The 72,089-nt window shown below is 43.8% G+C and overlaps 1 long non-coding RNA gene across 1 annotated transcript; it reads right to left on the bottom strand.

Moving 5' to 3' along the window:
* Nucleotides 1-14,959: 14,959 nt before the first annotated feature.
* LOC144690142 (uncharacterized) lies at nucleotides 14,960-60,743 on the bottom strand. Its single transcript, XR_013578765.1, has 3 exons — nucleotides 60,657-60,743; nucleotides 55,486-55,610; nucleotides 14,960-15,236 (listed from the first exon to the last, which is right to left on the bottom strand). It is a non-coding gene; the product is annotated as an uncharacterized LOC144690142 (long non-coding RNA).
* Nucleotides 60,744-72,089: the final 11,346 nt, after the last annotated feature.

The following is a 72,089-nucleotide window of genomic DNA, read 5'->3' as shown; positions in this document are numbered from 1 at the left end:
TGCCTTGAATAGAAGATTGGCTGGCTAACAGGAAACAGAGAGTAGGCATAAATGGGTCATTTTCTGGTTGGCAAGATGTAATGAATGGTGTGCTGGGGCCTCAACTTTTTACAATTTAAATAAATGACTTGGATGAAGTGACCAAAGGTATGGTTGCTAAATTTGCTGATGACAGAAAGATAGGTAGGAAAGTAAAATGTGAAGATGACATAAGGAGGCTACAGAGTGACATAGATCAATTGCACAAAGATCTGGCAAATGAAGTATAATGTGGGCAAATGTGAAATTCTCCATTTTGGCAGGAAGAATAAAAAAGAAGCATATTAACTAAATGGTGAGAGATTGCAGAGCTCTGAGTTTCAGAGGGATCTGGGTGTCCTTGTGTATGAATCACAAAAGGTTAGAGGTTAGTGTGCAGATGCAGCAAGTAATTAGGAAAACTAATACGATGTCATCATTTATTGCAAAGAAAATTAAATAAAAAAGTAGGGAGGTTATGCTGCTGTTATACACAGCATTGGTGAGACCACATCTGGAGTACTGTGTACAGTATTGGTCTCCTTCTTTAAGGAAGGATATAAATGCATTAGCAGTTCAGAGAAGGTTACCAGGCTAATACCAGGAATGGGCAGGTTGTCTTTTGAGGAAAGTTTGGACAGGCTAGGCTTGTATCCGCTGGAGTTTAGAAGAGTAAGAGGCGATTTGATTGAAATATATAAGATTCCGAGGGGTCTTGACAGGATGGATGTGGAGAGGATGTTTCCTCTTGTGGGAGAATCTAAAACTAGGGGTCACTGTTTAAAAATAAGGGGTCACCCATTTAAGACAAAGATGAGGAGAAATTTTTTCTCTCAGAGGGTCATGAGCCTTTGGAATTATCTTCCTCAAAAGGTGATGGAAGCAGTGTCTTTGAATATTTTTAAGGCAGATTTAGACAGATTCTTGATAAGCAAGGAAGTGAAACGTTATCAGGGATAGGCGGGAATGTGGATTTGAAGTTACAATCAGATCAGCCATCAGCTTATTGAATGGCAGAACAGGTTCAAGGGCCAAGTGGCCTACTCCTGCTCTTAATTCAAATGTTCGTATGTATGTTCACACAAGGCCTCTTCATCAGAGCACAATTTAAATTTGCTTTATGCAATGAGAAAGGCACACACTTGCCATTAATACCTGTATCAAAACATTTCGATTTAGTGAACTTGCTAAAGTAAGGTCCAAATCCTTTGCTAACAATAAGCTCTGAGCCGAACCAGTACCTCTTAGGATAACAATTTTCCTAGGCTCTTTCTTGGACAAAAATGGAATGACTTTCCTTTCAGTATAAATCCCTTATAACACCACCAGCTGGAAGATCCCCTCCAAGTCACTCACCATGCTGACTTGGAAATATATCACCGTTACGTCACTGTCGCTGGGTCAAAATCCTGGAACTCCGTTCCTAAGGGCAATGTGGCTGTATGTGGCATGGACTGCAGCAGTTCAAGGCAGCAGCTCACCACCACCTTCTCAAGGGCAACTCGGGATGGGCAATAAATGCTGGCCCAGCAAGCGAAGCCCACATCCCGTGAATAAATTTTTAAAAATTGTTGCATCTGTATCTATCACCAGGTTAAAAAACATCAGATGCAATGGGTTTCTTACAATCTTGAAATTAGTGTTTGGTAGTACAGAACTTGAGTATTGCGGAAAAAAAGTTATTTTTGTCAAAGCTTTTTGCCTTGCATCCATCAGGACGTGAGTGCTGTTCGCCACTAACAGGATGCTGCCATCAAGCCAAAGAGATGTTCTGCCTATCACACAAATGAGTAATGTGGTATATGAATGTTAGTGCCAGTGTGATGCTAGCTATTTAGGCCATATATCCCAAAGACTGGCAGATCGTATCAAACAGCTTGTCCCAGCCACTGTTCGCAATAGGCAAGGTACAAACTGTATCCAACCAACCAATGCTTGCAAAACTCAAAACAGTGTCCAACATTAGATGTAATTCCATGATTGGGCAACATTTGCTAAGTAATCCTCAGTACTCTAAGAATTATGCTGACACCCAATTTAAGATTGTTTGTTGGGCTCGCAATGTGGCACATTTGAGTGTCCTGGAAGCTACATATATTAATGCACAGGGCCCTGTTCTTTGTGAACAGAAAGAACATGTACACACATTGCACCTGTTTCAGCTAAACAAAATAAGCAACAGTCATGTGCTGATTCATTCCTCAGGGCAATGCCTTGACCAATCAAGGTCAAGCTGCCTGGTTTAAATTTCAAACAATACTTGGCAGTTAACTGTCAGTCACCATCAACTAGTGCGTTCTCCATGGCAACACCTCTACCAATCAGAGTCCAGTTGTCAACCAATCAGCACTCTCTTCTCATACAGTATAAATTGTTGTTCCCTTTACATTTGGTATTCTTGCAAATTGTCCTGATGAGTGCAAGACAAAAAACTTTGACAAAAAAATGTCTTTTTTCAACAATCCTCAATTTCTAGTGCAAATTTCCTTGTGTCTGTTACTTGCACCATTGATTTAACACCTATTTCTTTTCCTGGTATAACCTTTACTGAAAATTCCTTAAACATTCCTATTACTGCCACCGGTTTACTGTTCAGCTTGCAACAATTGGCTTTGAGATGCCTGTCTTATGGAAATAAAACCATACTGGTTTCGTTATATCATTTTTATCCTCTACACTATCGTTTTTTATTGATTGGAACATCTTCCGCTTTCTCCCTAAAGCTAGACTCTTTTCTATTCCTCCAGTTTTCCTGTGGGTTTACAAATGGAGATCTACCACCCCCTAGCTGCCTATGTGATATATCATACCATTTGCCAAAACCGTCACTTCCCGTTCTTTAGAAGCCCTACAGTTTTCCAGGTGTGACCTAATAGCTATTGGAATGCTGTTTCGAAATTCTTCCAGTAAGCTCTCTAACATTCTCAAAGGTTTGTTCTAACTTCAGTGATCGAAATTACCAATCAAACAACATTTCCTTCTCCCTAGCAAATTCTACAAATGTTTAATTCAGTCTTTTATTTACAGTCCAAAATTCCAACTGATAATGTTTATCAGCTTGTCCCTGAAGCATAGGTACCACAGTTTTAGCTACCTTATAATCTGAGGATTGTTCTTCTGTAAGGCTAGAATATACGTCCGTAGCCTTTCCGACCAAAACACTTTGCAGAATGAGAGTCCACATGTCCTTTGGCCACTTTAGCTTTGTAGTTACCTTTACAAGTGAGATAAAATATCTCCCAGCTCCATCTCCTGTAAATTTAGGCACTATGCAAAGACTCTTGGTCATATCAAAGCTCGGAATTGGAGTCAATTTATCATCTGACCTACTCTCTTTCACCCCATAATCTAAGCTTTTCTCTAACCAATTCATGTTTTCTGAGTACTTTCTCTCTTTGAAGCTCTTTCCCCTTCCTTATCTCTTTCCTCCCTTGGTAACCTCATCTCTGGAGTTCAAGTTCAAACTATTGCATTCTCTTTCTTTTTCCAGTTCCAGCTTTTTCATTTTCTTTTGCCAGCTCGAGCTTTTTCATTTCTCTTTCTTTATCTTTATCCTTCTCTTCCCTTTTGATCTCGTGCTGCTTCATCTGCAGTTGAATTCTTGCTAACCCAACTGAATTACCACCTAGACTAACTTCTCCTTCTTCCAAACTCAAACACTGTGCCATTACCTCAATTATGTCAGCTTTCTTAGACCTTGCTTTTGATTTTACCTCTAATTCTTCTGCTAGTGCAATTAATCCAGCCTTGGTTAATTGTTGCAAGTCACTCAAGGATAAATCTTCCCTCTCCAGGAAAGTTGTAGCAATTGAAAAAGACATTCTGCTTTTCAATCAGCATAGTAAAATTCACTGTGGAACTCTTATAAACGTTACCATCAGTAAGTACCAGCACTTGTATTCGTTTATGGATTTGAAATCCCGGACAAGCCCCCAATTCATGTTATGATCCTAGGCCATGCCCCCATGTTTTTGGTAAGATTCGGTTAGGGACCAATAACCTTTGTTTAAAGCAGGCAAAGTTTGAGATTCAGGACACTTGAATAAAGCCATGAGATTCCACAGGTTTTGAACAAACAAAAATAAACTTCACTGTACAAGGTTAAAAAGATGAAACAATTTATAATATCTATCTTATACTCTAACATTCAGGGTTAATATGAGGGACATGTGAATTAACAGGCAAACTGCAGTAGAACGCACTACACTGTAAATACATAGCAAATGCAGCCAAGGCAGATCCCCATGGATTTCTCGTCAACCCACACAGACGTCGGTACACACTGCGACCTGAATTTCACGCTTACGAAGTCGGCGGGGCCAGAAGCAGATGTAGATTCTGCTCCTAGGCAAGATCAGGTTCTCAACGTGATTTCACACTGGGTGGCCAATTAAGGCCTGCCTAGTGTGAAACAACTCTTGTGATTGGCCTGATGGCGCGGGAGGAGGAGGGAACGATTCGGGCACTGGGTCCAATGGTATCCCCTACAACTTTGGTAACTTCAATTAAACTTCCAGTGGAAAAACAAATAGGTCTTACAACATGGAAACAAAGTTGGTGTTAATACTGCGGCTTTTTGGCTATGAACTGATCCTGACTAAAACCTTTTCTGACTCAATGTATTTGTACACAGTAGCTCTGAAATATGCCTTGGAAATCTACAGGTCATGCCCAGCCACCGCCACTGATCCAAGTAAACCTTGTGGCAGCAGTGAAGAAGTTGTGGGTGGGGGGAGGGGGGAAGAGTTGGGGAAGGAGTTCCCTTCATATGCTTACATCAGTGAAGGCAGAAAAAGTAATGAATAAGCATTTCTCCAGGATGTCCCAGAGTGCCTCATTGCTTTTTGAGGTGTTGTCACTGTTACAATGTGGAGAATGTGCCAGCCAGCCAATTTGCGCAGAGCAAGCTCCCATTGACAACAATGTTGGATCTCTTACATCCATCTGAGAGGGCAGACGTGGTCTCAGATTAACATCTGACCTGAACACTGTTACCACAGACAGTGCAACACTCTCAGGGCTGCACTGGGACTGTAAGCCCATGTGCTCAACTCTCTGGAGTGGGATTTGAACCTATATCCGACTGAGCTCAAGAGCAGTGTGCTCCAACGTGGTAGACGCCCATGCTATCAAGGATGCATCTGGTCTACCTGATATTGCAGCAGCCCTGGACTGCCTGGCTGAGGTGGCACAGCTAGGGCTCATGGCCTTGGTGGTGGGGGTGGGTGGGATGGAAATGAGGGAGGGGGCTCTGGGGGCTACAAACAAAGTGTGGTTGTCCCCTTTTGTGGGGGAATCCTTTTAAAAAACAGTTTTTAATGATGTAGGGATGTGGTCGTATTGCACACTTACTGCTGGGTCAGTTAGGACACCTCCGATGATAAACCTGCAGTATCTGTTTGCTGGGTCAGATCATGGAGGGTCTGACGCTCAGAGAGCCTCTCCCCATTTAAGTACAGTGACAATATGCCAAATGATCATGGATTTTCAAGGTAATATCTTTTGTAAACAACAACGTTTCCCATGGTTTGTACAGACTGATCTATTTAGTTAGAACTTTGGTACAGATTTATAGGTGAACCAGCTTAGAAAGTTAGGGGAATCAAAAGGAAATCTGGCAAAACTCAGAAATATGACAGCAGCAAAATCATAAAGAAAATGAAAGTGCTTGTGCTCTGGGGGCCTTTTAGCCCACTCTTGGATGACAATTTGATAAAAACGGGCTGCCCGCCTGCCTGTTTTGCCTGTGTGACAAGCACAAAATCATGTGGGCTACGTAAAATCTCAGTCAATAGGCTTTTTAATGGCATTAATTGGCCCTTTAATTGTTGGCGGGCACGGCTCCGACTCCCGCGCACGTCCACCGACCACAATATTGCTCTCGTGCGCAATGACATCAGGATGCATTGCCTGGCGTTATTTTGCACAATTTTACATGTGTTCGGGTCGGGCATGCGCCTGACTTAGGAATGTAAAATTCAGGTGTGTGAGTCAACCAATCTCATTAAAACTCTGTCTCCCTCACAAGGGCTCTAAACTTCTCACTTTCAAAGAGCAAGCCTCTGAATTCCTTCAAAGACACTTCAACCAGGACAGCCTCAATGACTGCACACCTCTCAGGGTTTCAACCTCGTCTCCCGAGACTCCATTCCCTTGGATTTCAAAGTCTGCACTCGAGCCTTTACTTCCTGGTGCAATTTCAGCTCTTTAATAACCACCTAGGTTCACTGGGCAGGCACTGCCCCTGGATTTCACCAATCTCTAATCTCCCCAGTAATACCAAGCTGTAAATGGCTCTCAGGGTTTCTTCTGAGCCCTGACCCTTTCCAGCACAGAGGCAGTGATCTTCTGCCACCTTCTCAGCTCCCCAGGACTTCTCCTGAGCCCTAGCTGCACAGAGCCAGCTAACAGCAACACTTTTGCTAGCTGGAGCTTGTTAACAGCAGGATGATTGTGGTATATCTTTCCCCCTGCTGCAATACACTCACTCCCCTAGCAAACACACAGGTAAATTGAACTTTTTAAACTTTTAAACATTTAATTTCATTCTCCATGAAAACCTAGCCTTCCAGGGCTCACTGAATGTGTTTAAATTATTTGTCGCTTTAATGCCCAAAATAAAACAACTCTCTGGGCTGCATTTCTTTACAAGCAAGTGTAGGCAGGGTAGACAGGGCCATGGGCTGCAATTTGCATAGCCTGCATGACATCCTTCAATAATATCAAAAGGGAAACCAGCACAGCCCACAGCATTGCCAGCCCTCAGGAAATTGACATAAGTCTGTTCACTACACAAACAAATTTCTCCCCCTAAACGTCTTCACAGCCTTTCCTATCTTTTAACCTTTCTCCAGCCCTACAACTTCCTCCAAACATCCCATAAAAAGCCCACCCCCAACCCAGCTCCTTTCACCCCACTATTTGCACCTCCCTAAACCCTCCTGTCTCTCCATCTCTGCCTCTTCCTTTAAGACTCTCCCTTACACACCACCCAAGTCAAACAAATTCTCGTGAACACATTTGTCTCATCCTTATTCGTGAACCTCACTCTGTGCTTATTAACTGCCACTTTCAACAATATAACATCAATGACTACAGGTCAGGTCTAAAACCAGACCACCCTGTGTGTACGGAGAGCATGGGATGGGGTGGTTAAAATGGCTGTTGGCGGAGCTGGCTGGGCCCACTCGCCAACGCATAAAATGATGCGGGATGATGTCAGGCGGAACTCCCAACGTCACCCCGTGTCATTTCAATTTTCAGGTCGGCGGGGGCGCAGCCAAATCAGCTGTGCGTCTGCCAACCTGTCAACGGCCAATTGAGCCCATTTAAAAACTAATTGAAGTACGCAAAGGACGTGCCCGTCCAACCTTAAGGTTGGTGGGCCAGGCCGGGAGCCCTGGCGAGCATTAGAAAAAGGATGAAACCTCATCCACAGGCAGGTTGAGGTTTCATGTAGGTTTTTAAAAATTTAATAAAAGTTTAATTAAAAGTGATGGACATGTCCCAACTCACGTGACAGTGTCACATGAGAGGACATGTCAGGGAAATTTTATTTTTCTATATTTCACATTTTTGAATTTGGCGCTGCTCTCCCCGAGGCAGCACTTAGCCTCAGGGAGATGAGTGTGCTCTTTCGTGCGCATGCGCAAGAGAGCGCACTCCCGGCGTTGGGAATCCCCCAGCCCGCACAGGGAGCACATAGCGCTTCCTGGCGGACGTCATGATGGCCGGGCCTTAATTGGCCCGCCCACATAAAATGGCAGCGCGCCCTTAATTGGGGGCGCCAATCGGAGGTGCGCCCACTCCTGAACATCCCCCCCAACAGGGGGGAAATTCTTCCCCAAGGTAGGTTACATTTTTGAAAGTATTCCTTGGGGTAGGAGAAGGAGTATTCCTCCAGTTTCTGCACAAAATCCTACCGTCTTTGCTGCTGCCTTTCTTCTGCCCTTGTAACAAGCCCAAATCTCATTTGGGATACTGGAGGCATTTGGCTGCCAGCCAAAATCTCACTCCCATCCCCCAACCTTCATGCATTCTCACCGGTGTAGAGGGTGAGATGCTTTTAAAATATGAACTTGAGGGCCCAGAGTTAAAACAGCCCAGGGCCCCGCCTACAAGTCCATTGGGGACTCCCTTCCCCACCTAGGCTAGGATTTGGCTTATACGTCAGAAGTATTTTATTTCTGTAATTCACTTTGAAATTGATTTTAAATGCAATATCTTTCCTCTTTCTTTCCTGCTGCATTTGCAACAAATTAGTGGTTAAACTTTGGCTAAGTGAAACTAACCAATAAATCATTGTTGGTATTTTTCCACTTTAGATAAGTGTGTCCAATACCCAAATAGCACTATGCAAAGTAACAACAACTTGCTATTATTTAGCGCCTTTAGCACAGTAAAACATTGCAAGGCACTTTACAGAAGCATTATCAAACAAAATTTGACACCAAGCCCATCAAGAGATATTAGGACAGGTGATCAAAAGCTTGGTCAAAGAGGTAAGTATAAAGCAGCATCTTAAAGGAGGAGAGAAAGAGAGAGAGATGGAGGTGGAGAGGTTTAGGGAGGGGGTTCCAGAGCTGAGGGCCAAGGCAGCTGAAGCTGTCTCCTTCCACGGTGGAGTAATGAAAATCGGGGGTGGACAAGAACCCAGAATTGAAGGAGCACAGAGATCTCAGAGGGCTGTAGGACTGAAGGAGGTCACAGGGATAGGGAGGGATGAGATCATGGAACAATTTGAAAACAAGGATCAGAATTTCTAAATATATCTTGTATAGTAAGCTAGTTTACCTTAATCATTTGACCTCCTTTATCTTAGCAGCTATGGTAATTGTGAATCAGACACATGCAATTACATAATAAGAAATAATCACACTTCTTACTTTGGTACTTTCCTTTGAATTGTATATCTCTTCCCTTATAACTTCCCATGTGTGGCTGGTGTGAGACATTGCAATGGCCCTGAGAGTGAACGATCCCCAAGTTTGGTAGACCTGCTGTCTTTTGTTGCCCTTCAAGCCTGTAAACGGCATTCCTTGACTCCTTTCCACCATCAACTATAATCTTCAGAATACTGCTTATAAACCTAGCCTTTCTGTGCCTTTCTATGTTCATCGTGCTTCAGATTTGTTCAGCTGTATCTACTCATTGACCACTATAACCTTTACATACCAATTATGCAGGTAAAAAGTGATAATACAACTCTACAGCAGTTGCGATTAGCTTGGCCAGCTCTGTCCTGTATTAATACCAATACCTCAGACCTGAAAGTTCCTTAAGAACAGCATGGCTAGCACATCATGAATCTAATGGCAGAGCAGCACCACTTGGAAAGAAACGTTTGAACATTTGACACCACATCTGCTCCTCCTCTGACCTTTCTGTACCATTTTCACATAAATAATGACGAGTACCATTAGCCTTACTGTCATTTTGACAGCAAATTTGGGCCAATAACTTGTTACATTAAAAAAAGTTCTCATCTCACATCTGGCTCTTTGCTAATTACCTTAATCCTGTGTCCTCTGTTTAACAACCCTCCTGATAGTTGAAGCAGTTTCTCCTTATTTATTCTATCAAAACTGTTCTTAATTTAGAACATTTCTGTTAAATCTCCCTACCTTCTCTGGTCCAAGGAGACAATGCCAGTTTCTCTAGTCTTTCCACATAACTGAAGACCCCCTGCCTGCTACCTTGGTAAATTTCCTTTGCACCATCTCCAGGGTATTTACCTTAATTCATAAAAGACTTGAAATTATACATATGTGAATATTATTGTATAAAGTAATATTACATATCAAATTGGCTTAGATTAGTGTTGCAATAGCAAAGAGATTTTATACAAGAGTGTCAAATGTTCATATACAAGAATTTATACAGTTTAGTTATAAGCTTGGTTATGTAGTTGCGCTGAATGCCCAAACGGAAAAATCACAATCTTATCACTCACTGGGGAAAAACAATATAAAAAGAGTCATGAGAAAAGAGGAGATACTTCCCCACTTAGAAGGTGGTCAAACCAGGCTGTTGTTGGGTAGCTGAGTTGTGCTATTAATGATAGAGTTGATCTACAGACACTCCTTGAATGGAAACATTAAGCAATATACTCAACAGCAACTACACATGTGCTTTCAACTCCCACCCCATCCCCACACTCACTGCTGAGGTAGCCCATGCTACTCTCCTATTGGTTACTACAGGTCATGTGATCTTCCTAACAAGTATTATTCTTAAAGGTACATTACTCACTAAATAAAACCATAATTACTACACAGGCTGTTTTTGTTCATGTAGTTCTAAAATGACAGCACATCAGACTTTGGAGCAAGCTACCTACCTGCCTTTGTTGGGTAAGGAACAGTGAAAGAAACAATTCCATAATAGGAGCTCTTTATAATGAGTGGCATCACTTAAACAACTTTGTGTGGGAAATAAGAGTTACTTCCATCTGAACTGGAAGTAAAGAACTTGCATTTATATACTATCTTTCATGACTTCAGAATGTTCCAAAGCTCTTTACAGCCAAGGAAGTACGCTTTGAAGTGTAGTCGATATCTGGTGTAGGAAAAGTGGCAGCCAATTTGTGTTCAGTATAATTTCAGAAATGGTAATGAGATATTGATCAGATAATTTGTTTAACTGATATTGGTAGAGGAATAAAAATTGCTCATGACGTTGGTTAGAACACTCCTGCCTTTATAAATAGTGCATTGGAGCTTTTTACTTTCACCTGAGAGGACGATCTAGGCCTCTGTTTAACTTTTTATCTGAAAGATGGTACATCAGACAGAGCAGCACTCCATCCTAGAATACGAGCTCAATCCTCCAGTGTATAGCTTAAACCCACAAACTTCTGTTTCAGTGGTGATAGTACTACCACTGAGCCAATTCTGATACTTCTGAGTGAAACTTTGTAAAAGTAAACAGTACCAACCATGTCTGGCAGATTGAGCAATAAGCCAATCCTGATGCCATATCCACTTTGTTTTTTGTAAATTTATTTCAAATAAATTATCTCTGGTACTTGAATTAGTCAGTTATGTCAGGTCCTCTTGAATGTGACAATTACATTTTCAAATGCCTGTATCGCCTCTTGGCAATCTGCTTATCTTGGTTAGAATGTAACAATGTAAGAAAATGGGGAAGATGCATGATAGATACTTTAAGGTGTTTCCATTAGAGCTCAGTAACAACAGCAGATGCTACCAGGTGTGGCATAATGTCAGGCAGATGCAATAAAAAGCTGCTCCTTGCATCACCCAGACATAAAACCTATATTGTAAGTTGCAACTTATTTTTCATTTGTCCTCAAATTAGCACAATTTCCATTATATGACAATCTTACTCAGAAGCATATGTGATCCTTTTCCATTTTCTATGATGTCTATCATGATAATCTCTGACTAAGTTTACCTTACAATGTCAAATTTGAGAACCATTTTGTGCTATGGACAGAGCATCCATTGGGAATTAAATTGAGGTGGCTTAAACTGATTTCGCTTAGACCTTTAGCAGCTATCAAAGAGAGGAAAGTTTCATCCCATCTGTCTGAACTGGAATTCAAGCCCAGCTCCCAGACGAGAAATGATAACAATTTAACCCATTACACTACCCTAGTAGCCCTTTCCTAATTTTCTACATTATTAATATACATGAATATAAAAAAAATCACACCCTTTATATCAGGATAGTTTTAAAACAGAAGTCTGTTAAAGCAAGTTCTGTGTTAGAGCCCATGATTTCAACATGCTACCACTTAAGTATTTGTAGTTTGGCAACAAAAGAGTTAAAACTGTATTTTCCCCCAACATCATACTCATCTTGTGTTGGAGAGCCCTTGAGAATGTTATTAGCTGGGTGTTCGCCTGCCATTTTCCATGGGAGGCAGCTGTGTAATTACAAAGCTAATAGCCTGATTGAGAGAAATCAGATGCAGTGGTTTGTCCAATTATATGATACATTAGCTCTTTCTTTGTAAGCAGCTAATGTGTGAAGCAAAGTGGCATTTCAAGGGTCAGGATCCTTAAACAAGTGCCGAGTTGCAGGAGATTATTGTGGTTTCTAATGGATAAAAGTGCTAAATCTTCATTACCAAAAGCACGAAAATGCAAATGCGGCTCAAACAAAAGAGAGGAGGACTGGCAAGAATATTTAGTGTATAATATGTCAACCTACAACACCAATTACAGCAAAATGCATGGAAGCTAATCAAGGACGCTATAATTGTTCAAATTGCATTCTTCTTTATGGGAGTGTAGATAATGTTGTTGCTGTTTCGTTTCACACTGCAGTTACTTGACTTGGTTGTCAAAATATGTTGTGTAAGTACCTGCAAAGTTAAAGGCATGTGATAGTATCCCTAGTTGTCACATGGGCAAACTCTCCTCTAAGAGTTTGAAATTGTACTGTCTAATATGTTCATGCATCAATAAAATGGTTACAAAGTTGAGTTGAAGCAATTTTAATGCTATATTTTAAATTGGTTAAGGTAATGTGTCTTTTATCACACTAAAATGTGAAAAAATTACATTCCTATAATTATTCAATGCAGATTATTTTCATTCAGAAGTTTCATAATTCTAGCAGTAGTTTTATTGATATGTTTGGATGCTAAATAGTTGCATAGTGATCAATGGTTGAATTTGAAGCATGGTGAAAAACATGAATAAAGTGATTGCGAAAGCAATAAAAATAACAGTTGCAAGTGATTCAAAATTATTATGTGCTTTTTGTAGCACATGAACCCCCTTAGGAATTTTGCAGCATAACGTCGATCCACATAACTGAGCTGAGCAGTTCTCTAAAATATCTTCAGACTTGAACTTTCAGGTCATTGATAATGTGCCATGTAAGAGATTCAAAGGTCGGGATATGTGGAATTAGCAGCAAGGTAAAAGAATGGGTTGTTACTAGAAGACTGAAAACAGAGGATATTTCACAGCAGAGGGTAATAGACCAATTGGGTCAAATAGTCTGTTTCTGTGCTTTAGATTCTATGTAAAAATGGAGCATTTGTTATAAACTTCACTTCTCTGCAATAGATTGGGTGACAGAGCAATTAAATGTTACCAGCAAGTGTATCTGCAGACCTCAATAGTAGCGTGTAAAGAGCTATTAAAGATGTTGCATCAGTGTTGATGTGTAAATGCTCTGGTTGTGTTTTTATTAGGTAAAGGCTGAGGTCGTTGATACAAATCAGTTTTATCTCTATTAGGTAATCTTCCTAAACATTTCTTCTCCTGTTAAGGTAATTTTAAATTGTTGTTTAGTGGGAGACCAACAGCCTCCTAGTGCTGGTCTCCTTTTTTAGTGAGCAGATTAGTCCAGAGCAGCATTAGGACTGTGCAATCTGTGCAATTCCATGGGGCCCCCGAGCCAGTTAGGGGCCATAAGCAAATACATTGATAAATTTGTCTAATGGATGTTGGGGTCCTAAAATGAATCTTTGCATGGGACCACCCACCCCCAACATCCAAACACTCCCTCTAGGTGTGTCTCAAGGTCCACTAGAGGCTAGCAGAAATAAGTTACTTTTAATACCATTGGTCTCCGCTCTTGGGGTCCAGGCTCCACTCACAGCACAAAAATTCCCCTCCTTTATATTACAGTGTGTCACTGGCAGCTGAAGTAGCATGCCCCTGCTACTCTCAGTGCACTGTCTACATAAAACTGCCTGTATACTGATTAGTGTTCCATTAGCAATTCAGTGTAATACTCCTGTTGCTGTTGGTACACTATGATGTACAGAGAACAAACTGTTTATCTCCAAAGTCCACTCAGAGAAGCAGGTCCCCACTTCAGAACTACACTCCTGGAGCTGAGCACCAATATTAAAGCATTAGAGAGTATGTACGTTTACATTTTGTACCTGCTAATGGATCTGTGCATTCCTAAGCAATGTAAGGTTTGCATCATTGCAATGCTTAAAGCACTACTAGAATTTGTCTTGCTACATTTTATCATCCAAACATTCATCAACTTTACAGTATCTTGCAGAATACAAAAAAGCAGGCAGTTAGGAAGAATTCCAATCATCAGTGTTTGAACTTTAAGGATTCTAATGCCACATTTTAAACACACACACACTCATCCCCTCCACCCTCCCCAAGTAGGTAAACTCTGAAGAGTCCAACTTTCAGAGTATTCTAATATCAGATTCAGTAGTTTACTGGAATATATTTATTTTTTCCTCTCCACTTGTGTGAATGCAAGCTTACTCAGAAGCAGAGCACACAGATATTTCTGAATGTTGTGGTGTATGATTTTAGAAATCAGCAACTAGTAATCAGCATTAACACTAGAGGAGAGAAGGACAGAGGACAACGGATAAACAAATGCCTGCTTACATAACAGAATATACTCTCAGAGATTTCAATCTACCTGTGCATACTTTAGCTCAATAAATAAACAATTTTAAAACTTTTTGTTTTGGATGAACTTTGATTGTAGCAGAATTCCTCATTGTTCAGGACACTGTTGCTGTAATCCTATTTAATTTCTAAAGGGTTAGCACACTTAGCTACTTCAAAATTGTTTCACAACAATGCGGCTCCGTTACATTACGGCAAAACAACAGTGTTCTCATTAAAAAGCAATTTCTATGCCTGTACTTGGGTTGTTAATTAATGCAGGGTGTCACATTACATCAGAGTTACTGAATGTATGGCGATCTTTGTCAAAGCTAAGCATTTGTGCAGTTTATATTTCCCGTTTAAATGGAACAAGTTAAAAGGCCGCTCAAAACTTTGCTGCACAAATTTTTAAGTCAGACATTTTGCACTGCCTCAGATGCTGTGCCTGCTAGAGCAAAGTCATTTGATGTAGTTTTCATATCTGTATTTTGGTCTTTATTAAAGTTGAGGAAAATAATTATAGATTTCCCACTTGTGCATGTTCAGTGGAATCCAGCCCATAATATTACAGTGGTCAATATGGAGATTGCATTGTTCACCTTTTGTGTAGAAATACAAGCGATGCTGTGTTTCAGAGCACAACTTTCAATATAGCAGTGAAATACCTGCACAGCTTCATTAATGTAGATGAGATATTTAACTTAAAAATTAAACAGTATATGTGAACAGTCAAATCCCAACATTGGTAGGAAAAATAAAATATTAAGAAATAAAAACATTTCCAGGTTACCATAATTATTAGTTCTGTTCATGCACAGATTGAATAGTCTTGACTCCAATGTCATTCCATTTGTTTTCATCCACCTAGGTAAAAACAGATTGAACATTTGTTTATGCAAGTCACTAGCAATGAAGCAACAACTGCTGTAAACACACGTTCTCATTTTGAAACATGAAAAGGATAGAGGTGTTAAGTTTGAAGTACAAGTAAATAGGTTAGATCTAACATTTTCTGCTGCTCTCTTTGTTGGGTAGATTTTTAAAAGTTAGTTCAATAATTGATGCCTGCAGCTGTGCATGTGTTAATCTTAGGTGCAATACACAACAAACTCAGTGTTCCTTTAACCCTTGACAGTCTGACTACATGTGGGCAACAGTTAGGTTGTAGTTAATCAACAGCATTGACAAAGGGGAGTCAGAGGTGCAAAAACCATGTTTGCATCTTGTAGGAGTTCCATAGGTAAATAGTAGTGGAGGTATTATTTTATTGGCCTGAGAGCAAAAACAAGGTAGAGGCATAAAGAATTTTATATTTTGGAAGGATTTGAGTTTCAAAGTGGTGTGATAACAATGGAACCGGAGATAAAAGGGATAAAACAGATATTTTAGAGCTACTGTGGAGAGATAACTGGGGCTGCTTGAGCTGTTGGGAAATAGCTGGAGCTCTGGTCTAGGAGAGGATGCAGTTTGAATCAACCATCCAGTCAAGCCAGAAAAGTCTCAGGTTGCAACAAGCAGTTTTATTCTGAAGTGTACTCCACTGCAGAGTGGAAGAGGGTGGAGGTCATGTGGTTTGTCCACTGGATTTCTTTATAGTTAACATCTATAAGGGAGTTTTGCCTGGAGGTGTGACTTGTGGGTCTGACCAAGTAAAGAATCTTTTTGGGGGAATGTTTTGTGAGACTAATCTTAATTGTGAAACTGTAATCTTGTGTGCTTAAGGTTTTCTTTTATTTCTGTTAATAAAACTTTTGGGATTTTAAAAATTAAAAGTAAAAGTGTTACTGGACCTCTTACTGCTGAGATTGGTACGTCTTCTTCTCATTTTCAGAGTACAAAGAAACAGGTTATGGCCCGTAAACCAAGTTTCCCTTTGGGATTTGGTTTGCGCAGCAATTAACACTGGCTGTGATCATAACAATATTATGACTAGAACAATATCAACAATTCCTGCAATTTAACAGGCTGGGTTGCAAATTTGTTGTTACTGCGATGTTTTTCCTCACCACCAAAATGTTTTTAACAAAAATATCATCATTTGACAAGAAATAATGAAAAGGACAACTTATTTCTTCTCCCTTTCTGCATACCTTCAATTAACTTACCTTGTTTCTTTCTCTTTTTCTGTCTTGGTATCTCCTTCCATTTTGATTAGCTTGACTCTGCTCTCTCAACATCTGACTGTGTCAAGCCTAAACATTGACTTTGACTAACTGCTCCACTTAATAAAAACAGAAAATGCTGGAAAAACTCAGCAGGCCTGACAGCATCTGTGGAGTGAGAAACAGAGTTAACATTTCCAGTCTGTATGACCCTTCTTTTATTTCAGATTTACAGCATCCACAGAATTTTGCTTTTACTCCACTTAATAGCTGGGACTTTGACATTGATTGATTTGTCTTAACCAAAGACCCTGGCTCATTTTGCTCAGATGGTGGATTCTGTGATACCAGCAAGCTTTCTATTTCTTTTTGACTTCCATTTTCTTTTCCACTTTATTTTGGGCTGGAGGAGGAATTTGGACCCCAGGAGGTTTCTCCAGCTTTCCTTTGTCAGATTTCCTCTTTCAAGCAAATGATCTACATGACACTGATGGAATCTCTTCCAATCTTCACTAAATATGCGAATGCACCTAGTCTCTTTACAACAATTTTCAATCACATTCTCCTTATTACCTTGGTGATTTTTCATCATGAACTTCTGACCAGCACTGAACTCCTTACGTTTCATGCCTCCTGTATCATGACTCATTTTCACTTTGTCTTCCTTTTCTCTTACTTTGCTATTGACTTCAGGCTTAAGCAAACTAAGCCTTGTCCTAGGAGCATGTTTAAACACTAACTTGTAAGGTGAGCAACTTGTTGTAGACTGTGTGGTTATTATGTGGGAGAGCAGAAAAGTGCCTGTGTCAAAGAGAAACATGGAAATTACTACCTACCTTGTCAGCTAACAAATACTTCTGCAAAGACCTCTTCACAATCTGTGTACTTCTTTCTGCAGCACCATTCTGATGCTGGGTGATGTGGTGGTGTTAGAGTGTGTTTAACTCCATTCTTACTTACAAATATTTCAAACTCCTTTGGCATAAACTGTGGACCATTATCTGATATCAACACCTCTGGCAATCCCTAAATTGCAAACCAACTTCTCAAAATCTCAATAGTTTTGGCACTTGTGGTATTGGGTATCCACTTGCTATAGCTATCGACCAAAGCATTGTACTCTTTCCCTTCCACTTCAAAGAAATTGGCACGTACTCGTTCCCACATTTTCTTTGTGTTTGACTATGTTCATTTTAATCTAGCCAGCTCTTTACTTACTGCTTCTAACTGTGCATAAGGCACTGGCCTAACCTTGCAACATGTTGGCTGCACATTGTCCTTTACCTTGACTTCAGCCTTGTGATGCCTAATATTGTCATTTGGTCTTCCTTGCTCAAAGACTACTTTGTGCTCTCTTAGCACTTTCTCAATATCAAACATACTCTTATTGATCTCTACTGTAAATAACTCAACTCAGTTTAACTATATTTTCTTAAGCTAATTCTTTCCCACCAGGAAGACTTTGTTCCCTCCTATTATTAGGAATGGCAAGTAATAGGATGCATCATCGTATTCCACTGCAACACTAAGTTGACCTAACATTGGAAAACTGTTGTTAGAATAATGAGTCAGTTACACACCAGTTTTGTGTAAGGGAATGTGACTTAGGATTTCTTGTACCCTCTTTCCAAGATAAAAGATATGCCTGCAGCTGTATCAACGATGAAAGTTAAGTTATGAATTTCTGACTTTCACTTTCACTGTGGATGCTGGAATTTTATCTTCAGGCTTATTACTCTCATTTTCCATGTGCTGTTTTTCTTGCTCTCTGGCTCAATAATTCTTGATCTTCCTACCCGATAACATCAACTTTTGTTTCCATGGGCTGGATTTCACAGCGGGCGTGTTGCTTACCGCCAAGAGTCAGCTGGCAGCTGATGCACCGAAAAAGAAAATCCACCCCACAGCCATAATACAGTGCCGGCAGGCTAAACAGGGAGAGAGTGGAACTTCCATCCCTCAGTGAGGTGAAGTCCACCCTCAAGAGCTGCCAGCCAATCTGATTGGCCAGCAGCTCTGGCTGTCCCAGCAGCGCCAGAACTCAATAATGGGCACTTGCGGGCCTGCGAGCAGGCTCACAAGGAAGAGTGATGGTATCCAGATTGAGGTAAATCCTGGGCTTTTAGGGCAGGAAGGGATCAGGCAATAGGGAGGGTTGCGAGGGGCTTGGGAGGGCAGGTTTTGAAGGCCAGGCGGGGAGGAACAAAAGGGGGTTACATCTTGAGGGGGCTGCCCCTGAGGCACACAGGGAACCCTCAAAAGAAGTCCTCTCTCCCCTTCTTGCCAATACATGTTTAAAAATCGGCCTTCTCGCTCCCACCTGCCTGCCCATGCCAACCATATTATGCCATGGGTAGAATAATATATAGGTAAATTGGCTTGGTAACAAGTTCAACTGACCGTTAATTATTCATTTTAAAATGGCAGGTGGGCTCCCGATTTTTGGCGCCTGCCCACCTACCATACTGTGGGCAGCTCAGGGGTGGGAGGGAAGGTGTGGCCTTGTCACCCCTGGTATGTTACATGCAACCCTGCCAAAATCATACCTAGTGGGGCAGGGAGAGTTTGTAAAATCCAGCCCCATATCTACCATATGCACATTTGAGGATTTCCAGACTCCTGAACTAGCTTTAGATCTCCTATGATCTCGACCTGGTGCACGGCAGTGACTTGGTGCTTTACTGCGACCTGGAACATTACTGTTTCCTCTCCTCCTGCATGCCGTCTGGATATGACCGACTTTCCCACAGGCATACCACTTTGACTGGAAATGGGGTCAGTTAAATAGTTGGTAGCTACCATGGCGATGGTAGCATCTAAATTTCTGACTTTGATACTGTGAATGTGGTTGCTGTTGCCTGGAACTTGTTTAAATCCAGTAGACCTCCCAAGCCAGCTCAGGAAAAGAACTGCCTTGCAATTTACAACTATCTCTTTCTGTCATTTCCATGCTGAAGCCACATCCCAGGCCTCCTTGCACAGCAGCTTATTGAAAGCTTGGCCCAGAATTTATTCTTTAGGCCTCCTATAAACATGTCTCTAAAGTTGATTTCTAAGTTCACGCCATACCTACAGTGATGAGAGAGTTTCTTTAATTCAAGAATGTAATCTGCGACAGTCTCACTTGGGAACTGCTTCCTTGCATGGAATGCTGCTCCCAGTAGGATCTCATTCTTATTCGGGCCAAAATATGAGTCCAGAATCTTTTTAATTTCAGAATAGTCCATAGTACTAGAGACCACAGACAACATTGGGTAGACACTACCTCAAAAACACCTGGCCCCATCATGGTGAGGAGATTTACTTTAACCTCATTTTATACTTTATTTGCTTTCTGGCAAATGTGAAACCTTCATTCGTAATTATACCAGTCCTCCTTGTTAGAGTTGAATTTCTCCATTGTCCACAAAAATGCCTTCAGTGCTATTTTTTTGATTATGTACCATGCTGACTCACTTTGTGCCTGAACACAACATGCACATGGAGTGAACTTTCACATTGCTCAAAATTCCAAAAATGAACTTTAGGAGTTTCAAAAAGTGTGTCACAAAGTCTGTTTTTCAATACTTAATTTCTCAAATGAGGTATAAAAAAACTTCTATCCTACCCTCATCACCATCTTTCTGTTGTGCATTGCACGGAATAAGATTATCACATGCTCAGCTGCAGGCAGCCATTATTGGAATAACTTGATTTGCACCTCCCCAACAGAGAGGGCAGCAGAGGGAGCAGTATAACAAAATGCTCAGAGCTTGCAATATACTACAAGAGTTCAATACCAAACCTTTCATTCCTATTAACAGATAAATCTAAGTTTTTAACAATGGTTCCCACTATTCCAGTTCAACTGCTGTGTCTATATATTAAGTAAACATATGTGGAGCTCTTCCTTCTCCCAACTATTGAACAAGTATTCTAACTGTGCCTTGCCATTTAAATCCCCTTTTTAAAAAAAATTCTGATACCGCACACTTAATGCAGCGTAATAGAATCATAGAGCATAATTGAATGCTCACCCCAGAGGTGAGGGGGTGAGGTGCTGCCATTTAATCAGGCAGGAAGGTGCAGGGTCACCTTCCCAACTACCACCCCCCTCCCCACCAGTTAAGTCTGAGATGGGAAGGGTCAAGGATAGCTTTCCTGCTCGGGGGGCAATTGACGTCCTCAAGTAGCCACTTAAGAATCACTTAAGAACATGATCCTGCCACCAATAGTATGGGTGGGAACCATGCCATGTGGGCAAACTGCCAGATAAACCTTGGTGTGTATGCCTGCTGCCTGGTGGGGTGGCCCCTTCTACTAAGGTGGGCATGCCCAATGGACAGACCTGCTGGCAGCAAGGGCCACCCATGTTTATAGACTCCTGCCTGCCCTTTGAACTCACCACCCTCCCCCCTCCATGATAGTGCCTTGCTGACTGGCCCTGGCGATCCCGCCTCACCTACCTTTCCTCCAGGGCTTCAGTGACGGCCTTCAAATTTGGTCTGAGACTGTTCCTCTAGGAATGCCAAGGGGGGAAATTAAACTTAACACCTGCCCGATTTCCCAGCGTAAAATCAGTATTAGCTCTGTATGACGATCTGCTACCCTTGATTTCTGCCAGAATTGTGCTGGATGTCATATTGACATGGATATTTAGACGCCCAGGCCACCCTACTGTAACAGGTGTTTGGCTCCTTAAATATACATATTGGGATCCTATGCTGGCTATGGGACCACGGATATAAAATTCAGGTACAAATGGGCAGATGTTTTGTCACAGATGCTTTGTTCAGCTATAGCAAGTCTTGAGCAGCCTAAACAGAGATCCTTAAACAATCCACTGGAAGCAGCTCATAAAATAGCCCATGCATTTTTAAGTTTTTACTTTATGCAGGAACAAATTATTCCGGCCCACTACTGGTACATTCTAGGACCATCCTCTCTGCTTTCAGCTACCATATCCCACGATCCCCCAAGACACAAGCCACTAGCTGGCACATCACAGAAGTTGGCCAATTTCCTGTCTTCGGCAAACAGAAAACCGCTGCAATTAAACGAGGCCTAAAACCTAATTTATCTTGAGTCTCAGGCTGGTAGGGATTGGCACACAGAGCCATTGCTTCACCAACTTTCAGATTTCTTGGCTGGTGTCTTTCAAATCTTTCGTTTTTCCTAGGCCCAGTCTCGTAAGAGGAAAGAAACTCATATGTATTTGTGTGCTATTAGGTGGTTAAGCGAGGGCTACGTCAAGTTTTAGAGAGTTGTGAAAGCTGCAACTTAACACATAGTTTTACTGTTTTCAATTTGTGCACTACAATATAGACGACAGCTTCGAGTGAGTGGGCCAGCCAGTGAAAATGAAGCAGACCTAATCCTCAAAAATCAGCTGTGACCTGCAATTAGTGGGCTTGTAAACAGCTGAAATAGTAATGGTGCAGTAAGAACAGATGTTCACTGAGCAAAACAGCTGCAGTCTGGTCGGGACATTGCAGAATCAGGAAAGCTGGGGTTTGATACCCAAGCGATGAAAATCCTACCGCAACAAGTCAGGGAGAGGAGATGCATAAATAATGGAACTGATGACCAAGGGGGCACAATTTAGAATTGGAGCTAGGCCGTTGTGGAGTGAAATCAGCAAGCACTTGTTCACACAAAGCACAAATGTAGAACACGCTAGCCCAAAAGGCTGCCGAGGCTGGGTCAATTGTAACTTTCAATATGGAGACTGACAGATTTTGCCAGGTAAAGGTATCAAGGGTTTTAAAGCAAAAGCGGCTAAATGGAGTTGAGGTGCAAATCAACCATGATCTGACTGAATGGCGGAAAAGGCTTGAAGGTTGAATGGGCTACTCCTGTCTTATTGATGATTTTATCTGCCCATCCGCTCAGTTTCCACTGAGAAAATAAAACTACAATTTCATGAATATTGGGCTTTACCTGAATCTGGCCAGGACTGTGACTTTGGAACTCTCTGCCTCAGAAGGCAGTAGAAGCGGGATCATTGAATATTTTTAAGGCAGAGGTAGATAGATCCTTGTTAGGCAAGGGAATCAAAGGTTATCGGGGATAGATAGGAAAGTGGAATTCAAAATACAAACTGATCAGCCATGATTTTATTGAATGGCAGAGCAGGCTCGAGAGGCCGAATGGTCTACTCCTGCTCGTATTTCTTTTGTTCGTATGAGAAGATCATAAGGACAGTCATGAGGACTTCAAACTAGAAAACAAGGGAAGGGTTCAGATGATAAAGGTGGACATGCTGGAATCAAACAGTATAAATAATTGTTCAAAAACAAATGAAAGGGGAGCACGTAGAGTAACAGTCAGAAGCTGTGCTTTCGGCATTACGGGTAAATAAGCGTTCTTTGTCCCAATGCATCAGGTGTAAGGAACAAATTGAATGAAATTGCAGGTGCAAATTCAACTTGGAGAGTATGACATGGTCACCATTATTGAGACGTAACTGCAAGAGGGCTAGGACTGGGAACTGAATATTGTTACGATCCTGTTATGGACGATTAATGTTTAAGGAAAAAATCCAAATGCTCAGCGATTAACCAACAGAACTATGCCACATGATTTCACATTTTTAAACAAAAACAAACTTTATTGTTTGGCAAAAAAATTAAACAAAGTAAGTGCTATTAACTTAACACTCAGCTTATAAAGGCTTATGCTATAAACCCAGTTCTACTTTTTACTGCCCCCCACCCCCCACCCCCTTCCCCCCCCCCCCCCCCCCCCCCCCCACCACCACCCACCACCACCAAGTGTTCCCTTATCTCACAAAATCTTGAAGGTTCATCCCTGGGACCAACCCAAAAGGTATGCCACAGCCCTCCCAAATTTACTTTAATCCTCCTTACTATTCCAGCTATTCCTCCAAGGTAACATCCTATGTGGCCTTTCCATTAGCTTTTTGGCTACGCAACCCCCCCCCCCATCTTTTCCGTTACCGACCTCATGACTGTGGATGCCTCAGCTCCTTGTTTGGGTTGTTGGCAGATATCCAACTGCCTCCCTACAGCTTCCCAAGCTAACTCTGCTGACAGTTTTCAGGCACAAGGTTCTGTGAGGACCACTGTAGATTTCTTCCACTAGTTACAAGCTAGTGAAAATATTCCAGCTGCTTTTCTGTCATGAAATCCAAACTGAAATAAAGCCCCACCCACATTCCACATAGTGAACAATGAAGTTAGTATTTTCTCTGCTTGAAATGCAGGCCTGTTACTTTCTGTTGGCTCTCTCAATCTGTTCACCAAAGCAAAGTTACTATTGCCTCTGCCTGTTTACAAACTGAACTGCCTGCTTCTGTCAGCAAACATAGATGCAGATGAATCAAACAATTTAAGAACCTTTTAACTAAGGCTCTGACCTGAATCACTATCTCTATGGCAACGTGGCATTATTTGGGATGATTCAACCAGAAATGCAAATGAATTATTTTACCTTCAAGGCTACTCTTTGATTCTGTAACCTATATGTATAATTTATATTGCCAATGGAGTTTACAACCCTTTCTCCAGACCTCCTGGATCTATTACAAACGTCAAGATGAACCGTTCATTGTTTAAGTTTTACACTTCTATCCTGACCTTAAAAAGTTAACCTATGTATATCTTATGTGTATAAAACTCCAAGCTTGTTTGAACTGCATCTACTTCAGGGTTGCTTGTCAGTTTCTCAATCAGATGCCCCCATTTTCTACAGTTAAAATTTTAATTCCTAAAACAAAAGTTATATTCTAAAACATGAATTATGCACTGGATATTTGCAACAATATATCAAGTTAAAGGTCTTCAGGAAAGACAGGGAAGATGGTAGTAGGAAAGATGCAATGTTAGTGATTGAGGAGTAAATCACTTCAATGATAAGACAGAATGTAATGAGAGGAGACTTAAGAAGCAGAAAAGGAATTAAGATGCAGTGGAAGTTCTGTATAGGCCTCCTGATAGCAGCTGTGAAGTAGTCGATTGTATAAATGCAGATTAGACAAGCATGTAATAATTACTTTGAGTCACTATCTAGGATGATGCTGGACATCACAAGGAAACTAATATTCAACCAATGACATGAATTCACCAATATTAGCATAAGAAAATGTAAAGTAATGAGAAAATAATGTCAATATTGAGTAACAAGACCCCAGGACCATAAGAGCAAAATAATTTTTTTTTATTCATTCATGAGATGTGGGAATCGCTGGCTAGGCCAGCATTTATTTCTCATCCCGAAATGCCCATTAGAAGGTGGCAGTGAGCTGCCTTCTTGAACAGCTGCAGTCCATGTGATGTAGGTACACACACTCTGCTGTTAGGGAAGGAGTTCCGGGATTTTGACCCAGTGGCAGTGAAAGAACACTGATACATTTCCAAGTCAGGATGGTGACTCTCTGGATTGCCTATCGTCCTTTTCTATCATCATCTTAAAATGTATAATACAATGATCACTGTCTCCTAATTGTTCCCCCAGAGACACTTGATCTACTTGGCCTGCATCATTTCCAAGAACCAGGTCCAACAGTGCATCTCTTCTTGTTGGATTGGACACATATTGCTGTGGAAAATTCTCCCAAACACAATTGGAGGGGAACTTCCAGGTGGCGGTGTTCCCATGTGAATGCACGGAGTACAGTAAATAAGATTGGGGAGTTACAGATACATGTGGAAATATGATGTTGTGGTGATAACAGAGACCTGGTTCAAGGAAGGGCAGAACTGGGTGTTAAGTATTCCTGGATATAAGGTGTTCAGAAGAGATAGGATAGGAAGGAAAGGAGGAGGGATGGCAGTATTGGTTAAGGAGAGCATTGCAGTGCTGTAGAAAGAGGATTCCCCAGAGGTTTCAAGGATAGAGTCAATTTGGCTAGAGCTAAGGAACAAAAAGGGTGCAAATACATTGCTCGGTGTAGTCTACAGACTGCCAACTAGTGAGAAGGATGTAGAAGAACAAATCTGCAGGGAAATTACAGAGAGATGTAGGCATTATAGAGTAATTATAATGGGGGACTTTAATTACCCAAATGTAGACTGGGACAGTGATAGTGTAAAGGGAGGAGAGGGGCAAAAGTTCCTAAATTGTGTTTGGGAGAACAATTAGGAGATAGTGATCATTGTATTGTACATTTTAAGATGATGATAGAAAAGGATGATAGGCAATCCAGAGAAAAATAATTAACTGGACAAGAATTAGCTTTGATGGGGCAAGAACAGAACTGGGCCAGATAGACTGGAATAAAAGATTGGCTGGAAAAACTGTATCTGAACAATGGGCTACCTTCAAAAAAGAATTGGCTCGGGCACAGTCAAGGTATATTCCATAGAAAGGGAAAGGTAGGACAAACAAATCCAAAGCTCCCTGGATGAAAAAGGAGATTGAAATTAAGATAAAGAAGAAAAAGTGTGCTTATGACAGGTGTCAGGTAGAAAATACAATTGAGAACCAAGAAGAATACAGAAGGTTCAGAGGGGAGGTGAAAAAGCATATTAGAGAAGCGAAGAGGGATTATGAGAAAAGACTGGCAGCCAACATAAAGGGGAATCCCAAAATCTTCTTTAGGCATGTAAATAGTAAAAGGGTGGTAAAAGGAGGACTAGGGCCGATTAGGGACCCAAAAGGAATTAACACATGGACAAAGCGGCCAAATTTGAGGTATTAAATGAATACTTTGCATCCACCTTTACTAAGGAGGTAGATGCTACCCAGGCCATGGTGACAGACGAGGAAACTCTGTCACTAGAAAGGCTCAACATTGATAAGGAGGAAGTATTGAATAGACTGTCGGTACATAAAGTTGACAAGGCACCGGGATGGGATGAGATGCATCCAAGGATATTGAGGGAAGTGAAAGTAGAAATTGCAGGGTACTGGCCATTATCTTTCAGTCTTCCCTAGACTCAGGGGCGGTGCCAGAGGACTGGAGAATTGCAAACATTACGCCTTTGTTCAAAAAAGGTCGTAAGGATAAGTTCAGCAATTACAGACCAGCCAGTTTCATTTCAGTGGTGGGCAAGGTTTTAGAAACAATTATTCAGGATAGAATTAGTAGTCACATAGAAAAATATGGGTTGATAAGGAAAAGGCAGCATGAATTTGTAAAGGGGAAATCGTGTTTAACAAATTTGCTGGAGTTTTTTGAAAAGGTAACAGAAAAGGCAGATGAGGGTAATGCTGTTGATGTGGTGTACATGGACTTTGAAAAGTCATTTGATACAGTGCTACACAACAGACTTGTGAGAAAAGATATTGCTCATGGAATAAAAGGGACAGTAGCAAAGTGGACACAAAATTGGCTGAAAATAGGAAGCAGAGAGTAATGGTCAATGGATATTTTTCGGGCTGGAGGAAGGTTTGTAGTGGAGTTCCCCAGGGGTCAGTATTGAGACCCTTGCTTTTCCTGATATATATTAATGATCTAGATCTTGGTATGCAGGGGACGATTTCAAAGTTTGTGGATGATACGAAGCTTGGGAGTGTTGTGAACTGCGAGGAGGACAGTGTGGAATTTCAAGAGGACATGGACAAGTTGGTAGAGTGGGCAGATGGGTGGCAGATAAAGTTCAATGCCAAAAAGTGTGAGGTGATGCATTTTGGTAGGAAGAACTTGGACAGACAATATAAAATAAGGCATGAAATTTTGAAAGGGGTGCAAGGGTAGAAAGACTTGGGTGTATATGTGCATAGATCATTGAAAGTGGCAGGACAGGTGGAGAGAGCAGTTAATAAAGCATATAGTATCCTGGGCTTTATTAATAGGGGCATAGAATGCAAGAGCAGGGAGATTATGCTGAATTTATATAAGACACTTGTTAGACCTCAACCAGAATATTGTGTACAGTTCTGGGAACCATATTATAGGAAGGATGTGAACACATTGGAGAGAGTGCAGAAGAGATTTACAAGAATGGTTCCAGGGATGAGAAACTTCAGCTATGAGGATAGATTGGAGAAGTTGGGACTGTTCTCCTTGGAGAGTCGAAGGCTGAGAGGAGATTTGGTAGAGATATTGAAAATCATGAGGGGGCTGGACAAAGTAGATAGGGAGAAACTGTTCCCACTCGTAAAAGGATCAAGAACGAGAGGGCACAAATTTAAAGTGTCTTGCAAAAGAAGCAAATGTGATGTGAGAAAAAACTTTTTCACACAACGAGTGATTCGGGTCTGGAATACACTGCCTGGAAGTGTGGTGGAGGCAGGTTCGACTGGGGCATCCAAGAGGGCATCAGATGCTTATCTGAATAGAAACAATGCGCAGGGGTACGGGGAAAAGGCAGGACAATGGCACTAGGTCATAATGCTCATTTAGAGAGCTGGTACAAACATGATGGACGAATGGCCTCCTTCTCTCCTGTTACGATTCTGTGATTCTGTGATATGTCTGCTGCCATTGTCCTTCTAGATGGTGGCAGTTGTGGGTTTGGAAGGTGCTGTCTAAGGAGCCTTGGTGAGTTCCTGCAGTGCATCTTCTAGATGGTGCACACTGTTGCCAGGGTGCATCAGAGGAGGGAGTGAATGTTTGTGGAAGGGGTGCCAATCAAGTGGGCTGCTGCGTCCTGGATGGTGTCAAGCTTCTTGAGTGTTGTTGGAGCTGCACTCATCCAGACAAGTGGAGAGTATCCCATCACACTCCTAACTTGTGCTTTGTAGATGGTGGAAAGACTTTGGGGAGTCAGGAGGTGAGCTACTCACCACAGAATTCCCAGCCTTTGACTTGCACTTGTAGCCACAGTAATTATATGGCTAGTAGGAGCAGAAGTAGGCCATTCGGCCCATCAAGTCGGGTCCTCCATTCAATAAGATCATGGCTGAAATGATAGTTTCCATCCCAAGGCTTTAAAGGAAGTTTGCAAGAATATTGCAGATGCTCTAGCTATAATATTCCAAAGTTGTCCCAATTCAGGAACAGTGCCTTCAGATTGAAAAATTGTGCTTGTCGTTTTGTTATTTAAGAAAGGTGACAGGGAAACTAAGGAATTATAGGCCAATTAGCCCAATAATGGTTGTTGGGAAATTACCACAGTCTATAATTAAGGATAGAGTAAATGAACTCAAATTTTTCAGCTGATCAGGGAGAGCCAGCATGGATTTCTAAAAGGTAGCTCATGCCTGTTTAATCTAATTGAATTTTTCAAAATTAACGTAATGGACAGTAGAATGTCTATGGATACTATTGATATGAACTTCCAAAAGGCACTTAATAAAGTCCCTCATAAGAGAAAATTAGCTGAAGTTGAAGCTCAGGGAATTAAAAACAAATTAATGGCTGAGTTAGTAAGTTGGCTGAGTGGCAGGACACGGAGTAGGAATAATTGGGGGTTACTCTAATTGGCAGGGTGTGACTGGTGGTGTCCAGCAAGAAAGGTGTTGGGGCCTTAACTATACATTGTAATTATTAATGACTTAGATAATGGGATAAAAAGCCACATATCCAAGTTTGCCGATGACACAAAGATAGGCAATATTGTGAACAATGTAGATCAAAGCATAAAATTACAAAGAGGTATTAATAGATTAAGTGAATGGGCAAAACTGTGGGAAATGGATTTCAATGTAGGCAAATGGGAGGTCATCTACTTTGGACCTGAAAAAGATAGAACAGGGTACTTTCTAAATGGTGAAAAGCTAGAAACACTGTAAGTCCAAAGAGACTTGGGGGTCCAGGTACACAGATCATTAAAATGTCATGAACAGATGCAGGAATAGTCAAAAAGACTAATGGAATGTATAATAAGCTTGGAGTGCAGGGCAGGTTTCTTGTAAGAAACAGTAAACATTATCTACAGAGCTCCTTATGAAGCTACATGAATGTACCAAGACCAAAACTAGAAAGCTCTGCCCGTAAGATTACCTGCACTTGGGACTGATTCGTCTATACAGTCACATGGCCCCCCCTCCCCCATAACAGTACAAAAGGTTTAACTTACAATTACTACATTCCTCCCCCTTTAATTTCATTTCACCACTCTTGTTTAGAAAAATATTTTAACCCAAATTATATACAAATACATACAGTTCATGCCATTATAGATTTAGTCTTTGAGGTGGTTTTCTGTTTCAGGTGGAGCGACGCAACTCTACAACTTGAGATTCTTCCATTGGGATCAACTTGACCAGGAACTGCAGCATCAGGGACATCCTTAGACAATGGCAGTTCAGAATTATTTACTTCAACAGAGACATCAGGTATGACTATTCTTTGTCGAACTGGCACCTCAGGGATCAAAGGTTTGTCTTTGATTTCAGGTGGATTAACTTGTTTGGAGTGTGTCTCAACTTCTGAGATGATCCATGTGTTTCCTAACAATACTGTTTTCCACTTCCACTTGATAAGATAAAGATCTTGTTTCAGAGACGATTGTACCAGGAACCCATTTCAGTCCAGTTGCAAAATCTCATACAAAAACTGTCTCTCCCACAGTAAATTCTCAGCCTTTACTGTGAACATCATGACTTTCTGACTACTCTGGTTTTTCTCCACTTTTGCCTTTAATTTAGGGATTAATAGACTCAATCTTGTATGAAGTCAGTGCTTCATTAACAGTTCAGAAGGTGTTGAACCTGCGGTTGCATGAGGAGTTGTGCAATAGCTGAACTGAAATCTTGGAATTCGTATCTCTAATGTTCCCTCTGATAGTTTCTTCATGCTTGTTTTAAAGGTTTGTGCTGCTCTTTCTGCTAACCCACAGGATGAGGGATGATAAGGTGCTGTTCTGACATGTTTAATCCCATTTAGGTTCACGAATCTTTAGAATTCAGTACTAGTGAAAGCAGTACCAGTGTCAGACACCTTCTGGTAGGCCACGTACACTAAAACATTGGCGCAGCTTTTCAACACGCTGTAGGTGATCAAACTTCATACACATCCATCACTTTGAATGTGCATCGGTGATCACTAGAAACATGATATCTAAAAATGGACCTACTTAGTCTATATGTAGTCTAACCCAGGGTCGACCCGGCCACTCCCACGAATGCAGTGGAGCTGAAATGGGCAACTTCTGTTGTTGCTGACACTGGAGACAGTGTTGAACCATTTTTCCTGTATCACTGTCTATACCTGGTCACCAGATATAACTTGATGCGAGCATCTTCATTTTCAGAATGCCAGGATGTGCACTATGAAACTCTGTCAATAGTGGTTCTCTTCCTTGTAAAGGGATGATGACTTTTGCTCCCCATAACAAGATACCATCTTGACAACTCAGTTCAGATTTATGGTTTTAATTCTTCAGAGACTTGTGCATTTGACCATCCTTGCAATACCTGTTCTCGGACTCTTGCTAAAATTGGATCCCAGTTTGTCCAATTCTTTATCTGTTTCGCACAGGCTGGTGAGGAGTCCAGGAAATTCAACACGAGTACTACCTCTCGAGGTGCTGGAACATGTATAATGCTTTCTGGCAAAGGAAGACAACTGAAGGTGTCTGCATTTGCTGTATGCACACCCGGACGATGCATAAAAGTGTACTCGTATGCTGACAAAATTAAAGCCCATATTTGAATTCTAGCAGAGGCCATCGGTGGGATTACTTTATTTTCACTAAACAAACCCAGCAGTGGCTTGTGATCTGACACTGTGGTGAAGTGTCGACTATTGCAGGTACTTCTTTATTCCAAATACGATAGATAAGCCTTCTTATTCAATTTGTGAGTAACCTTCCTCGGCTACAGAAAGGGTTCTGGATACATATCCTATTGGTATTTCAGATCCACCCTCCAACATGTGTGACAATACAGCTCCCACTCCGTAGGGAGATGCATCACAAGTGAATATTAGTTCCTTAGATGGGTCATAGTGTAAAAGCTTCTTGACCTTTATGAAGGCTTACTTTTGCTGTGCCTTCCAGGACCATCTGTGGTTCTTCTTTAATAATGTGTAAAGGGGCTAACACTGTAGATAGATTAGGCAAGAAGCGACCATAATAATTTACCATGCCCAAAAAAAACTTCAGCTCAATGACATCGGTAGGAGAGGACGCTTCTTTGATTGCCCTGACTTTCTCCTTTAATGGCTGCAACCTTTGGGCATCCATTCGATGACCCAAATACATGACTTCAGTTGCTTGGAAAGTGCAGTTCTCTTCTTTCAAACATATGCCAGCCTCCAAAAATTTCTTCAGAACTTCTTCGAGGTTGGCTAAATGTTCTGCTTCTGTTGATCCTGTGATCAGGACGTCATCCAGGTACACTATAACTTGGGGAAATCCTTGTAGTAAGCTTTACATGGTTCTTTGAAAAATCGCACAGGCAGATGACACACAGAAGGGTAGGCGTGTAGATTGGTACAGGCCTTTGTGGGTGGTTATGGTGACATGACCTCTTGATGTGTTGTCCAGCTCTAGCTGTGGGTATGCATGGCTCATGTCCAGTAGGATCTTCCTCCTGCAAGTTTAGCATACAGATCTCCAATCCTTGGGATTGGGTATTTGTCTAATTTAGCAGCCTTGTTCACAGTTAATTTGTAATCTCCGCAGATGAGAATAGTTTAATCTGGTTTCATCACAGGGACTATGCGTGCTGCCCATTCTGAAAATTGGACTGGCTGGATTATTCCTAACTTCTCCAAACGGGACAATTTCGCATCCACCTTCTCCTTTAGGGCATAAGGCACAGGTCTTGCCTCAAAAAAACTGGGGTGTTGCTTCAGAATCCACATATATTTTAGTTTATAGACCTTTTATCTTCCCAACTCATCTTGGAATACCCTGTCATACTTTTTTAATAACTCAGGAACTCCTCCTGTTCCGACCTGAAAATTTTCTGACCAGTTGAGTTTAATCAACCAATCACAGCCCAGAAGGCTAAGTCCTTCTCCTGTTACAACAGTTACTGGCAGCTGGCCTGTCTTTTGCTTGTAGGATACAGGTACAGAGGTGACGCCTTTCACCTGGCTTGCCTCTCCAGTATATGTTTTTAGCCAAGCTGTGGTTTTCTCCAAACTCAATGGCTGGGTACCCTCTCTGAGGGTATTTAAAGATGTGTTCTCCCACCATTGGTCAATGCTCAACCTCCATGAGCAGAGGCTTTCCATTTACTTGAAGGGTAACGGTGATTGGTTCTATTTTCCTGGCCTTCAGATGGTGTAGGGAATAAACGTCAGCCCCAATAACTTCTGACTCATCTATATTGTCCACTTCATTTAACTTGACCTGCTGTCTGAATGGCTGTCTTGATCTTATCCTGCATTGTTTTATAACATGCCCATTTTCGTGACAGTAGTGGCATTCTGCCTCTTTAAATCTGCAGGTTTCCAGTACATGGTTATCCCACATCAATAGCACTTTAAGTTCTGAATTACTGGTGAGCTGCTTCCTGTATTTATTTTTGTTTTTCTAGCAGTAGAGACTGTGTCCCACTTTGCGGTTGCTTCCCTGATCGTCACGCCACGCCCAGCAGCAGGTTTCTGCCCTAACTGCAGAACAGCGCCATGATGCACACTCTGCAAAGCCTGCAAATCCCTGTCAGCGCTGTCCATTGCTAGCTCTATCTCCATGAAGCGCTTCAGTCTGTATCAACTTCTGCAAGTAAACTGAATGGTGTTGTCTTGTATGCCACAAACCAAAAAATCTCACAACATGTCGTTTAGAGTATTACAGAAGTCACAGTGCTCCATTAACTCTTTTAACTGTTATAACTTTGCAATGTACATTGCGATCCATTCACTGGTGGCCCTTACTATACAGTTGAACTTGAATCTCTGCATGATCATCAATGGCTTAGGCTGAAAATGTGCCTTCACAAGGTCTACTAGCTTGGTGAAGGATCTGGAATTTGGCGCATTTGTAGCCGTCAAGCTATGGATTAGGTTATACGTTTTGCTTCCACAGGCACTTAGGAGAATTGCCTTCTGTTTCTCTGCCATTGTTATTCCGTTCACCACAAAGTAGAAACCTAGGCGCTCTATATACTGACTCCAGTCCTCGATGGATGAGTTGTACAGGTCAATTCTGCCGATCAATGGCATTGCTGGTGAGTACAATTTTTTTTCTTTCCTTTAAAAATCGAAATATTCACATTCAAGAGGCTTGGTACAGTGTTGGAGCTATTTATCCTCAGTGCCAATTGTAATAAATTTGGAGTGCAGGGCAGGTTTCTTGTAAGAAAACTTTATTTAGAGAGCTCCTGATGAAGCTACATGCTTGTACCAAGACCAAGGCTAAAAGGCTCTGCCCCTAAGATTACCTGTGCTTGGGGCTGATTCGTCTGTACAGTCACATGACCTCCTTAATTATATGAAAGGTTAAACTTACAATTACTACAGAATGTTGGCCTTTATATTCAGAGGACTAGAGTACACGGGGGCAGGAGTTATGCTGCCGCTACATAAAACCCTGGTTAGACCACACCTGGAATACTGTGAGTAGTTCCAGTCACCACACCTTATATTAGGTAGGAAAGTAAGTTGTGAAGAGGATGTAAGGAGGCTACAAAGTGACATAGATGGATTAAGTGAGTGGGCAAAGATCTGGCAAAAGGAGTATGATGTGGGCAAATGTGAAATTGTCCATTTGGGCAGGAAGGATAAAAAAGAAGCATATTATCTAAATGGTGAGAGATTGCAGAGCTTTGAGGTTCAGAGAGATGTGAGCATCCTAGTGCATGAACCACAAAGAGCTAGTATGCAGGTACAGCAGATAATTAGAAAAGCTAATAGAATGTTATCGCTTATTGTGAGGGAATTGATTACAAAAGTAGGGAGGTTATGCTTCAGTTATACAGGGCAATGGTGAGACCATATCTGGAGTACTGTGTACAGTATTGGTCTCCTTATCTAAGGGAGGATATAAATGTATCAGAAGCAGTACAGAGGTTTACTAGACTAATACCAGGAATGGGTGGGTTGTCTTATGAGGAAAGGCTGGACAGGTTAGGCTTATATCCACTGGAGTTGAGAAAAGAAAGGGGTGACTTAATTGAAACCTTTAAGATCCTGAGGGGTCCTGACAGAGTAGATGTGGAGAGGATGTTTCCTCTTGTGTGAGAATCTAGAACGAGTAGTCATGGTTTAAAAATAAGGGTCACTCATTTAAGGCAGAGATGAGGAGAATTTTTTTCTCTCAGAGGGTTGTGGGTCTTTGGAACTCTCTTACTCAAAAGGTAGTGGAAGCAGAATCTTTGGATATTTTTAAGGCAGAACTAGATAGATTCTTGATTAACAAGAGGGTGAAAGGTTATCGGGGGTAGACAGGAATGTGGTGTGGACGTTACAATCAGATCAGCCATGATCTTACTGAATGGCGGAGCAGACTTGAGGGGCTTAGTGGCCTACTCCTGCTCCTAATTCGTATGTATGTTCGTATGCGTTAGCTTTGGAGGGAATACAGTGCAGATTTACCAGAATGACACCTGAATTCATAAATTATGACAGATTACATAAACTAGGGTTGTATTCCCTGAAATTTGCTTATAAGATAAGGGGTGATTTTAGTTGAAATCTTCAAAATATTATGAGGAACAGAAGGGGACACAAGTCTAAAAATTAAAACCAGACCTTTCAGAAGTGAAATTGGGAAATATTTCTACACACAAAGGGTGTCGGAAGTTTGGAACTTTCTTCCGCAAATGGCCACTGATGCTAGATTACTTATTGATTTTAAATCTGAGATCGATAGAGTTTTGTTAACTAACAATATTAAGAGTTATGTGGAGTTCTGTCATAAATCAGCCATGATCTCATTGAATGATGGAACAGCTTTAAGGAGTTAAATGGCCTATTACTGTTCCTTTGTTCCTTTAAATTCACCCTACCCTGATGTGTCTCGTAACTGATAGACCATTGGCTGATATTGCATCGTTATCTTGCAAGAACTTTTTGAAAACGATGAGACATTGGTGTACGGTGACACCATTCGTCATGAAAAAGAATGATGTTATTAAATGCCAAAATGTTGGGACAGCGCAAAGCAGAGAGAGCAGTCCCATAATCAGCAGATTCAGTCAGCTCCCTGCAAACCTTTCCTCAGGCACAGGGTGTTTCTGGCTCTTCCAAAAACTGTGTTTACTCATAAACTCCCATCCCAGATGGCACAGTTTGTTTGAAATCCGCCTGGCAACAACAACGACCAAATCTCATTTTATGAGTGAGGATTTTGGCTAAGACTCAGCCAGAGTCCTGGAAACGATTGGTGCACCAAACTTACATTTCCAGCTTTCATTCCAAATAAGATCATTTAAATGATCTTTGTATATTTGTGAAATATTAACTTCTATTCTTTTGAGAGCAACTATCGGCATGTGTTGAAATCTAATAGGGTCTTAACTGCTGACAGTGTTATATCAGTAGCACTTCTGCACCATAATGAAAGTCATCAGGGTTTGGCTCTTACCAAGAGTGAGATTTTATGAACGCAAACAGTGAAACAGATTGCAAACCCATGAACAATAGAGTGCTGTAAAGTGAGGCACATATAAACAGATATATTTTAAATTTAAAATGAGTTTACATTGAGAAGCTTTGGCATCTTGGTGTAGCGTCTTCAAAAATAAAGTTTTGAGAGACAGAGCTTTGGAAACAGGAGTGTTAAAGTGTTCAGCTGTGTTGTCTGAGAGAGACGACTGACAATGTTGTTGGATGCTTTTCTGTAACCCATGTATTATTGTGTGAGCCATAGAGGAACAAATTGGAGAACCTTGCATAATGTTCAGACACAGGGGCACAAAACTTTAAGGGAAGGATGAATGCGTTGTCTTGAGAAAAGGTAAAGTTAGATTTTGAGAAAAAAAGAAATTGATGGCACGGTGGAGAAATGTTCAGGTTCAATATCTGGAGAAAATAACTAATGCTTTTTCCTAGGGAATTGCTAGTGGTTGGAATAGCACAGCTTATTGAGAAAATACTAAAGATTAAGTTATTAAAAGGAACTATGTAATGTGCCCAATTAAAATGAAAAGCTGTGCAACTGATAATAGGGAATGTATCCAATCAGTGATTTATCTCTAGTGAGACGGTGACTCTTAGTGTAGTCTGTCCAAATATCTGGTGCCAGGGATTAGATACAATGTGCCACAACCAGCAGTGGGACACACAGAAATGCGAACTCCGATACAAATAACCTTAACAAAAAGAGGGCCCTAAAATATGCAAAAGGCAAAATCCCCAAATATAAGGGGCTTGATTTTCATCTTCGAGGCAGGTAGCGGAAGTCAGGAAATTTCCTGGATCGGTGCGCCTGCCTCAGGAGAAAGTGCCCACAAAGGTGGGATTTTCATTCCAGGGAGGCCGGGGGGTACTTGGAATCAGGCCCGCTACTCCCACAAAGAGTGCAGAGGCAGCTACGGGTAGTGTTGGGTGGCAAGACAGGTTGCTACCTCGGTGCTCTGAGACTTCATCCCGGTTACAATAAAACAAAAAACAGCCCTCTACCCCTCACCCCTCACACCCCCTCAACCTCAACACAATCCACATGCCCTATCCATGCCACCTCATGCCACCTTGTGCACCTCACCCACCCACATCCATGGCCTCTCCATGCCAAATTATGCCCCCCACCCATCCCCCATGATCCCTCAAACCCCCTCCATGCCAATCTATGACACTTCCATGCCCATTCACCCAGTATGCACTCTGTACAGAACCACTGAACCCTATAATAACAATAGTATGTGTGAAAAAACTTTTTAAAAATCCATTCATATATAAAAAATGTTTTTACTACAACCCTATAAAAGTGCCAATCATCTAGACCCTTTAAGGTATCAGTATCAGAAATCGCCAACAGAAGAATCATAATCAACTCAAAACATTAACTCTGCTTCTCTCTCCGCAGATACTGTCAGACCCACTGAGTATTTCCAGCATTTTCTGTTTTTATTCCAGATTTCCAGCATCTGCAGTGTTTTGCTTTTATTATAGAAAAATGCCAACTGTGTGAATTGCTTTGTGTCAGCTGTGGCTCAGTAGTTAGCGCTCTTGCCCTTGGGTTCAAGTTTTGGGTTCAAGTCCCACTGCAGAAACTGGAGCACAAAATCCAGGCTGATGCTTGTATGCTCTAATAAAGGAGTGCTACACTGTTGGGGGTGCTGTCTTTCAGATGAGATGTTAAACTGAGGCCCTGCCTGATCTCTCAGGCAGATATAAAAAGTCCCATGCCAGTATTTTAAAGAACATAAAAAATAGGAGCAGGAATAGTCCATGTGGCCCCTTGATCCTGCTCCACCATTTAATAAGATCATGGCTGATCTGATCTTGGCCTCAACTCCATTTTCCAGTCCATTCCTTATATATGTTGACTCCTCAATAGTTCAAAAATCTGCCGGATCAGCCTTAAATATATTCAATGCCTCAGCCGCCACACATATCTGGGATAGAGAATTCCAAAGATTCATGACCAGCAGAGACAAAAATTCCTCCTTAGCTCTTAAATGATGTCCTCTCATTCTAGATTCCCCCACAATCAGCTCTCAACATCTACCTTATATGTTTCGATAAGATCACCTTTTTTGTATTATTCATTCATGGGATGTGGGCATCACTGGCTAGACCAGCATTTATTGCCCTTGTTCAGAGGGTATTTAAAAGCTGGTGGGTGTCATGAAGATGCTAATGTATATAATGTTATAGGAAATTATTTTAAATTGGACTTGTAAAAGGGTCTGTGTCTGTGGGTGTGAGTGTGTGTGTCTTAATTGGATTAAAACCAGCGAGCCTGGGTGCTGTGATGTATAGTAGTTTTGGGATGTTAAACAGTAAGGTAGAGGGTACATTTGGATTTTGTTAAATGAACCATTCAAAGACTGGAATGACATTTTGAATGAAGTTCAAAGACTTTGAATGAACCATTCAAAGCAATACGTTTATATTACTAATAAAATTGGTGCTATGAAAGGGGTTTTATTGTTAGAAGAGGCGGAGTTCAAAGAGCCTGGTGATACAATGAGAATTTGCATTCAAAGGGAAGACAAGGTATATACAGGAAAGAGTTTTGTGTGTGTAAGTCAGAGGCATGTAAGATACAAAATGTTTATTCGAAGTCTGTACCATTTTCCTGTTTCGCATTATTTCCCCAGCTTCATCTTCTAAGGGGCCAATGTTTACTTTAGCTACTCATTTCCTTTTTATATACTTGTAGAAGCTCTTACTGTCTGTTTTTATATTTCTTGCTAGTGTTCTCTCGTAACCTATTTTCTCCCTCTTCATTTTTAGTCATCCTTTGCTGGTGTCTAAAATTTTCCTAGGCCAGAATCTTACATCCCGCGGCAGGCGCGCGCCTGAACTGAACAGGTGTAAAATTGCTGTGTGATGACGTTGGGCGAGCGTCCTGATGTCATCGCATGTTCGCGTGATATTTTACCTGGTGGGCATGCGCAGAAGTTGGAAGAGCGCCTGCCAACAATTAAGCGGGAAATTAAACTCATTAACAGCCCAACTGTATGCGATTTTTCATGGCCCGTCCAACATTACAGTTGGCAGACGGGCCAATCAGCCGGGCGGGCTTTACATTTTTGATGAAACCTCATCCAAGGGCGGGATGAAATCTCCGTTAGGATTTAAAATTAAAATAAATATTTTAATCATCGCCTGATGAACATAAGATTCATGCCCTAATCTTCTGGCCTATCACTAATCTTTACAACATCTTTTGTATTTTTATTCAATTTGATACCGTTCTTAATTTCCATAGTTAGCCATAGCTGGCTCATCCTTCTTATAGGGATAGATTTTACCCTCTCCTGCCTGTGGGTTTGAAGGTGGGGAGTTCATAAAACCCAGTGCATAGCCTACCCACCACCTATCTGCCACCGATCCATATCCATTACAGGAGGGGTGTTGGCGGAAGTGCTGGGTCGCCCGCCCACTCTTGATCTTATGGAGGTCCTTAAGTGGCCAATTAATAGGCACTTAAGTAGCTCATTCTGATCCACCGCTCTTTTACCAGTGGCAGGGGAAGGTCCATGCCAAATATGCAGCTCAGCAGCTTTAACTACATGGGCTGGTGTTGGGCAATGGTTGGGACTTCCTTTGCTCATTCCCAGCGCCCATCAAAGGCACCTACCCCAAGATCACATTTCTCCCTTTACTCTGCCATCCATTCAATTGGCCAGCAATGCTCTGGGGCAGGATTTCCTGTCCTTGTGCGTCAGAAATCCAACCTCCAACCTATTAATGACCAATTGGCCATTACATGACAATGGGACAGCTGTTTTTCCCATGGGTGGTCTCCCTATCAATTTTTTAGCTGGGGTGCAGAGGGCCTGGGAACCACGTCACCCCATAAAATCCAGCCCATAGCTTTTCCTTCTCCATGCAATATATCTTTGTTGAGAATTATTTATTTCCTTAAATGCCTGCCACTCCTAACCTACCATTTTACCTTTTTAACCTGTTTTCCTTGCCCACTTTAGCCAACACTGTCTTTATACTTCTGTATTTTATTTAGGTTTCAGTCATTAGTTTCTGACCCAATTTTCTCAACCTCAAACTGAATTTATCATGTTATGATCACTCTTCCCCAGTGGATCCTTTACTATGAGATCCTTAATTAATCCTGCCTCATTACACATTCCCAGGCCTAAAATAGCCTGTTCCCTGGTTGGTTCCACAAAATATTGTTCTAAGAAACTAACCTTAGTTTATGTGAACTCTGTGAACTCATCCTAAAGGCCACTAGCTGTCAGTTGGTTTTTCAACAAACTTAATTGCCTGCCCACTGTCACCACAGGTGCTTTTGACTCTCCCCCCCGTCCCCCTCCAGAAAAATTGATCGGTGGCACGAACACATCATGGGTAGGATTTTCCCTTCATTGGGCAGGCGTGGCAGGCGGGCCCCAGCGTGGCTGTGAAACGGGCCGCCATCCGGGATCGGGCCCCGACCGCAAATTCATGCTAACTGGCCAATTAACAACCAGCATGAAAGGTGCACTGAAACGCTCAGCGCTGCTGGGGTGGGGGCAGGAGGAGGGCAAGTGTGGGCACAGACCAATAAAGATTTTAAAGATGAAATAAACATGTCCCCACATGTGACTCAGTCACATGAAGAGGGGCATGTTTGAAAGGATGGCAAAAATTTTTTATTGGTTTATATTTGCCGTTGGAAACCTCACCCCGCCCATGGACGTGGTTTCATAAAAAATGCAAAGGCCGCCTGGCCTATTCGCCTGCCTGCCAACCGAATGGTTGAGTGGGCAGCGAAAAATACAAATTAATTAATACTTTAAGGGCCTTAATAGGCCTCTTAATTGTCGGTGGGCGCGCTGCTGACTCTCCCGTGCGCCCGCTGACTGAAAGCACGCGAGAGTACACGATGATTTTATGCCATATCAGGTCGGGCGCACGCCCACCCGCGGAACATAAAACCCTGTCCCATTGGGTTCATTCTGACGTATTCCCCTGCCATTTTACTGACCTCCTCCTGCCTCCAATCCAATTGCAACACAGTCCATAAAATTCAGCACCACCTATCTCTCTAATGACTATCAAATCATACCCATTTATTTCTATTTGTGATTTCAATTCATCTATTTTGTTACGAATGATACATGTATTCAAATAAAGAGCCTTTAATTCTGACTTTTTACCAATTAGCTTTTTCTACTCTGACCTTATTTACTGGTGCACTCTTATATGTTCTATCCCTTCCTGTCACAATCTGATTATCACTAAACATATTGCCATTCTGCACTATCACCTTGTGCTTTCTCTTTAAGTTTCTCACTTGAAACCTCCCCCTGACTATTTCGTTTAAAGCTTTATCTACAGCGCTAGTTATTCAATTTTCCAGGACACTGATCCCAGCCCAATGAAGCCTGTCCCAGTTCCCCAGTACTGAGGCCAATGCCCCATGAATTGAAAACACAATCTCTCACACCAATCTTTGAGCCAAGCATTCAACTCTGATCAATTTGCTCATGGCTCAGGATGTAATCCAGAAATTGTAACCTTTGTGGTTCTACTTTTTAAATTAGCCCATGGCTGCTCATACTCCCTCAGTAGGACTTCTTTCTTAGTCCAAACTATGTTGTTGGTACTCATGTGGGCCACAATAACTGGATTCTTCTCCTCCCACTCCAAGTTCCTCCCACCCCTGAGGAGATGTCCTTAACCTTGGCACCGGGCAGGCCACGCAGGCTTCGGAACTCACATTCTCGGCATCAGAGGACAGTATCTATCCCCATTACTCTACTGTCCTCTACCGCTACTACATTCCTTTTTGCTACTCTAACTTGAATGGCCCCCTATATGACACTACCGTAGTGTTTGCTCATCTTCCCTGCAGTCCCTACTCTCATCTACAAAGACTTCAAGAACCTCAAACTTGTTAGACAATTGCAAGGGTTTAGGCTACCATTGCTACCTTCTGGATCCCCATACCTGCCTCACTTGTAGTCACACTGTCCTGTCCCTGTCTATGGGCCAAAACGGAAGTATTTAGCCTAAGGAATGTGACTGCCTTCTGGAACAAAGTGTCTCGGAAACTTTCCCCCTCCTGGATGCATTGCAGTCCAGAGTTCAGACTCCATCTCATCCACTCTGAACCAAAGTTTCTTGCGCTGCAGACACTTAGTGCAGACATGGTTGTTGTGGATCACACAGATGTCCATCAGCTTCCACATGCTACAGCTGCAATACATTGTCTGCTCTGCCATCTCTATCATATTTTGTTTAACTAACTAGGGTTTCGCATTTTGAAATGTCACTCAATTGTACATTATAGTTATTAATCTACTGTCAGCCATGGTTCAGTTGGTAACACTGTGAGTCACAAGGCTTGGGTTCAAGTCCCTTTCCAGGGCTTGAGCACAAAAATCAAGGCTGACACTTCATTGTAGTACAGAACTGTCAAAGATGCCATCTTTTGGATAATACATTAAACCAAAGCCCCATCTGCCTGCGGATGTAAAAGATCCCATGGCACTATTTCAAAGAAGAGCAGGGGAGTTATCCCTGACTCTTTGGTTTAAATCAACTACCTAGAAAGGGGGGAAAAAAGGAAAATACTCTACAATCAATCACTTATCTGCTTTCCTGTGACACCACACTTTGATTCTTTGTCAAACTCTTGATTTGAATGCAGTTCGTCCACTCCAAACAGAGCTCTTTATATTCCTCTCCAGTCTCTCAACTCCCTCTTCTCCTGGTTTCAGACTTTCTCTGCTGCCACTCTTTATATCCTGCTGTAGGCTCACTCAATGTCCACTCCTCCTAGTCTTGGGCTTCCTCTGCCACTCTCTTTATATACCCATTCCAGTCTCAGTCAACTCCCACTTCTCCTGAAGCAGGGGAATTAGCCCCAGTGTCCTGGCCAACATTTATCCCTCAATCAACATTGCTGAATGATGATACTCTGGTCGTTATCACATAGGTGTTTGTGGGAGCTTGCTGTGCACAAATTAGCTGCTGCATTTCCTACTTTGCAATAGTGATGACACTTCAAAAGTGTTTCTTTGGCCGTAAAGTGCCTTGGGACATGCTGCGGTTATGAAAGCTGCTACGAAAATGCAAGTCTTTCATTTTCTCCTTTGGTTTGGAGAAATGTGGAAGTTTCTACATGTGTTAGATACTCAGCAGTCTAAGAAGAAAATTGCTGTTTGATATGATCGTAGAGCATTGAACTTCATTTGGCCAGCTATTTTAGATGAGTTCACAGCTTGGTTAGACCAGCAAGTGAAAAAATGTATATAAATGCTTTAAACATTCACACACTGATAATGCACAGCACAATTTCATCCTATTAGTATTTGAATCCCTCCCTCATTTACTGAAATGGGATATGAGTGAAAGCGAAATTAGCACTTGGGTACAAGCTCAGATTGTGCCCAGTCCATCTCATGCTCTGTACTGAGCAGAAGTCAACAAGATTCAGTAGTTCAAAACAAAAACAGAATTACCTGGAAAAACTCAGCAGGTCTGGCAGCATCGGCGGAGAAGAAAAGAGTTGACGTTTCAAGTCCTCATGACCCTTCAGCAGATGCTGGATTTCCAGCATCCGCAGTAGTTTTTTGTTTTTATTTAAGATTCAGTAGTTATTGGACACTGAAAGTGCATTTTGTTACAATGAAAAGGATGCCGATCACACAAAGAAAACTTAGCTTCTGGGAGGTGATGCTATGTCACCGATACCAGGTTAATTCAGTTTAACCTCATCAATGTTTTAATGTCAGAACAAACAAAAATAACACAGGGCACTCCTCTCTGGTGTGCCTTTGAAATGAAGTAATTATGACTCTCGCTCAAGAAATGGTGTGGAAATCCATCATATGGTGGAGGGATTGAGACGGTGGGAAAGCCTTTCTGATTAATTATGCACCATACGTGTGTGTAAAATAAACACAACTGACTAGGAAGAAAGGTGGAGCCCGATATGATGGGTTTAATTTAATCTGTATTTTTGAGTTAGCACATTTGCTGATTGTACATTAAGGAGTAATAAATTTATGAACTGTTGTTAGTGAAGCAGACGGTAACATGCCCTGCAAGTAATAAGTGTAACATGCGTTAACGCACAAGTCCAATGGTTACAGTGTGTTTTCACATTAAGTACTAATTAATATGAAATATGCAAATTAACTCAGAATTTTCTTCATTTCCACATTAATTTCTGCTATCTAAAGACAGGTTTGAAGCAGTGGGGGGAGTTGGGAATTCCAATGAGGTGCAGAGCAGGACATGTCATCTTTCAAGGAACTAAGCAGCATGAGTGTAACACCCAGTTTTTCAGTGCTTCTTGCTTAGCGGGAGAAGGAACAGCACCTGCAGGGGCCATAGACTGGAGAGGTCAGAGGAGACAGACATTTAGGGCACACTGATACAGTGCGAGTACTGTCAATGTATCACCTATGCCAACCTCAGCAAAATGAACAAATTGCACTTTGGCAGCAATTTGACTCCAGACCTCTGTTGGCTCCTTAGTCTAGATCAACTGCAAAGAAGCAGCATCGGTTTGACACACTTGACTTCTGTACCATTGGGCACTTTCAGGATCAACAAGAGGCATTGTTTGGATTAGCCACAATGCAGCTCACCTATTATGTCACTAAGGTGGTGTGGGAGATGGTAGCAGCTGCCCTCGTCTGACATGCGTACATTAAATTCAACAGTAGCATATAGCACTGGGGTAGAGACACACACAATATTAACAATTGTTCCCTGAGTACAAGGTATTATTTTCACTCACGCCCCCACTCGTACTTATAGGCAATGCCTTTCTTTTTATCAACAACCAGTACAATATTAAGATAGATGCAAACACCAGCAAAGTATTATGGAAGTCAGAGGTTGTTTTGCAGGTAATCAAAGTCCCACAACTCTGACTATTAAAACTGCCTTCCCATTAACAAATCTTAACTTTTAACTCTGTATACCTGAATGAATATTTGAATAATATTCCCATATATAAGGAGGCTCTTCTTAACTCCGCTCCTTGTTTTACATCAATCTTTCACTCACGGCTCACATCCGTCTTTAATTTTGTTTGTATTTTATTAATACTACTGTGGTCAGTGATCTTCTGAATTTATTGAGACCAATATTCCTCTTCCCTCCCCACCCCTGTCCCCATGGTGCACCTGATCACAGGTCAGTGGAGCTTCCTCAAAGGACACACCATGCAAAGGGAACCTAGGAGCAGGAGTAGGCCATTCAGCCCATTGTGGCTGCTCTGCCATTCAATATAATCATGGCTGATTGTCCATTTCAATGCCTTTCTCCCACATTAACCCCATATCCCCTTTAGGTCATTGGCGTTTAGAAATCTGTCAATCTCTACTTTAAACATGCTCAATGACTGAGCTCTCACAGCCCTCTGAGATAGAGAATTCCAAGGATTCACAACCCTCTGAGTAAAGAAATTTCTCCTCATCTCGGTCCTAAATGGCTTCCCCCTTATTTTGAAATTGTGTCCCTTGGTCCTAGACTCCCCAACCAGGGAAAACATCTTGGGCAGAATTTTCTGCCTGTCAGGCGGGCAGGCCTGACCCAATCTCCGGTGGGCGGGGAGCCGATCCCCACCAGAGAAGTGGGCCCTGCCGCCATTTTACGTGGGCGGGCCAATTAAGGCCCGCCCAGCATGACGTCCGGCAGGAAGCACTATGCGCTTCCTGTGCGGGCGGGGGGGATTCCCCAAAAGCGAGAGTGCGCTCTTTTGCGCATGCGCACAAAAGAGCGCACATCTCCCTGAGGCTAAGTGCAGCCTCAGGGAGATTGCTGACACTTTTAAAAATATTAAAAATAAAAAATAAAAATTCCCTAACATGTCCCCCTCATGTGACAATATCACATGAGATGGGACATGTTCATAATTTACATACTAACTTTATTAAAATGTTTAAAACCCTGCATGAAACTTCATCCCGCCGCTGGATGAGGTTTCATGTTTTCTCTATTTGCCGCCGGGCCTCCTGGCCTGCCCGCCAACCTTAAGGTTGGACGGGCAGGTCCTTTAATTGTTTAAATGGCACTGTCAATGGCCTCAATTGGCCAATGACAGGTCGGCAGGCCCACAGCTGATTTTGCTGCGCCCCCGCCTTCCTGAAAATTTAAATGGACCGGGATGACGTCGGGCGAGCGGGTCCCACCCCCTGCTCGCCGACGGCAAAATTCTGCCCCTTATCTGCATCTACCCTGTCTATCCCTTTAAGTATTTTGTAGGTTTCAAAGAGATCACCTCTCATTCTTCGAAACTTTAGAAAATACGGGCCCAGTTTCCTCAATCCCTCTTCATAGGACAGTCCCGCCATCCTGGGAACAAGTCTGGTGAAACTTTGTTGCACTCCTGCTATGGCACTAATCTCCTACCTAAGGTAAGGGGACCAAAACTGCACACAGTACTGCAGGTGTGGTCTAACCAAGGTTCTATACAATTGAAACAAGACCTCACTATTCCTGTACTCAAATCTTCTTGCGGTAAAGGCTAACATACCATTAGCCTTAATTGCTTGCTGTGCCTGCATGGTAGCCTTCAGTGACTCATTGACGAGGACACTGAGGTCTTTTGTGCGTCCACACTTTCTAATCTCTCACTATTTAAGAAATACTCTGCACATCTGTTCCCCCTGCCAAAGTGGAAAACCTCACATTTTTCCACTTTATATTCCATCTGCCATGTTCTTGCCCACTCACTAAGTCTGTCCAAATCCTTTTGAAGCCACTTTGCATCTTCCTCACAACACACATTCCCACCCAGCTTTGTGTTATCATTGGAAATATTACATTTGGTGCCCACATTCAAATCATTGATGCATATTGTGAACAGCTGGGGCCAAGTACTGATCCCTGCAGTATCCCACTAGTCACAGCCTGACAATGCGAGAATGACCCATTTATTCCTACTCTGTTTTCTGCCTGTTACCAATCCTTAATCCATGGCAGTATATTACCTCCTATCTCACAGAATCACAGAATTTTAATGGCACAGAAGGAGGCCATTCGGCCCATCATGTCTGCACCGGTTCTCCAAATGAGTATTATGACCTAGTGCCATTGCCCTGCCTTTTCCCTGTAGCCCTGCACATTGTTTCTATTCAAATAATCATCTAATGCCTTCTTAAATGCCTCAATTGAAGCTGCCTCCACCACACTTCCAGGCAGTGCATTCCAGACCCGAACCACCCATTGTGTGAAAAAGATTTTCCTCATGTCACATTTGTTTCTTTTGCAAATCACTTAAAATCTGTGCCCTCTCGTTCTTGATCCTTTTATGAGCAGGGACAGCATCTCCCTACCTTCTCTGTCCAACCCCCTCATGATTTTAAACATCTCTATCAAATCTCTTAGCCTTCTTCTCTCCAAGGAGAACAGTCCCAACCTTTCCAATCTATCCTCATAGCTGAAGTTTCCCATCCTTGCAACCATTCTTGTAAACCTCTTCTGCACTCTCTCCAACATGTTCACATCCTTCTTCTAATATGGTGCCCAGAACTGTACACAATACTCAAGCTGCAGTCTAATGAGTGTCTTATATAAATTCAGCATAACCTCCCTGCTCCTGTACTCTATGCCCCTATTAATAAAGCCCAGGATTTATTAACTGCTCTCTCCATCTGCCCTGTCACCTTCAATGATCTATGTACATATACACCCAGGTCTTTCTGCTCCTTCACCCCCTTCAAAATCTCACCCCTTATTTTATGTTGTTTGTCCATGTTCTTCCTATCAAAATGCATCACCCAACACTTCTCCACATTGAACTTCATCTGCCACCTATCTGCCCACTCCACCAACTTGTCTATGTCCTCTTGAAGTTCCACGCCATCCTCCTCGCAGTTCACAACACTCCCAAGCTTCGTATCATCCACAACCTTTGAGATTGTCCCCTGCACACCAAGATTTAGATCATTAATATATATATCAGGAAAAGCAAGGGTCCCAATACCAACACCTGGGGAACTCCACTACAAGCCTTCCTCCAGCCCAAAAAATATCCATTGACCATTACTCTCTGCTTCCTATTTTTCAGCCAATTTTGTATCCGCATTGCTACTGTCCCTTTTATTCCATGAGCAATAACTTTTCTCACAAGTCGGTTGTGTAGCACTGTATCAAATGCCTTTTGAAAGTCCATGTACACCACATCAACAGCATTACCCTCATTGGTCTTTTCTGTTACCTCTTCTAAAAACTCCAGCAAGTTAGTTAAACATGATTTGCCCTTTAGAAATTCATGCTGGCTCTTCCTTATCAACCCATATTTTTCCATGTGGCTACTAGTTCTATCCCAAATAATTGTTTCTAGAATTTTGCCCACCACTGAAGTTAAACTGATTGGTCTGTAATTGCTGGGCTTATCCTTACAACCTTTTTAGAACAAGTGTGCAATGTTTGCAATTCTCCAGTCCCCTGGCACCACCCCGAGTCTATGGAAGACTGAAAGATTATGGCCAGTGCCTCTGCAATTTCTACTCTCACTTCCTTCAATATCCTTGGATGTATCTCATCCAGTCCCAGTGCCTTATCAACTTTAAGTACCGACAGTCTATTCAATACTTCCTCATCAAAGTTGAACCCTCCTAGTGACAAAGTCTCTATTCTCACTTCTTTGGGTAGGAGTCCTCTCCCCATTCAACGGATCCTTTCACCTGCCTCCAGTATTCTCCCTCCACCTGGACCCCTCCCTCTGGCCTCTTACCTGCTCTTGATCTTTTCATTGAGAACTGTCGGCGTGACATCAGTCGTCTCAATTTCTCTGCTCCTCTCACCCACTCTAACCTGTCTCCTTCTGAACTTGCCACATTCCGTTCTCTCAGGTCCAACCCTGACTTTGTCATCAAACCTGCTGACAAGGGTGGTGCTGTTGTTGTCTGGCGCACTGACCTCTACCTCGCAGAGGCTGAGCACCAACTTGCAGACACTTCCTCCTACCTCCCCCTGGATCACAACCCCGCCACCGAAAATCAAGCCATTGTTTCCAGGACTGTCAATGACCTCATCTCCTCTGGAGATCTTCCCTCCACAGCTTCCAACCTCACAGTCTCCCAGCCTCAGACAGCCTGCTTCTACCTCCTCCCCAAAATCCACAAACAGGACTGTCCCGGTAGACTGATCATGTCAGCCTGTTCCTGCCGCACGGAACTCATTTCTTCCTATCTTGACTCCGTTCTCTCTCTCCTTGTCCAGTCTCTTCCCACCTACATCCGCGAGACCTCTGGTGCCCTACATCATATCAACAATTTCCAGTTCCCTGGCCCCAACCGCCATGGACATCCAATCCCTCTACACCTCCATCCCCCACCAGGATGGTCTGAGGGCTCTCCGCTTCTTCCTTGAACAGAGGCCCGAACAATCCCCATCCACCACCTACACTCCTCCGTCTGGCTGAACTTGTTCTCTCACTGAACTTTTTCTCCTTAAACTCGTCTCACTTCCTCCAAATAGAAGGTGTGGCTATGGGTACCCACATGGGCCCCACTTATGCCTGTCTCTTTATGGGGTATGTGGAACATTCCTTATTCCAGTCCTACTCAGACGCCCTCCCACAACTTTTTCTCCAGTACATCAATGACTGTTTTGGTGCCGCTTCATGCTCTTGTTTGAGCCTGAAAAAATGTATTAATTTTGCTTCCAATTTCCACCCCTTCATCACTTTCACATGGTCCATCACTGACCATTTCCCTTCCCTTCCTTGACCTCTCTGTCTCAATTTCTGGTGTTAGACTGTCCACCAATATTCATTATAAGCCCACCAACTCCCACAGCTACCTAGACTACAACTCCTCACACCCTGCTTCCTGTAAGGACTCCATCCCATTCTCTCAGTTCCTTTGCCTCCGTCGCATCTGTTCTGATGATGCCACTTTCCAAAACAGTGCTTCTGACATATCTTCCTTCTTCCTTAATGGAGGTTTCCCATCCACGGTGGTTGACAGGGCCCTCAACTGTGTCTGACCCATCTCCTGCGCCTCTGCCCTCACACTTTCCTCTTCCTCCCAGAACCATGATAGGGTCTCCCTTGTCCTCTCTTTTCACTCCACCAGCCTCCGCATTCAAAGGATAATCCTCCGCCATTTCCGCCAACTCCAGCATGATGCCACCACCAAACACATCTTCCCCTTCCCCACCACCACCGCACCCACCCCCCCCCCCTCCCCCCCACCTCCCGCCCCCACCCCGTCAGCATTCCATAGGGACTGTTCCTTCCGGGACACCCTGGTCCAGTCCTCCACCACCCCCTACACCTCAACCCCCTCCCACGGCACCTTCCCATGTAATTGCAGAAGGTGCAACATCTGCCCTTTACTTCCCCCCTCCTCATCATCTAAGGGCCCAGACACTCCTTTCAAGTGAAGCAGAATTTCACTTGCACTTCCCTCAATTTAGTCTACTGCATTCGCTGTTCCCAATGCGGTTTCCTCTACATTGGAGAGACCAAACGCAGACTGTGTAACCACTTTGCAGAACACCTTCGGTCTGTCCGCAAGCTTGACCCAGACCTTCCTGTCGCTTGCCATTTCAACACTCCACCCTGCTGTCATGCCCACATGTCTGTCCTTGGCTTGCTGCAATGTTCCAGTGAAGCTCAACGCAAACTGGAGGAACAGCACCTCATCTTCCGACTAGGCACTTTACAGCCTTCCGGACTGAATATTGAGTTCAACAACTTTAGATCATGAACTCTCTCCTCCATCCTCACCCCCTTTTTGATCGCCTTTTTTCAAATATTTATTTTTTAATTTTTAAAATATATATTTTTCCCACCTATTTCTATTATTATTATTTTTTAAATTTATTTCCATTCCTTGTTTTAACACCACCTTTTAGCCTATTTTGGTCTTTTCTCCCACATCATACCCTCCCCCCACCCCACCCCATCTGTCACTTGCTCATCCTGCTTTCTACTCTTAATGTCGCCATTAGCACCTCCTTTAGCTAGTATCACCACCATCAACCCTCCTTCGATCTTTTGTTTATGACATCTTTTGCAATCTCTCCTTTACCTCCTCCTGTCACTGAACTTCTATCCAGCTTCACCTGTCCCACTCCCCTTAAACAGTAAATATTTCACCACGTTTTTATTTCTCTTTATTTCTGAAGAAGAGTCACATGGGCTCGAAACGTTAACTCTGTCTTTCTCTCCACAGATGCTGTCAGACCTGCTGAGTTTATCCAGCATTTTTTGTTTTTGTTTCAGATCTCCAGCATCCGCAGTATTTTGCTTTTATCTTAGCGACAGAGTGTCCTCATCTGTCACCATGGCCTGAATAGCATCTACCTCCTTGGTAAAGACAGATGCAAAGTATTCATTTGATACCTCAGCCATGGCTCCTTCGTCCATGTGTAAATTCTCTTCTAGGTCCCGTGCCACTTTTCTACTTCTAGTTACCAGCTTTACTCCGGGAGGAATCGTCCGCTCCCACTTGCAGAGGGCGTCATAGCGAGCGGGAGTGGAAAATATCGGGAGATCGCAAAAATTGGTTCCACGTCGTCATAAAACCAGTTTGCAATCATCCGCTCCACCTGACAATGGCAGGCCGCATTTCCCACCACCGCACGTCGGGAACCTAACTTAGCCTCTCATTATAAGCCCTGCTTGCTGGAACCATCCCCCAACGCTGCATAATCCAGGCCACATCGGTGTGATTGCAGTCACACCGACGTGTTTCATAACTGTCCATAAGCGACATGCACCTGGCGAGCTGCACTTTGCTCAGGACCTCGAGGTTTGTTTGCCTGCCTGGCTTTGGGCAGCACTCACGGTCATCAGCGCCAGGCTTTGCAGGCAGCGCCACGTCATTTTTAGGGGGGCTCACAGGCAAATTTCTACCTACCAGGCCAGCCATAAGGCGGGGGTGGCTTTTCAATGGCTGCAGGGCTAGGGTTTGCTTGGGGAAGGGGGAGAAGTTGCCTCAGGCAGGAACTCACCAAGGCTCCTTAGGCAGATCCTGCCAAACCCACAACCGCTACCATCCAGAAGGACAAGGGTAGCAGATTCATGGGAACGCCACCACCACCTCCAAGTCCCCCTCCACTCACCATCCTGGCTTGGAAATATACCGGCATTCTTTCACTGTCTCTGGGTCAAAATCCTTGAACTCCATCCCTAATAGAACTCTGGGTGTACCTACAACACAGGGACTGCAGCGGTTCAAGAAGGCAGCTCACCACCACCTTCTCAAAGGCAACTAGGGATGGACAATGAATGCTGGCCTAGCCAGCGAAGCCCACATCCCCTAAATGAATAAAAAAAGAGGATGCAGGGTGAGGACTGAATTGGGGAAGGTGGGTATCCCAGGGTAGTGTGTGGGGTCATATGTTGATCTGCGCAAGTGACCTCAAGATGGTGGGGACTGAGGTGGCAGTCTCCAGAGGAGATGAGGCCAGATGAAACTGTGAGGGTGTGTGTGAGAGAGTGAGTGGTGATGTCCCTTGAGCTGGCAATAAATGAGATGCTAATGTATGTGTGATGGTCCTTGTGAGATTTATTTATTCATTCATGGGATGTGGGCTTCACTGCCCGGGCCAGATTTATTGCCCATTCCTAGTTGCCCTTGAGAAGGTGGTGGTGAGCTGCCTCCTTGAACCACTGCAGTCCATGTGGTGCACGTACACCCACAGTGCTGTTAGGGAGGGAGTTCCAGGATTTTGACCCAGCGACAGTGAAGAAACAGCGATATATTTCCAAGTCAGGATGGTGGGTGACTTGGAGGGGAACTTGCAGGTGGAGGTGTTCCCATCTATCTGCTGCTCTTGTCCTTCTTCTAGATGGGAGTGTCATGGGATTGGAAGGTGCTGTCTAAGGAGCCTTGATAAATTCCTGCAGTGCATCTTGTAGATGGTACACACTGCTGCTACTGTGAGTCAGTGGTGGAGGGAGTGAATGTTTGTTGATGGGGTGTCAGTCAAGTGGGCTGCTTTGTTTTTGATGGTGTCAAGCTTCTTGAGTGTTGTGGGAGCTGCATTCATCCAGGCAAGTGGGGAGTATTCCATCACACTCCTGACTTGTGCCTTGTAGATGGTGGACAGGCTTTGGGGAGTCAGGAGGTGAGCTACACGTCATAGGATTCCTAATCTCTGATCTGCTTTTGTAGCCACAGTATTTGTATGGCTAGTCCAGTTCAGTTTCTGGTCAATAGTGACCCCCAGGGTGTTGATAGTGGGGGATTCAGTGATGGTAATGTCATTGAATGTCAAGGAGTGATGGTTAGATTCTCTCTTGTTGAAAATGGTCATTGTCTGGCACTTGTGTGGCGCGAATGTTACTTGCCACTTGTCAGCCCAAGTCTGGATATTGTCCAGGTCTTGCTGCACTTGGACATGGACTGCTTCAGTCTGAGTGTTTGAATTTAGAATAATGAGGTGGTTGCCTTACCCTGGTGGCACGGATGAGATCATTCACCCTCTTTCTGCACTGCATGGCCAACCTCTTCTGTGCACCATTGTCACTGACCTCCACTGCCGCCACCTCCCAAGCCGGGGTGGTGATATTGCTGAACCTCCTGCGACCAGATCGGGGATGGAGGACATCACGGCGGGCCTCCGAGAGATATTCTAGTCACTAAACTCTTCTTGGCTTTCAGGGCCTTGTCTTTACTGGAGCAGTCCTGGGCTGCAAGCATTGAGAACGATATGCACGGTTGCAGTTTAGATATGGCACCCAGAGTGAGGTAATTGTGAGGTAACAGCGTGGTGGGTGATTCACAGGCCGCTGCCAGCGAGACACATGTTTCCTGTGGCTGCATCATTAATGAGGTGGGAAGCAAACAATACGACACAAAAACCCCCCATTGCAGCCAGTGGGTTAAACGTCATTTGTCACGCCCACTACTGCACGTAATGATAAGCTAGTTTAAACCCTTCCTCACAGCACTAGGACCTGAACCTACCCAATAGTTAGTGGTTTTAATGGTCCAGGCACTATCCCCCAAAGCAGGAACTTCCCCAGGCAGGGCATGTGGCCAAATGGGAGAGGAAACTATCGTGACGAAATGGGCCTCAGAGGCCTGCTTACTTGGCATCTGATTTATCTAATTGTCTCTGTTACTCATTTCAGCCTTTATTGGTCTTGTCCCTTAAAAGTGGTTTCTCAATTAAAATAACGTTAGGAATTGGATTGTTTGTCCCAAATTCATTTCTCTCGAAATCTTTATCCATAGCTGTTTCCATAGTAACTGGAAGATATCCATGATGTCGCATAAGTGCTAATGTTTTCTAGAGACCACAATCGCATTGAAACTGGGCAGTTGATAACCACCAAATTTTCTAATCCTGCTTTCAAAATCGACTTCTGTAAAATGTTCAAGCAATTAATTACAATCCCTGATGACTGCCAGGCATGCTTTGATTTTCTTTTTCTCACAATAATTTTGAATCAAGTTATGAATCATCACCAAATGTTACAAGTGGTAACCATGATTGGCAGTTGGTCAACGTAGGCACTAGACATGTCCTGATTCCATTTTCCTATGACCCAACTGCCTTGAAACTATTTGTTTAGTCATCACCATGTTTATTTTTGTGTCAGAGGTGACTGGGTCATTAAAAGTTTATCAGGTGCATCCACTGGTGACTTTTGCCCAATGCAGAGCTACCAGTCTTCTCACACTGGTTCCAATGCACAATGAATTGGCTGGAGTCGGCTAGTTACTGCAGGTTTTGTGGTTTCCTTGCTTTCTTTTTAACTCATACTTAAATTATGGTAATAAAGTTACCACTGATATCCGAGCAGCTTTTTTATTATGGTAGTAAAATCTGCTTTCTTGCCACAGTGTGTCAAATTGAAAGCATAAGTGAGTGGCCAGCCTCAAGTTGCCAGGAATGAACATGACGTGTCAGCAGGCTAAGGTTTAATACTGCATCAATTAACCAAATTAAAGACTAAAGGACAGATTTTCATGCACTCACCCACCTTGGTCTTGGATAGGAGCAGCAGAATTTCCTGTACAGGACAATTTACATGACGCGTGGATTTTGCCTTTAGGTTCAGCATTAAAACACTGCAACCTGGGCAGGATCTGGTTACACTCAATCACTGCATCTTTTCTCACCCTTTACAATAGGTGGCTGAGCTATAATGACATGCACCATATTTCCCTAGATTTGCAACGCTAAGTGCAAGAGATGCCTGCATGGTTCCTGGTATTTAGCATTGCAAGGGGTCTCTGGGTGAGTTAACATTTTAATGGCTGGTTTCCTGATTACAGTTTTTTTATTTACAGGTTGAAAATGTTCAGGTGAACTTTACTTGTGCTGCCCAAGGCACCACACTGAGCTTCCTCTCTGCCACCTGAGGCAGCTGCCTCCTGGGTGCATGCTTGAGATAGTTAAATACCTCAGGACTGGGATGAAGTTAGGAGCACAGATAGTGAGCATTTTGTCAATCTTACCCTTCCTTCCAAATTTACAGTGGTAGCAGAGCAGAACATTAGGAACATCAGGGGGATTTTATGGAGCGTGCAAGAGCGGGAAACGTGGCGGGTGGGATGACTGAATTAGATGGGAAGCAAAATTTGAATTTGCTGATGGCGGGTTGAGATGCCAAGATTAAGTCAACGGTGTGTTTGCAGCCTGTCAGGCCGTACGCTGGCCTGTGGCGGGTTCCCACTTTTAATATATTTGCATTCCATGAATACTCATTAGCGTAAAACAATTTTTATAAGAGTCCTACCTTGAAAATAAAGTCTGTGGCACACGAGAATCTCGTGGCACCCAGTTCACGTTTGTTTAAAGTTGGTGTGCATCAATGGGCTTTGTGCAGCTGTGTCTGAGGTCAGCGGTTTTTCTTGTTGAAATCTACAACACATGAGAGAGGAGCAAAAAAATGACATCTTGCTTGAAGGCTTGGAATGGACATGGGTGGGTCAGCGTTGGTGGGATGCAGGTAGTGGGGGTTGTGGAATGAGGTTGGGGACATGGAGGAATGGAAGAGGGGTCAAAGGAAGGAAAGAGAGTGAGGTCAGGGGCATGGAGGAGCGGAAGTGGGAAGGGCCTGGCATCCTGGGTGTGGTAGGGAGTGGTGGGGACAGTCAATTAAGGTAAGAAAATGAGAGGCCTAAAGGACGGGGTCATCTCAGCGTGTTGGCTGGCAAGAGTCCTTACAAGGCTTTGAGTTCACCTAAAACATTTCAATTATCCCTGCTGAGAGTGATCTCGGACAATGTGCTTTACAATGCATGGAAGGGAGGGCTAGCTGACCCTGCAAGCTCAGCCTTGCCCCACAGAGAGTCGAGTACAACACTGGGCACTAACTTGAACATTCAGTAAAGGGTGAACAAAAAAACACAACATTGTTTCTTCCACAATAAAGGAATGTTCCTATCTCTCTTTTAACCATCAATACATGCCAACCATGAGGTGTGCCAGTACATTCAGCTCTCTGACTAAGCTAGTCTCAACAAATAATGATGATGCCAACATGAGCAAAGTGAAACCAATGTAATGTGAAATATTTACAAGGGGAATTTAAATTTGTAAAAACACCTGTGTCGCCTTTGTGCTCTCAATAAGTCTTATGTGAATGGCAATGAAGTTGGGTAGGAAGGTTTTGACCGTGATGCAGAGTCTCCCTGTTTGGCCAGGAGGCTCTTTGGGGGATTTTCCTCATGTTCATCTTTGCACACATCCGAAACTTTCACCTTCATCCAGTTGCAGCACTCTTCTATATTCTTAGAAGGAGGAGCTGCAGCCCATTGAGCAGCTGGCTAGCCCAAATTTCTAATGCAGCCAACCAACCTTCAGGCTTCACACCATGTAAACCTTTTCCATTTCCATTAATTAATGAAAGGAAACTAAATCAGATCCTTGGATCCAGTTAACCTCTCCCCTCCCATGCTGCTGACACAGATGTACACAGACCTGGTTTTGATTTTTCCAGAAATGTCTACAAGAGAAAATCTCCACAAATCCATTGACGGCATTGTTACAAACAGCGCACAGAGAATTCCCCACACTGATTCCAATTCACCCATAAAATCTGGACAGCAAATGAGGGAGGGATAACTATTGTGCAGACCAGTACGGTGAAAATATTCGAATCACTGTCTTGTTGACCTGCTTTAAATGGATAGGAATTTATTTATTTTTTAATGTGCCACAATTTATATAAACAGCTGTCCCGTTTCTCACTTCCACCTGCCATTTGCTTCTACCAAGAAATGGAGAAGACAGTTGGACACACCTGCACCAAGCAGAAAGTGAAAATCTCCTTAGACCAATAAAATTTTCAATTATGTTTTACATTGTGTTATGTGAGGGAACATATCTTGGTGGATTAATGTTCCTGGAGCTTGTCTGTATCTGGGTGAACCAGTGGGGAAACTGCTTGACACTTGTTGTATACATTAAAATATATTCCAGTTCAGATCTTTGCAGTGACAACCTGATTTCAGGAGGAATATATAACCCTAAATATGGTCAGCAAAACTTCTGATGGGAATGTCTACAAATGCAAGTTGTGCGGTTCAGTTTCCCTTTTATTAAGGGGAATATGAAAGTATTTTTTCTCATCTGAAGTTTGTAAAAGAGGAACAATGATATGCGAATCCATTTAATTTACTTGCAACGTTCAATGTGATTAATCTGAATTACAGTTAATACATGTAGTAATACTATCACAATGATTTAGTACAACAACTATTTATTCCCAGAATGAACAAGATAGATTCCTATTTCTATTTGGCTACATGAATTACAAAGGCTCTTTTGAAGCCAAAAATTTTTTGTTTGGCTTGTGGTTTAGATGCTGATGAATATATCAACTTGAGTGGTAAGGCAATGTTTAATAGGACACAGTAGAGGGAGTTTCAATCTGTACCTCTTTGACTAAACTTTTGGTCACCTGTCCTCATATCTCCTTATGTTGCTTGCTGTCAAATTTTGTTTGATAATGCTCCTATGGGGTGGTATTTAGTCCAGGTGATGGGTTCATGCCCTCCTTTAATTGGGGAAGGTCTGCCATATCAAATGCCAATCTGGCACTTAAATGGCCAGTGGCGAACTTCCCTCAGGATTAAAGACCCTGGGGATGGAAACCCCGCTACCCCGAAAGCTGCCAGCCAATCAGAGGCCACCAGCTGCCCATTGCAGGCAGCACCCAGCAGGGGTGGTGGCAGCTGCTGGCAATGCACCCGTCAGAAGTCCAGGATCGGTGAGGGACCCAGGCCACAGCCAAGTGAGGGCTGTATGGGAGTTGTTGGGTGGGGGTTGCAAGAGGAGACGGTGGGGTGGGGGGGGTCAGCAGTAAGGGCGGGGGAGGGGCTCACAGTAGGGCCCCCTTCCCGATGGCTGGATCTCTCAATCAGGCACTGAGTGCTTTTGAATGAGGACCCCCCCCCCCCCTACCCTGCCCCTTCTCACCCCCCCGGGACCCCCGTCAGGTTTGTGTTTCCAGCTTTCTGCATGGTAACTGCCCCACCTACCACTGGTTGACTACCCGTGGCAATGTGATGAGGCCTTTAAGTGGGCATTCATTGCCCATTTAAGAGCCCCAATTGACAGTGGGGCAAAAAGGCCGTCCATGAGCCTTCCTAGCCTGGACTTATTCAGGGCAGAGGCAGGGGATGACAGGATGCCCAACCCCAGCACCCTCTCATCCGATTAAATGCCCAAACTTGCCTTGGGGCGAGGGTATTAAATTCCACCCATGGCGTTTCTTGGGACAGTTTATTACTTTTAAGGCACTATATAAATGCAAATAGTTGTGTCCCTCTGAGGTATAATAAAACACATTCTGAATTTCACCACCTTTCTTCTGGAGCTCTTTGACTGTGGTCATTTGTCATTACAAATCTGTTGCTTATTTGTAGAATGTTATCAATGTGAGTAATGGGATAAGCTAAAAGAACAGCAAAGAGAGCAGCAATCCATTTAAGACAGATTGACATTTTCATTCATCTATGCAGTCTAAAAACAACCAATATTTGAACCATGTAAAAATAAGCTTCTTTCCATGGACCCAAGCCCACCTGAAATGTCATGGTAACTTAAAAAAGTGCACAGAAAATTGTTCTTAGAAAATTATTCAATGAAATGCTATTAAAGATGGTTGTCATCTTACTTATGTTCATCTCTATTCAAGCTAGGGTTGCCAAGTCAGAGTGAAGCTATTCCAGAAGATTCCCTTTATCCAAATATGATGACGCCATTGATTGGCCCTTGGCCTGTCAGTTGCAAACCTGTGCACAATAAAGCCATTGTTTTTTATTTTCATGTAGGTGCCACCCCATCACCACCGGTGCCAGTTGTGCCAGACTGCCCCTCACCAGGGTCTTTTTTTTAGCTGTGTTAATAGCTATTAAAACTATTAGTCTAGTTTTCTTCTAATTATAATGTAAGCAGCACTCTTTTTACCAAATTACCATGGCTTGAGTGACTCCCTCCGAGACTGCTTAACTTGAGTCAAGTCTCTAGGTGGAAGGCTTTCTAGGTTTGTCCTTTAGGTCTTTTTAATCAATGCAATTTTTCTAGTCCAGCAGCAAAGCAAGTAGCTGGAAGCAGAAGCGTTCCCTCTTACCTCGAGTGAGTCTTGGCCTCTCTCAGGGCTCTATTTTCAGCTGGGGTCCGGGACGCTGCTTCTAAGCTGGGCTGGACTGGTGGGACCATGGGTATGAATTTTCTAGAAAATTCCAGGGCGTGGACTGGTGGCTTCCAGGAGTTGAAGTTTCGGACAGTTCAGTTGCCCTATCGCTCTCTCCTTTACCTCCTGGCTGCGTTGGCTCCTTCATTTGTTCTCTCACTTCTCCCTCTGAATCTCGAGTCACTCAAGGCTCACACGCTCACTCTCTCTCAGGCTCAGTGATGGCAGGAAAAAAAACAGGCAGGGCAGCAAGCAGCAAAGTCCATGAGCACAGTATGCACATGCAGCCATGACGTAACTGTTCGATGTCATCTCGCTGGTTGCGCCTGTGCGGGAGTGCTGCCTCACCTGCCTGTCAAACACCCTTCAGTTAAGTGGACTCTGTGGTTGCCGGGAATCGACTAATGGGAACTCCTATTGTTTTAAAATCTCTTGGGCTGCTTTTAATAGCCGCACGGAGATTGAAGGCGATTCTGCTATGATTGTTATGGTTAGATCTGCAGACTGATGAGCAGCACAGTCCATGAGGATTCTTGAATTTTCTCCTTTTTAATGAATGGAGCTAGACGGCGAAGACAGTGTCCCTTCCTACACTCTCTTTAGGCCCATTTTTCAAGTCTCATCTCCCTCTTCCAAAGGTGTTAGTTCTTTGCATTGTTCCAACATACTGATTGTCCTCCAGTGTATCTCCAAAGTCGCCATTTCTCATGCACAACCATTGAGAATGAATGTTGCCAGGCAGTTTGACCACAGGAGGCATCCTCGCCAATCCAGGCCCTGCTTACAATTAATGTCCACAAGGTGCGAGCTAAGAATATAGCCTCACCAAATAAGCAATGACAATGGCAAAGGGAATATTCACACAGCAATGGAGGTTGAGAACGCAGAGCTGGAGGGATAGGTCAAAATCATGGGGCAGGTGGGAATCTCAAAGAGACAGTGAGGATATGGCAAAGTAATGGAATAAAGAGCTGGAATCCTTTGAAGCATGAGGAGAACTAAAAATCATCCAGTTGAGGAGAATTAGTTGTGGCAGTGAGTAGCTGAGTTGTACGTACTAAGAAGGCTCCAGGTGTGATCTTAAGACAGATGTAGGGGATGATCCAATTAGCTCAGTTAACTCCATCAAATGAGCAGTTGAAAATTGGTCAGGGTTCCCATTCCGAGTCGCTATCCAGCAAACTCTGCTGGAAATGCATGTGTGTGGATGTTGGGTGAGGCCACGCTGTGATTCCTCTTGTATTAAGGAGCTTGCCAACACTCACCGTAAGGCTGATATGTGAAGGATGACCACCTCCATTAGAGATCGTACGGCAATCCTGGATCCTTAGCCCAACAAGCAATTCACTTCTCTAGGATAAGAGGACATCAGAGATATGAATAACAGAGATAGAAAGTATTAAAGGGTCTATAAAAGAAAAATACTAAGGCATGACAAGATTAGTCAGTGTACTGTCTGTACTGAGGTATAGACCTTTTACATTTAGGAAGGTCTACGGATTGTGGCATCAAGCTGACCTCATGCCTTCAGACACAACTTACTCAGCAGGTGCCTTTGCCCCCCGCCCCCCAAGGCTGGCTTTATAATATAAAATGTCATAACCAAGCTGATTTCTGTATTTGAATAATCTACCTATTAATGAGTAATAATTCGAGCAGATTGAATGGACAAAAGGAATCAACTTGGTTAAAAGTAAATTTGACGAAAACATTGACCTAGATTTTGCGCTAGCTGTTCATTATACTTACATTTGCTGACAGACTTTCTGTGGACTTTTGCACTGCAACTTGCAACAATTAGAAATCCGGAACACCAGGCGCCCTCTAGAGGAGATCTGGGACATGTGTGCACAAGGCAAGAAATGGTATGACTCCTAACCAATCAATTGGAGAATCCTTACTGAGACATGCAAGGGGCAAAATTGGGCTCCGTGGCTCCCATTTACTGGGAAATGCTCTGGCCGCCATGTTCGTAAAGTGGTTAACGTATGCATGTCTAATGGCTGCAGTTCATCTTATGTGAGATTAATTTAATGCCATTGCTGCTGTATTGGACCTCCACAATCAGACCTCTGCCCTCTTTTAGCCTCGCACAGCTGAACATGAATTGAATGGCCTGAAGGACCCGCCTCCCCCCACCCCACCAACGCTATTTAAAGGGGACAGACATTGGATGGATGCTATTAGTCCTGTAATGGAAGCTGAGAGATCAGCCAACAGACACTGCATCATTGTTGGTTCCACAGGTGTGTTTCTGGAGATAGCCATCTATTCCATGTCAGAAGGCGTGGGCTCCAGGCTCTGTGTAAATCCCTATGCTAAGCTAATGCCAGATTCCTAAATGCTCCTTGATATTGAGGGCAGGCTTTCTGTAGGCTTTCCAGTGCACCCAGCGTTTCAGTATGTACATCTGTCAGCCTTCTTCTGTAGCCTGGCCCATCAAAGTCCTCACCTGAGTCCTCTACAGCAGAAGCAGCATGCAAACTCACCCTCTGCCAAGCTGGCACCTGTGCTATACTTGCCCACTGCCCTGGCTGCAGTGTACTTGTGCCCTGTACCACCTCACCATGCTTGTATCCCACCTCCTTCTTATCCTCTAAATTATGCACTGTATCAGTATCTGAGCTGGTGGCTGAGGCTTTGAAGTTGTGCGACGGTGTGGCTCCATCTTCACTGTCTTCATGCTCTTCCTCCACCATCTGGGCTGCTTGGAGTTCTTGGGTGTCTGAAGTGGAAAAAGGAAATGGAGCCAGCCGTGGGTATGGCCACATCTGGAGTGACCCGCACAGTGCCACATGCTGGGAAGGGCGAGGCTGTGGGCGTGTTGTGTGTGCACTGGAAGAGTGGCCCTCTTCTGTTGTGTGGCACTACCACTGTGTTAAATGAGATATATTTAGAACTGATCTAGCAACTCAAAATTGGACATCCATGAGGCCCCGTGGGCCTTCAGCAGTAGCAGAATTGTATCAACCACAATATGTAACCTGAGGACATGGGGGTATATCCCCCATTCTAGCATTACCATCAAGCCAGGGGAGCAATCCTCATTCAATAAAGAGTGCAAGAGGGCATGCCAGGAGTAGCATCAGGCAAACCTAAAGATGAGGTGCTAGACTGGTGAAGCTACAACACAGGACTACAAGAATGCTAAATAGTAGAAGCACCATGCTTATAGTCCTGAGACAGAGTTAAGCAATCCCACAACCAACAGATCAAATCAAAATTCTGTAGTTCTAGCACATCCAGTCATGAATGGTGGTAGACAGTTAAACAACTAGCCAGAGCAGGATGCTCCACAAACAACCCCATCCATAATGATGTGGCAGCTCAGCACATCAGTGCAAAAAACAAGGTTGAAGCATTTGCAACCGCCTTCACCCAGAAGTGCTGAGTGGATGATCCATCTTGGTCTCCTTCTAAGGTCCTCAACATCACTGATGCCAGTCTTCAGTTACTTCAATTCACTCCACGTGATATCAAGGTGTGGTTGAACACATTACATAAGGCAAAGGCTATGGGCCCCGACAACATCTCAACTGCAGTACAGTGGATGTCCTCCAGAACTAGCTGCACACCTAGCCAAGCTGTTCCAATACAGTGAAAACATTGGCATCTACCCGACAATGTGGAAAATTGCCCAAGCATGTCCTGTCCACAAAAAGCAAAATAAATCCAACCTTGCCAATTACCGTCCTATCAGCCTACTCTCGATCATGAGCAAAGTGATGGAGTGTGTGACCCTCAGGAAAGTGATGAAATGTTTCGTCAACAGTGTGAGCTAGAGACATTCAGTCAGCAATAAACTTCTCACCAGTGCAGAGTTTATGCTCCACAAGGGTCACATGGCTCCAGGTCTCATTTGTGGCTCCTCAGATACTGAAGCAGCCCATACCCATAGGTAGCAAGCCCTGGTCAACATTCAGACTTGGGCTGATAAGTGGCAAATAACATTTGTGCCACATAAGTGCCAGCCAATGATCATCTCCAACAAGATCAAATCTGACCATCTCCCCTTGACATTCAATAGCATTACTATTGATGAATCCCTCGCCACCAACATCCTGGGGGTTACCATTGACCTTAAGTGGACCAGCCATGTAAATATAGTGGCTACCAAGAGCAGGTTAAAAGCTGGGAATTCTGCAGCAGGTAATTCACTTCTTGACTCCCCAAAGGCTGTCCACCATCTAAAAGGCACAAGTCAGGAGTGCGATGGAATACTCTCCACTCCCCTGGATAAATACAGCTCTAACAACACTCAAGAAGCTCAACACCATCCAGTACAAGGCAGCACTCTTGATCAGCACCCCATCCACCACCTTAAACATTCACTCCCTCCGCCACCGACGAATCTACTAGATGCACTGCAGCAACTCACCAACCCTCCTTCATTAGCACCTCCCAAACCTGCGACCTGTACCACCTAGAGGAACAAGGGCAGCAGATGCCTGCAAACACCACCACTGCAAGTCCCCCTTCAAGTCACACATCGTCCTAACTTGGACCTAGATTACCGTTCCTTCATTATTGCTGGGTCAAAATCCTGGAACTCCCTTCGTAACAGCACTGCAGGTGTACCTACACCACATGGGCTGCAGTGATTCAAGAAGGCAGCTCACCACCACCTTCCCAAAGGCAACTGGGGATGAGCAACAAATGCTGCTGCGTCAGTGATACATCACATGAAGATTAAAAAGAAAAGTTCTAACACCTTCTAACAGACAAGCTGCCATCAGTTCACCTTAAAGTGATAAAAGCTAGACCCTTCCTTTGTCAATAGTGATGATTTATTCAATTGTCATCTATGCATTTCTATACTATGAAGCTGGCAGAGTTTAGCTGTTACTGACTCCTGGACCAGATGGTGTTCTGGCAAAGCTTTCACAGCAATAGTAGCACCACAGATTTTCGGAACGATGGTGGTAATACTGGCTACAAATTTCCATTTCTTGAGGATATTGTACAAAGCAAAGTTTCATTATGTCAGAATCATGGACTCTTGTGTATAACTTTCAACATATTTGTGCCACTTTGGCAATGTATTCAAGAGCATTTTTTTTTTAAATGATGTGTTTTGCATGTAATATCCAAATTCCATCCTTCAGGTGGTGAGAGTAACAGTGGTCACAAATCAACTAGCAATAGTGACGTTGGAAGAGGAAAAAAAATCTCAGCAGAAACTAGCCTGAAGCAAATGGCACTGAAGCAGCACAATTATTCAACATCCACCTTGAAAGAATTACTATTTCTCACTGCAATGTGATCAGCTTAAACACCCTGCTGAAAATAACAGAAAAGGACTCTGCTTCTCTTCTTTTTTGGGAAGTGGGGACAGGAGGTGGAGAACTGAGGAGTAATTAACTTCTGTAAGATTCAGTAAATCTCTGAACTAAAGAAAGACTGCAATTCGTTCAGCTTACTCTGAGGATGTTAAGTGTTTTTGCATTTCTGTGATTATTCTCTCATTTTCCACATCAAATAATAAGGATATCTTTTCAACTTCATGATACAAGTAATGAGCCTTGCTTGCTTGCACTGAGCATTATTTCCTGCCTATTTATTCTGCCCAGTACATGCCCAATTTTCTGATGTGTTTCTAGCAAGCAAAACAGAACACTCCTACCACAAAGTTGGAAAAAACCCTTATACTTCTATAAATACGAGTGGACTTCAATGTAACAATGGAAAACTCTCATCATGGGATACAAGGAAGTGTTCTGTCGGCTGACAATATGGTCACCAGTCAGTGTCACCTGCATGCCTCCAAACACCTCTACCCCATAAAGCTGACAGGGTGCTTAGTGAATGTTCAGTTCTTTATAAATGTTACCATGGTGCTTCCACAGTGCCCAATATCCGAGGAGCACCTCAGAGTCAAAGGATTTGGATATTCTCAACAGCAATTCTTAAAGTGCTGCTGTTCACAGTTAATACAGTCCTGTTACTGACAACTGGATGAATGGATAGAAAAGGACAAGCATTAAAAAAGTTTCATTTAACATAATTGCTTTGGAACTGGTGCTACAGAAATGTCTGCAAAGAAGCTAACCCTTCTTGGAGCAGAAAGACCATCCTCTGCTGATGCCACTGTCACGTGGATACAAGTGGCTGGAAGGAGGATTGTATTGCCAGCTCTCCAAAGAATCTGGGAGTAGGTCTGTAAGGGCATATAATGTATCTTAACAGCACTGCACTGTGAGCTTGTTGCTACTTCACCAAGGCACAGCTAACAGCACTTTGCCAACTGCTCCTTCTAAATGTCCAGTCATTCCCAACCTTTTCCAGGGAAGTCTGCATTGCTGGTAGGACAAGGCATTCATCCATGAGGTAAGCAACAAACACCAAGCACAGTAACCACACCGGACATCTGCCTGTTGCATATTAAGATGCTCACATAACCTGGTTGCTGGCCTGGCCATTTGGATGAAAGACAGCTCTTATTTTCCTTCAAACAGCATGACTACTTTTTAATGTGAATTTAGTATTTAACTGGCACCAATGCCCATAGGCAGAAACATTGGGTGGAATTTTCCGTGCCTGCTGGCATCGGGTGTGTTCGGCAGCGTGAGTGGATAATATAGCGAGAAGGCTAAAAATCAGTTTCACAACGTCATGAAACCAGTTTGCGATCGTCCGCTCTGCCTGTCAATGACGAGCCTCATTTCCCGCTGTCAGACATCGGGAACTTCATTGTAATACATCTGCGTATCATTATGAGTTCATTCCGCTGGAATCACCCCCCCCCCACCCCCCCCCCACCCCGCCCCATGCACTGGATCATCCGAGCACGTCGGCGTGATTGCACACTAGTGTGTTTCACAACAGCATATATATGGTGTATACTTGGCAGGCTGCACTTCAAGGGGAACTCGGAGGTGAGTGCACAGTAATGTTGCGCAGCACTCGCAAGGGTTGCCTGTTGGACTTCAAGATTGAGGCGTGTTGGAGGGGGGAACAAGGGCTGCCCTGCGTTTGAGGCGAGTTGGGGGCGGGGCAAGGGCTGCCCTGCGGTTGATAGTAGTGCACAAGCACGTGCCGGGTTGGTGGAGGGGGTGGGGGGAGTGGAGGTGGTTGTGGGGGAGGCGGGGGTGAGGGAAGCTGCCATGCATTAGGGAAACCATGTATAAAGTGACCATTCCTCTGCAGCTGAAACAGTTCCGACACAGCCACATTGATCTGCTTGGTGTCAGGCCTGAAGCTTATCTGCCCACTCACAGAACGCAGAGGCATGAATGTGCCACCATGTGCTCCAGAGCTTTGCACCCCTCAGGCACAGACTGCAAACTAAGGAGTGATTTAGTGGACTGCAGAACAGTTGGACGACTGGGCAAGTTGTACAATCTCTGTGCTAAAGCTGGCCATGCAGCAGTCACTGCTGAAGGTGCTCACAGCCCCTTGCAATGTCATCATCCTGGTCTGGATCAGTCTCCCCCATGGTTCAAGCTAACAGCGTAGCCTTGCAGTGTGGGTTAGGAGAATGCCTGCGCCTGAGCTGAGAGCACAGCATGCAGTCCAGTGGGCAAAGCTGCTGCCAATCAGTCAGGTGGAGTGGGGCAGAGGAGGGTGGGGTTTCGGGCAGCCATGCAGTGCACTAAACCCTGGCCATCCAAGTGGTGGCCAGCACTCTCCAGGATGCATTAAAGGACCTTCAGACTTAACCAAGAGAGGTTCTTAGAACAGCCAAGCTAACCCACGTGTCTCTGTCTTTCATACTGCAGGAGGAGTACATCAGGAGCATGGAGCCTGGTGAACTAGCTGTATGCCTCATGGTGTACAGACAGCAGAGATGAAGAAGAGAGCGATGGAGGGACCTGCTGCACAGAGGGAGGAGCAGCACCCTAAGGAAGAAGGGGTGGCTGGGGCCTCCCACACACACTGCTGAAGAGCCACAGAGATCTGTCGCTGGTCGGCACCTAGCTAGGTTCAGGGTCTATAGACGCCTTTCATTCCTGCAGATGACCGAGAACCAGTGTCGCCGAAGACTGCAAACATCTAGGGAACTGGTTGGTCACATCTGCCAACTGCTGCAGGATTTGGCATCACAAGGACATAGAAGGCATCCACTGCCAGTGGCTGTGAAAGTGACTGCAGCGCTCAATTTTTATGCCAGTGGCTCCTTTCAGGGCTCCACAGGTGACCTCAGTGGAATATCACAAGCCTCCACCCACATATACATCCATGAGGTCACAGATGCCAGCTTTGCGAGGGCACACACAACTTTGTGCATTTCGTCCAGAAGCAGGACAGCCAGGATGCAAGAGCAATTGGATTCGCCCAGATCTCAGGTTTTCCACAGATGCAGGGTACAAATGATTGCGCTCACCTAGTGCTCAGATTTCCGTCACAACAAGCGGTCAACTGCATCAACTGCAAGGCCTTCCATTTGCTGAATGTGCAGCTGGTGTGCGACCACCACAAACCCATCCTGCAGGTCTGCGCACAGTTTCCAGGGAGTGTCCATGACTCCCACATTCTCAGTCGGGGACAAGGGCTACCCACAGAGGACGTGGCTGATGACACCTGTGCGGCGGCCTCAGACTGCAGCAGAGCGACGTTATAACAAAGCTCATGCTGCAACTCACACCTTGGTGGTACAAACCATTGGAATGCTGAAGATGAAGTTCCAGTGCCTGGACCGGTCTGGTGGAGCCCTGCAATATAGTCCACAGAGGGTGTCACACATCGTTATCATCTGCTGCGCCCTTTACAACCAGGCGCTGTAATGGGGAGAAGAGCTGGATGAGGAGGAGATGGAGGAGCTGGAGCTCTCCTCCAATGAGGCAGACATCGACAGGGATGAGGGTGAGGTGGTCCTCGAAGGCTATGATGACGGCGATTTGGCCATCGCACTGGCTAGACGAGGCAGGCACACTCGGGGGAGCCCTCATAGCTGCTAGATTTGTGAAGGATGATGACGACATGCATTAAGGACACTCCATAGATCTTCACATTGCCTCTGTGAATGTTTGATTCCTGTCTGGCCAGGGGCAGCTCGCTTGCGCTCTGTGATCAGGGTCACATCATGCAGACGCAGCCATGAAACTTTGAATGCGCCTAATCCTTTGTCAACCTTCAACACCTGACCCCTTCAGGAGCACAGTGTTACTGGTCACAGATGCTGAAGAGATGGAAGCCAGCCCCACCTTAATGGTGCTGAGAGCACACAGAGAGAATGACGGAACTCTGTGATGCCTGCCCATGATATTCTGGCAGCAATGACAAGCACCATCGAGGTGCAGGCATCACTAATGTGTCCAGGGAGTTTGAGGCCGGACCATCACTTTGGTCTGAAGGCTGCACACAGCACAGGGAAGAGGCCCTGGACTGAGACACCGGCCTTTATCTTGTGCAGGAAAGGTTTCACATCTGAGTTACACGAACACTGCTCATCACAACAAGGAGCCATAGGCAGGGAGACATTCTTAGAAGTTTATTTACAATAGTGAACATTATATACAAGTCATTAATACCCATGCCCAGGCTGTGCAATTACATCTTCTTAAGCACAGAGGAGGTGGTGACCTTGGTGAGCATCATCTGAGGAGCTGGAAGATCCCAGTCTGCTCTCCGTGTCCTGCTGTGTGGCAGTGGCACTCTATGTGGCCTGTGGAGCTGAAGCTGCTGGGGTCACAGGAAGAGGGGACTCAGATGGGCTGCAAACTCCCGGGGTCACCTGGGTGGATGGGCCCTGAGTGTGCACCTGGCTGATGACTCCTTAAGATGAAGGGGTAGCTGGAGTCAGATCGAGCTGCCCCGCACCCATCTTGCATACAGACTGTTGGAGGCCAACTATGGCGCCAGTGAAGGAGTCCAGCCCATGTAGCAGTGCAGGAGCGATGTCCTGGACCAAGGTCTCCATCCCGCCAGTGTTGACCTCGGTGCGTTGGCATGCCGGTGCCATCACTTCAGCCTGAAGGCGGACCCACTCCTCCATCATGCCTTGCAATCTGAGGAGTGCAGCGGACATCCCTTCCCGATGTTCCCAAGCTTGCTTTGCAGCTCCAGCAACTGAGGTATGACCAAGTCCAGAGACTCCTCATCTGACTCGGACTCAGCAATGTTCTGGCCTCCAGCAGTCCTGCGAGTGCCGGGGACCTGGGAAGTCCCTGTGCCGCCTGCTATGGATCAGACAGTGCGATGTGCTCACCAGATTGTGACCCGAGGCTACTCTAAAGCTGTATCCCACTGAAGTATGTGTATCTCTGTGCTGGCAGAGGGTGTGGGTGAGCACTATGATGGGTCTTCAATGAAGGTGCCTTCAGATTCCTCTTCAAAGGTTCTCTTCGAGGCTTGATTGGAGGCCCTGGGTCATGGACTCTGTCGGCTGTTTGGCAGATGTGCCTGCGAGAGCAAGGGGAGATAATTAGCGCATGGCAGTGGCCTGTGAAACAGGACACATCACTCACAGCATGGTTGTCTGATGGATGTTGTGCTGCTGGATCCTCACTTGATAGAGCACTGCCAATCTCACTGTCAGCACGGGACCGGTCCAGATCCTTGCCGGCCAGCTGGATGGCTCTGTTTTCAAAGTCTGTGAGGATCTTGATTTCAGGCATTTCTTCACCAGTCTGTGACATCTCCTTCTTGTTGTATGCCAGCTTGTCCTGCATGAATAGAGATGGAGAGAGTGTAAGCAGGATGCCTGCCAGGCCAGATGATAAGTATGCCTGGCATGTGTGGGTAGCGAGTGGTCCCACAGATGGGATGAGGACAATGAAGGTGTGTGTGAGAGAGTGAATGGTGATGTCCCTTGAACTGGCAGTGAGTGAGGGCCCTGTGGATGTGTGATGGGTTTGTGAGTGTGTGAGTTGAGAGTGATGAGGAGAGAGACTTAGCCTGGCAGAACGGAGGAGATCATTCGTCCATTTTCGGCACTGGGTGGCTCTGACCACCGTTGCCACCGCCTCCCATACTGGATTAGTGATGATGTTGCCAATCCTATGGCCAGAGTGGGGGTAGAGGTCATCACGGCCGCTTCCACTGCATCCAAAAGGCGCTCGAGGGATGCATCAATAAACTGGGGGCTGCAATCTTCTTGCCTTTCAGGGCCATGTCTTCTTTGCAGCAGTCATGGACTGGTAGCACTGAGAGGTGTGTGTGTGCGGCTGGACTTTAGATAAGGCGCCCGGCGTGATGAAGTGACGAAGTGATGGTGTGGCGGGTGAATGAGAGCCCATCTGCCATGGAAATGGCCTGTTTCCCGGGAATACATAATTAATACAGTGGGACTGGGGCGATAAGGTGTGAAAAGCCATCATTGCAGTCGGTGACTAAAAAGCCCCTTTTCCCGCCTGCTACCACACATTGCAAATCTGGGACAATTCCGCCCTTTATCTCATTATGAGAAGAGCACAATGATGGTTCTGGCATGAAGTTGGAGAAGATGAGGCAGGTGAGCTCCACTAGCTCATGGTTAGTATCTTGTTTTGCTTTTCATTCCTTGTTTATTCACTTATTCCTTTTCTCCCACACACATGGATATACATTATAGCCAATTGGGCCTCATTATAACTCTAATTAGATCTTTTCCATGGGAGCTTCAATGTGATAAAGAGCTAGAACTGTGATACCAAAACTTCATTTACCAGCAGTCGTCCATCCAGCCTTCCTTACTCTTCAAATAATGGTGGAATCATGGATTACCATCAAATGAATGGCAACAAAAACAATATAATTTTGCACCTATTATCACAGATCAGCTGCATTTTTGTTCAGTGGAATCCCTATCTGTTGACAAAAGTTGGGAAATGGGCTAGAGTCCTGTATGGCCTCATATCTACCATCAATGGCTGGGGTTTTTTCAAACACCACAGGGGTCACACCACCAGGGCTAACAATGGGGATGTGACCCAGCTTCAGTGGGCAGCAGGACTCAGGGCTACATTTTACTGGTAGTAGCCAATGACCCTGCCTCAAGGCTGCCTTCCTATTAAGGACAGCAACCGGCCCACACCCAATCAGAAGGCCGGCCATTCAGCAGCCTCAGCAATGCCACTGCTAGCAGTGGGCTGCACCTGGAGGAAGATGATGCAGAATGGATGGTATCCTAAAAGTAAGATACATGGTGCCTGGGGATGCTGGGGCCAGTCAGACAGGCTCCACCAATGAGGTGGGATCCAGACGCTGAGGGCTTGTGGCACAATGCCATGGGGGTGGCCACTGCTGCCATGGGCCCCTTCATAGGCCAAAGCATGCCCAAAAAGTAGGCCCCCACCCCTCCCTGGAGCCCACTGGGAAGTCACCAGTGTTTATCTGGTGTTTTCTCCACATGGAGGCATTACCCCCCCCCCACCCCTCACCCCCCATCGCTGGTTTAACTGCAATACTTATTTTTAATTGTATATTTATCATTACGTAACCTTCTGATTTGTATTTAAGCTTCTATTTTCAACGTATAGCCCCCACATTTGGGACCCCTAACTGGTTCACAGCTTCAGTTAAAGTTTTTGCAACCACAATTAAGGAGTTTTTGGAAGAGGAGAATTTGAAGAAGTATGAGAAGGGGATGCATTTATATCTGAAGCAATCTTACTGCACCTACTCAGACATCCACATCAGCTGACCAATGCACAGCGACCTCAGCAATGTTTGATAAAATCTGCTTTCGACCTCCACACTTCATCAGTTGCAGAATTATTCTCGCCTCCTCAAATTGGACATGCCAACAGGTTCCATAATAGAAACAGGTGACTGCCAAT

The sequence above is a fragment of the Cetorhinus maximus genome, chromosome 14 (assembly GCF_964194155.1).
Source record: "Cetorhinus maximus chromosome 14, sCetMax3.hap1.1, whole genome shotgun sequence".
NCBI lineage: Eukaryota > Metazoa > Chordata > Chondrichthyes > Lamniformes > Cetorhinidae > Cetorhinus > Cetorhinus maximus.
This window is presented reverse-complemented; position numbering and strand designations above follow the sequence as displayed.